A 72,089-nucleotide genomic window follows, 5' to 3' on the forward strand; every position below is an offset into this window, starting at 1 on the left:
CCGGATTCAACCCGGGTATATTAATTAAAAAAAAATTTTAAATGTAAAGATAACTATATATGACATAATAAATAAATTAAAATTTTTTAAAAAGAAAAACTATTAACATGCCACATAATATTTTTTCTAAAAATATACTAAATTAGTTAACATAATTTATATATATAAGTACCTATTGCATTATTAAAAATAATAAAATACATTTTAAATTTAAATATAAATTTAAAATAAACATTTAATGGATTATTTATTTTTTAAAATGTTCAATAGTAAATATGACATCATAAATAAATTAAAATCTTTTTAAGAAAAAACTATGAACATGCCACATAATATTTTTTCTAAAAATAGTTTTAAAAGACAATCCTTTTTTATTATATATAAAGATATATGAAAAACAATTAAAAACTAGAAAGATTAAATGAATTGGAGAATACATGAATATGTCCTGGAATAAATTGGGTGGATAAACAAATACTCGAACTACTAGAAGAGATTTTTGGATAAGATTTAGTAAAAGTATAAGAAATTTCTTCAATTTTCATTTATCTAGGAAGGTCACCAACTAAAAATAAAACAATACCCTTGGAAGATGATATATATTACGTTGTTAACCAAAAAGTTTGGGATGACCACGACCCTCCCTGGTCCTTAACATGTTCCACCCATGCTTGAATGTGCTTTGTGATCGATATAGTCGTTGGGTTGATACCTTAGTGACACAACAAGCTCTTTAATGAAGGCTTATTCTTGAGAGACCCAAGTTCAAGAACGAAAAAAGCAAGAGTAATACTTATATTAATCGTCGTGTCTTCGGGCGGATTAACAGAAGATTTTTCGTCTCTTAAGGTATTGGGTGAGAAGGCTTTTTAGTGTGGACCAGATTAAGACAACATAATCTAACCCCTCGTTGTGATGTTCGACGCACACATATAAAAAAAAAGGTTGCAACTTTATAAGATTATAAGTATACTTGTGTATAAAGACAAAATATTTATTTAAGAGTTCAGTATTGTTTAAGAAGTAAGGAAATACTTCACAATTATGAGTTCCAACACCATTTGTAATAATGTATGAGAAAAATTGAGATATAAATAGTTTTTTTCCTACAGTAAATATATAAAGATAATGCTTTTGAGTTTTTCATAAGATAAAAAATACTATGCGACCCTACAAGCAATAAAGATCAAACATTTGATATTGTTATATAGATATCCAAGCCTTGAATTATTTAGAAGGTAAGATAAAACAAATCGTAATAACTAAAACTAAATAAGTGTATACTATGATGATAAATATTTTAGTTGTATATTGTATGATGTCATTACGCAAATGTGAACCATTAATATCAATTTGCATTATTACCAAGTGATTCATAAGATGAAAGCTTGAATAACAATTAATGAAACATCGACACTTTTGCTTTGGCAGCCGACAACATTAACCTAAATTTATTCCAATTATAATAACAACAATAAATAGTAATAGTTACAACATTAAAGTTTAATCTATACTTATTGTTATATTAAATTAAAGTTAAAGAAAATAAAGGGAGAAAAACTATTCAGCAACTTACCAATATCGCGGTGGCTATTGTGTCTTACATAGTTACATATGCCATAATTTTGGTCAGAGTTGCAATACAAAGTTTGTGGTTCCAAATTGAAGGTTTTTTAGATCTAAAAAATGGTGTATTATAAAGGTTAAATTACTACTCGTATTTATTGTGTTCTTTTAGCACATATAAAATAAATATTTACACCTTAAAATCCTTATGTGTATATATATGGTTAGCTTGTATCTTCATATATAACATAAAATATTAATTTTTGGTTGGCAATTAGGGTTGATACTTACACTGAAAATATTCATCCATTCAAAGAAATGTAAATAAATTGACAAATTTGCCATCATTTATCAATCTTAATATATACCGGGTATTTACTTGGGTGTCTTTGATGATTGAGGAACAAAAGCATGGCTATCGCCAAGACAATCGGTAGACCACAATCGAGACATGTACGTCATTAAATAATCCACCATTCCACACTTGATTTGTTTTCAATTACATAACAATCCCTAGCCTTCACCTCCTAATTTGATTTAATTTAATTTAACTCACCTCCATCTCGGTCCTACAGACAAAAATAATGACGGACGAGATTAGGAGTAAACCCAGTAAAACAATCTCACTCTAATAAAGGATTGGGTTAATACTTATACCCGTGAGTGTAGTTAGTCAGGATAGGCATCATACCTATAAAATTCAGAAGCTTATATAGGCATTACTGAAGCTCTTTTCAATTTTCCCCATTTTCCCATTGAAATCATATGTGACAATTCTCATTTCATACAAATGCTTTACCCTAACTTGTGTAACATCCTAAACTTTTTTATTCTTGACTTTGGCTTTGACCGTTAGTTGACTATGACAACGTGAGTTGCTTAAATGCTTAGGTAATTAACTATTGAAGCTTGGATAATAAATGTGATGCTTTAATTAGTTATTAAAGATCATATTGTGTTATTTTAGTTGTTGGTTAAAAATTAGAGTGCTTGCTCGGTCGTTTAAGTTTCCGGTTCGTTAGTTTGAGCCTTAACGGTCGTTATATTTAAGTTAGGGGCACTTTGGTAATTGTGAAAGGGGGTGGACGGTTTTGAGGGGGATTAGGCAGCCCTAATGAAGCCCTAATCCCTAATTTTTCCAGGATTAAGTGTGTGTAATTGAAGGTGTGCCTCCCTTTGCCTTCCTTGCTCAATTCCTTTGATTTCGGGTCTATTCGGAGCGATCTAGGGCTTGATTTTGATTCCATAATCATCCATAAAGGTAATAACTGAAATCCTTATTGATTGTTGATCACATTCATCTATTCAACTCGTTCAAACTTGGTCTTGATTAATTTGAATATGTTTCGTTGTTAGAATCAATGAATTCAGGTCGATTTGTGATCGTTTGGTGCTAGAACTCGAATCTTTAATCATCCATTAAGGTATTGATCGAAATATATGTTCAATATAATTCAACTTAATCCTATTCATTCGTTCATATCTGGATTTTTTGATTCGTGGTTGATTAAATACGTTTTATTGATAAAATCGGTAATTTCGGCTCGTTCGGTAACCCTTATTTCGATCAATTGAGGTTTAGCGGTTCCCTACATGTATGAACGTGATATTGATGATATTTTGATGACATTATGTGTTTCATATGAGTGTCAAATCAAGTCTTGATCATAGGAGGCGAAATCAATTGAGATTATTGAATGATGGATTGGAATCAATTTTAAGTGTATATGATTTCTGGAAATGGTTTGAATTGTTGAAGATGTTGGATGTTGGATGTTGGATGTTGAATTAGGTTTCAAAACAAAAGGCTTTTGAAAGTCTGAAATTTTAGTCATTGTCCAAAACTCATATCTTCTTCATAAGAATCAGTTAGAAGATGAATATTTCTTTTTTGAAAAGCTATTTGTGTTCTATTAATTTGATATGAACAAAGTTTTTTTTGATTTTGCCCATAAATGGGCGAAAAATATTGATTTCCAAAAGTAGTCGGATTTCAGACGAATTCTGCAGGCCTGTTTTGCAAAGTCATAACTTATTCATTAAATCTTTTCAAGAATCAAATCTTATATTTCTGAAAAGGTATTTGAGTCCTTTACATTTGTTAAGAACTAAGTTTTGTCTCATTTGATCTCCTTGTATGCCATAAGTTCTCTGCAAGTGAAGGGTGCAAATCTGGAACTCAATATCGGTGACACCATTAATGGTCTCGGTGATATCATGCATTAGAAGGGTCCAAAGTGCGTTTAAGTGTCTAGTTAACTTACATACTGATCCTATATTCATTCTAGGTTGCCAAGAGTACGTAACAAGCTCGATAAAGTCATTTGTAGGTTGTCGTGAGCTCCATTGAGGTAAGATAACTACCTTTTGACACGACGAACACAACAAGAACTTATATTGCATAATTAACGATGGTTAAAGCCCTTTCATACGCTTGTTAAGTTATGGGAGCTTTGGGAGGTCTTATGGTTGGTTTTATGCATGTTATGCCTTAGTTAACTTTAGTTATTAAAGTAATGTATGCTTTAGCTTATGGAGATTGACATGTTTGACTCGATTGCTTACGATTGATATATTGTTATGTTTTGTTTGGTTGATTGAGATTGTGATTGTATCTATACATGTAGTACATTAGACTCATGTATGATTGCCATGATTCACGATTGCACGATAGGGACCCTAAAATATTGAGATTGAAAAGATTGATAAAATATACGATTGACAAACTCGAGTATAAACTTAGGGTTGAAAAGTGTTAAGCTTAAGCCATGCTAGTCCGGGGAGGGGCTGGTGTGCTACGGTTGGTCGGATGGGGTAGTCATGATGCCCCTTACAACATGGTCACGATTGCTTGAGTTTGCCGGGTGGTTAGGACCGATCACCATGCTTTGCTAAATGGCTTGCTCTTGGATTTGGTTATGCCTATCATTAACGACGCCGATGGACCCCGAAAGAATTACCCATCATGTCGGGTGCAAGGTTCCTTGAAATGTCGAATGACCGCCTATGCACAACCCATGATTAATTTACTTATGTGATGCAAGTCACTACTTCATGATTGAAAATGGCATAACCTATGATTGATGATTGAAATTGAAAATGAGATTGATAATGATGATTGATGAGATGATTGAGGTTGCTAGGCACATATGGGAATGATATCATCCTATTGTGTTATTCGATTGATATGTGATGATGATTGATATATGATTTACATGTGATAACGGTTGCTATATGGTTGACATGCGTATGATATTTATAAGATTGATTTAATTGACAACCTTTTTATACAACATGTGGTTATCTTACTCGGCTTTTTAAGCTGACACTTGTTTTGATGAAAATGTTGTGTCTCCTCAGGTTAATCATTGAAGCTTGCTTAGAGTGAGACATGGGTAGATGATTGCTATGACAAAGACTTATTGTTGCCATAGTTTTGCCTCATTTACTTAGACATTTCTTTATTAAGTCGATTAAGACTTTATTGTCATTTGGTTGTTTATGGGGTTACTTAAGGGACCTTTCCGCATTAAATGATTGTTTTATTTTCAAAATTTTGAAATCCATATTTTTATAACGTTGGGTGTTACAACTTGATCCCGTAGAAGTATGGCTACAACAACGTCTTTGTTTTCTTCGCATGTTTGATGTGTGGATTTTAGGTAATGGAATTCTGTGGATAAATAAAAAGTGAAAGTGTAAAAATCAGCCCCCGTAAATATCTTAGGCTACACGTCAAACTCGATCATTTGATAAAAATTAAAATCAATCAAATGTGATAATACAAAATTAACAACAAATTAAAAAACAAATACATATATGTTATGCAGATATAGTTTTATTTATTATATTTTTTAAATAGCAAACTCAAGCCCCCCGAAACTCAAGCCAACTATTTGTTGCAACGAAACACTAGACAAATTCACTAGGGTTGTGTCTTTAAAGACTCGAACCTACAATGAGATATTCGAGCGTGTAAATGTGAGGTAATGAAAGGCACTGAAAACACTCTGATATCAGACTAGTAATCGAAAGGCCAAAGGCGTCCAATGTAGATAACCTATCAATTGGTGTGCTAGCTTACATTGTGACATGTTAGCATGCTCTAACAAACTGAATGCAAATATTGCATTAGATGCTAAAAAAGTAAGTAAGTAACTCCCAATGTCATCTTCCACGGGTTTTGGGTCCCAATACCGTCTTAGACGGTGTATGGGGAGGTTGAGATGTAGACAGCATTACCCCTACCAAAGGTAAAGAGGATGCTTCCACGTTTTACCATAGGTAGATAGGCCCTCCAGCCTTGCTGGGCATGAGGATCGAACCCTTGACCTCTGTCTTCAGAGACAAGGGCTCCAACCAATGATCCAACCCAGTTAGTTTAACATTAGATGCTAAAATCCCTAAAAAAAAAGTCAAGAACAAATCATTAGTCTTGTTGAGTGTACAATTTGAGAATATTACGTTATATCTAGTCATTAATTTTACCAAGTTGGAAAATATTACATGATAGAGAAATCATAAAAATAAGTAACCCGGAAATCTTAGAAATATTTACATAAGCCATTCAATTTTTCCCGGATTTAATAAAATCATCGTAATTTATACTCGTGTTTGAATGAAAGTTTATTAATACCAATACCATCTAGCGTTATTAATACAAATACTATCCATGAAAAAAGTCGCGAGTAAACCACTACAATAAGAAAAAAAATGGTTCAACCTTTAACTATTAAAATTCTTTTAAAAACCCAACAAATCATGAGCCGTTTTGGTTTTAGAATGTATAAAAATTTGGTAGAATGGAATTTTTTAAGAAAAAAAAAATCTTAAAAAATTGTGTTACGAGAAAAATAAAGACATGGATTTTTCTAGAATGAGTTTTGTTTAGTATTTGGGAAGGCAATGTTGTGTGTCCAACCCAAAACATATGAATAGGCCCAACCCAAAAACACAAACACCCTTATATTTCATTTCCAAACCCAAAATAAAAATCCCACACAAACAGATTAACCTCACTCAAGCCAAGCCGAAAAGGGGGAACGAGCGAAAACGAGCAGGCGAAATCTTAATTCTTCTTCACCTTCAGGTATTGTAATCTTTTTTTCTATCAATTATAATATAATAATAAATAATGATAATTACAGATATAAATAAATTGTTAGTTTTATTATTTATTAGGTTTAGTATATCTATATAGAAACCCTAGGTCTAGCTGCAGCGATTTACTATATCTTTATTTTTCTTAATCAATTATTAATTACCTTTATTTATTAATATTTTTAATTTGCTAATCTGTTATTTTTTATTTTCTGTATATGTGTGTATATATATATTTGCATATTATACAATCTAATTTTTTTTTGTGTGTGTGTACGTGTAAGTTATCAAAGGATTGTTTCGTTCCGGTTTTAGTTATTAAAAATTTGTTAGATCTAATAGTTATGTACAATTAAGCTCAGTCCGTTAGCTCCGGTGGTTTGTGGAGGCTCTGTTGTTTATTATTGTTGCTTTCGGAAGTCTTGGGGCGGTTTTTGTCGATTAGCTTATATTCTTATGTATCGTGGGTTGTAGTATGTGTTAATTTTATGATATTATATACGGGGTCTCATCCGATACTTGAAATTAATGATTGGAGCTGGGATTGGAATATACATGTATCAGATATATAGTGTATGTACTAGATTTTAGACCCGTGTCCAACACTGGACATGAGTTTACGATATTAACAATATTAGATTCTCATACATTTAAATCATAGAAGCTTATAACTTTAAAGATGTACGGTTCTAAGTGTTATATATTATAAGTTTTAGTACAATAATCATAGGTCTGTTACTGTCATTATTAGCTGAGACATATTGATGGAACTGTTTGGCGTAGTCATTCCACAACGCACATGTTATAATAAATTCTTTATTATAGAATATTTTGAACCAAGTTGTACTCATAATGTGATATTATTATGAAAGATAATTAAGAATTAAAATATAAACATATTATAATCATGTGACATTCAACTATATGTATATGATCATGATGCGGACCCATAACACGGATATGTTTATTTTCAATCACATGTCATATGATAATTAGATAACAATTAGGATTGTTTTTATAGTTTTTTGATAACAATTAGGACTCTTTATCTGAGTGACAACGGTAACTTTAAACATTATTATGCAAAACTAATATATAAAAAAGCAGAAAATTATGTACCTTTTTTGATTAGAGATCGTATGAATTTTGAATAGAGTTCATATTGATTTGGATTTAGTATTTAAGTAACTCTCTGTTATAAATCGTGTTTTGTTATGTGATCGTCCCATTTCCGTGAAAACTAAATATTAAAATTTATAATTTATAAAAATCTAATCTAATATTTGTTAATAAGTCATTACGTGTTGAAAAAAAAATTTATAGACAATATTTCGTATGTTGAAACTTTTTTAACTAATTAAATGATTGTAACTTTTAAAAATTCTGTCATGGCAAAAAATAAATATAAATTAAGTATTCAGGGCTAAAAAGGGTAAATTATCGATGGAAAACAAAAAAATATAAATTAAGAAGATTTTTTCTACAATTTAATATAAATACTAATATAATAATATATTAGGATAATGATTATTGTGATTTTTAATTTGTAGTTTATCTAAATGATGACATAAGCGAAAATCAATTTTATGGAATTGAACGATTTGATTGGTTAATAAGTCATTAGTTCAACTGTCTTATAGTATATATTAAGATCTCTGTTTGTCTGTTGTTAGACATTATATGTAAAAGTTAACGTCTTTCATATAAAGACTTGTCATTTTTGGAAGCCGGGTTTATATTAAAGTAGTCATCTCTGGTTATGAGTTATGACTTAAATATTACGCAAAAAGTATGGCAGTATTTTACGTGGAAAAAGTCACCTGTATCAGTCGATCTTGATATATGATGGATTTAAAGGTTTTTCCAAGTGCGATCTTTTACCTTTTATTCAAGATGTAGAATTCATATGCATGCTGGTTTAGAAATGCATGACGCATTAGTACTTCATTATTATTTGTTTAATTTGAGGACTGCTTTTAAGTTGTTCGTCCTTGAAGCTTCCAGGAAAGAATCAAAAGGTGAGAGAGAAGTATATTTAATTTTTTACCTAAATGAAACACATAATTACCTGGACTAGAACTTGTTGCATATTTAGAGTTGAAAGACATGTTATCTTTTCTTTCTTTCAAGTTATGATAAGCTCACATGAGTTTATGTTCAATTAACTTAAAGCATTATACCAAGGGATCTTAAACCAAATCAGGTTGGATTTTGTGCAACATGGTTAAAGAAATTCATGTAAGGTTAATGCATTAATTCATGGTAATTTTACATCATCTTATGACTGAGATGCTTTGTTTATGATAGATGTCAAGCGCTTGGACAAATATGAGCTATGGATTCATACTTAGGGATGTAATTGGGGATTAGGAGAATAAAAAGTTTGGATGAGTTATGTAATTATAGCTGGAGGTTTTGCTAACACTCCGAGAACTGACTATGCACAAAAATAGAGCGTTGAGGACCCCTAATTTTATTTTACGAAAATGTCTGTGGAGCATATTGGCTTTTTTGAGCAATTTAGAGGATGGGGGGAATTGTATTTCTATTATTATAGCTTTGGAGCATTTTGGATTGCATGAGCATTGGAGCTTGTGGAGCACCGCTCATCATGAGGAGTGCTCTCTTGGTTTGCTTCATTGTTTTTGATTTAATTCAGTTTTTTTAATTGTTAGATACCACATTCCGGTGAAAAGATGTATGAAGTAATTTAGATAAAAAAGTATCACGTTATAATTTCCTTGATTTCTGATTTGTTTTCTTTTGTTGCAGTTGCTGGTTGGAGCTGTTCTTTTGGAACTGAAAATGAGTAGCCGATTCTCACGCATGATCTATGTTGGGAACCTGCCTTTGGATATAAGAGAAAGTGAGGTCGAAGATCTTTTTTACAAGGTCAGTGTGATATCTTTTTCTCATATATTTCCAAATTGCGTATCTCACATCTAAGTTTGTAATGATTTGTTAAAAAGTCTACATTTGAATCTCATTTATACTTAAAAGGATGTTGAAAATATATTTATATATATAGTCTGCATGAAATTTCTGATCTTTAAATCTTTTTCAAGTTCAAGGTTAAGCATTCTTGAAAATTAAATTACGAATTTTGAATATGAACAATATCTGAATACTAGTTTATATCACATAGACCTTCTGAACATCTTTACTGTATATAATTTTACCTCTAATATAATAAATATATCTTTTCTAAAATATAGGAAAACTGTTAATTCAGAAGATCTTATATATTGAGATTATTACTATGATGTTTACTTTAATATGACTTGATTTCTATTAGGCATGTGTTTGGATTATATTGTAATACTCTAGCAATTCGACTTTTAGTTTTTAGTTGGGCAAAGTTATGTTAAGAGCTTTTTATGTACTATGTTTCATGGGGTAAAATTATTTACTGTATTTGAAGGCTTGGGCTTAAACTTCCTTGTTTGAAGTAGGGGATATATAAAATGTTCAGTTTTTATAAGTTAATTTCTTCTCTATGCAGTATGGCCGCATATTGGACATAGAATTGAAGGTTCCACCTCGCCCTCCTTGTTACTGTTTTGTAGAGGTAATATGATGAATTTGAATCGGAGTTTTTATGTTTCTCATTTGTTCTTTACAATAGTTTTGACTGCTTGATTTTTAAATGTAGTTTGCAAATTCTCGAGATGCCGAAGATGCCATTAGGGGCCGTGATGGCTATAATTTTGATGGTTGCCGTCTGAGGGTAAAAGAAATTTTGAGTTCTTAATTTGTTTATAGTCATATTTGTATTGAGGTGGCAATTGGGCTGGATAAGGAAACAGGTTAAACTAGCGCATATCAAATGGGTATTTTATGGTGTTTGTCTGGGTTGCATTGACCGGGAGCACTAGTTTTCCAAGGTTTTTAACTCTGCTTTATAAGCTGTCACCTGAAAACATCTACTTTGTCGGAATACTCCAGTACTTGAAAAAAAGATTTAGGAGGTTCTCTTCCTTAATAATCAAACCTTGGGTGATTTTCATCCTCTTCAACTCATGGGCTCCGTTTTCATTAAAGCTAACATAATTCATACATGACCATATCATCTATTGGATATAAACATAACGTGGATTGTCTTTTTCAGTAAATAGGTTGGTAAGTAATATCTGTGTTTAAAAGACTGAGTGTAATATCTTTTGTCGTAGGTTGAGCTTGCTCATGGAGGCCGTGGACAATCATCCTCAGGTGATGGTCGTGGTGACTATGGGGGTGGTCGTGGTCGTGGCAGTGGGGGTGGACGTTTTGGCATTTCAAAACATTCGGAGTATCGAGGTGCCACATGCTATCTGAGTCAATTATAACTTAACCGATGCATATTCTTAATTGTTACTTGATTTTTGTTGAGTTTTTTACAGTTTCAATATCCTTTTAAGTTTTTTCTCAACCTTGTGTTCTTCGGCTGCAGTTATCGTCCGAGGCCTGCCATCATCTGCTTCTTGGCAGGATCTGAAGGTAACCCTTTGTTTGTCTGCAACTTCAATATCCTTTTTTTCTTAAACCCACTAGGCACAAACCAAAGCCACTTCTAATTTTTCTATGTTGGCTGTTCTGGCTTGTGCAACCTTTGATGATTCGCTTACAATTTTTTCTTCAGGATCACATGCGTAAGGCGGGTGATGTATGTTTTGCCGAAGTTTCCCGTGATAACAAGGGTATATATCATAGCATTATGAGCTTTCATGTTTTACTAGAGGTGGCTGACACATTTGTATATGAGTGGGTCGATGTCGGGCTATGCTTAATCTTAACAGGTCTACTAAATTATTTAAAAAGGAATGGGTCAAATGGTCTTTATAGGTTGAAAGTTGCTAATTTTTTTAGTGCATAAAACTTTCAAATCGTTTGTTTCAAAAAATTAGGTTATCGTTTAAATTACTTTTAACTCTATAGCTATATGACACTACATATGTGGAGAAGCTTTTAGGTTTACAAATAAAAGTATGTTTCTTATCATCTGAATCCAACATGTATGATGTTCCAATAAATCTTTTAATTTTTGTCTCTTAATCTGCCTAATTCGTCACCTGTATGGCTGTATGCTTGCATATTATTTATCATGGATTCTTATTTCAAACATTTGTTCATTATAGGGACATTTGGTCTTGTCGACTATACAAACTCCGAGGACATGAAATATGCTGTAAGTTGGTGAAATACTTGTTATTCTGTAGCTAGGTATTTGGTGTATTTTCGTTTTTGCATTATAAACATTTGATCGTCTTTTGTCGAATAGATAAGGAAGCTTGATGACACTGAGTTCAGAAATCCATGGACAAAGACCTATATTGAGGTAATATTTTTTTTATTGCAAATACTTGTGGGTTTCGAACTTGGATTTTTCCTTTTTAACGACTGAATCATGTTGATTGTATGCTATGCTATTCTTTTCTTATTTATGCTATAAGAATGGAAGACTTTTCGTGACGTATTGTTTTCTCTCTCATACTTTGGGTGTTTCCATGGTTTTAATGGTTATGATATCATTATCGTCGCCGAAAGCATCTTACAATTTCCATCTTTGAAGGTATCTTCCAATTTGCTCCAATGCTCCCTATTACAGGTGGTAAGCTGAGCTGGTTGGGTCAAAGGTTGAAAGTAATAATATTTTGGTCGGACTGTGTCATATACACTTTCTCATACATTTTTTAAAACTCACTACTGAAGATATTATGCATCAAATATGATCACGGAACTATTACAATTGGAAATCTATGTTTTTAAGTAAAGTGAGTCCGAAGGTGCATGATGAAAATCTGGTTCCGACTCTTCGTCTCATTCACTTTTTATTACATTTTTTTTAATGTGACTCATTTTTGGCTTAATCATAACCCAATTTTAGTCATTGATATGTAATACGATCGAGATTGGTACTCTTCATTTTGACTACTTTTACCTTATGACTGCAGGTAAGGAAGTATAGTAGGAGCCCTTCAAGGAGCCGCAGCAGAAGCCGCGGCAGAAGCAGAAGTGTAAGTCGAAGCCGCAGCAGAAGCAAAAGCCGCAGCAGAAGCCGAAGTCCGCGACGCAGCAGAAGCCGAAGTCCACGACGCAGCAGAAGCAGAAGTCCTCGGCGCAGCCGAAGGTATGAACAAAGTAACTTTTATGGCCAGGTGTCCTAGATGTCCTCACAAGAGGTCTCATGTTTGAACCTCCCTAAGTAGGTGGCCGGGGAAATGGTTTGGAAACGGTCACAGGATACCCCCCTTGGGTCGCTTACATTTGACTCAAAGGACCTCATTTGTTTACCCTTGTTTCTTTTTAATGTGTTTTCTGCTCTCCAGTAAATCGTTGGATCGATCTGTTTCAAGATCTCCTGTTAAATCAAGATCAGCATCTCCCGTGAAGCCGAAAAGGTATGATAATCTAACCTAAATGTATATACTGGATTGTTTTGTGTTCTATGAACTGTGATGCAAATGCATGCGGCATGCGGCAATTTTAATCTCTTCATGCAAGTTGGTTGATTTGGATTTTGTTTCATCTTTAATGGTCAAATGGGTTTAGCTAAAAACTTTGACAAAAAAGAAAGATATCAATCGGTCAGTCCCACTTCCCTAAATTCTTCTGACCTTTGTGTTAGAAAAAGCCGAGGTTATATTGTAACAAGTTACAATGTAACCTTATTATTTAACTTTGGATCCAGTGTACGAAGCCAAAAATACTGTTTGCTAGTTGGCCCAACCAATGCTTTTCCTTACTTCAGCTGATTTGTTTTTACTCGAACTACTTTTAAATGGCACCCAATACATTTATTTGCCTAACTAACGACTATAACGACCTGGATATTTTGTGCAGAGCCAGATCAAGGTCTAGGTCGAAGTCAAGGTCCAAGTCAGCATCACCGCGTAAGGTATAACATGTTTTTTGTTTGCGTATGTATTACTTGAATTTCGTGAACGAAGGCATGCCTGTGTTTTGCAATGTACCTTTTATCTTTTCACATCCAAGAGCAGAATAGTGTTTACGTAATATTAGTGATGAATTGCAAGTTTCTTTTCATTCTAATTGCATCTAATGACTTTTTATTATAATGTTTCCAGGTGCAAAGTCCCTGAACCAATTATAATTTCATCCGCCTTTTGGGTAGATCATGGAGCTGAGAGTTGGTAGGAGAGTTTATTAAAATCTGTATCTTCAAGGATGCTGCTGCTTATCTTATGAACCTGTCTTAGTGTGCATCAGATTGTTGGTGTTGTTTGTGTCTGCTACTTAAGAAATTTAACCTTGCATTTTCAACTGGACTTGTAGCAAGCAATGTCAGACTTGTGCTTTGTAATGCTGAATCTCCTTGTGTTTTCGGTGCATTTGTTTATCAACTATTCAATATTTGCAATGGTATCTGACTTGGAATGTGGGATTTGTTGATTTTGTTCGAGGTGAAATTATTACTAATAGAATAAATTAACACAGCTCATTTGTGAATTGTGATGTTCACAAAAAATTTTTGTAAGCCACAACCAAAACACTATGGGTATGTTTGGCAAAACACTATGGGTATGTTTGGCAAAAGTAGTTGTAGCTTTTAGTTGGAGCTGTAAGCTGTAGCTTTTAAGCAAAGCTGTTAGTTAGAACTTTTGCTTTTTAAAATTGTTTGGTATGGTAGCTGTAGCTGCAGCTTTAAGATGAATTTGTGTACTTTTAATGATAAAAAGCTTCATCGAAAAGCTAAAGCTCCTGAGTAGCGTTTCATTTTAGAGCTTTTTCTTTCAACTAAAAGCTAAAGCTAGTTGCATCCAAACAAAGTTTTTAACACAAGAAGAGCTTTTTGTTTAAAATTAAAAGTTAAAGCTCTTCAAAAGCTCTTGAAAAGTTCTTGCCAAACATAGCCTATGTAAATATATCGTAGTAAATTTACAATAAATAAAAATTTTGTGAATAACAAAAACACTGTCAATATATCGTAGTGTACCTTATCTATAATAAAATAGTGAATCCGAAAACGTTGCAGAGTACAATTCTCATATGATAAAGCCAGATAATTGATATTAGTTTAGATTTTGTTGTTAAACTTAGAGTTAATTACAAGGATGGATGGCTATGTGTTCGGAAGTAAATTGCACTAATCGTCCTTGACTATTCAAAATTACACTGTCGAAACTTGTTTCACCCAATGTAGTTTGTTTTCTTAGTAGAAATTATGACTGGCAATAGTCATAGGTAGAACCGTAAAATTTATTTTAGGAGTAACCTTGGCGATACCATGTCAATGTAAGTATGTCTAAACTTTAAAAAACTATACAAACAGTAAAACTGACAGATTACAAATCTAGTAGTTATTGATATTTTATGGGAAGGGATAAATCTACAACAATATTTAGCCATTTACAACAATGTATATTTTATACAGTAGTACAATATGCAGTATAATATATACATTTGTTGTATATGGTTAAAATATACTGTAGATTTATTACTACCCATATTTTATTGGTTAACTTTGAATCCTGGGTATATCTCGCCGGAGAATAAGGAAGAAGGATGAGGTGGTAACGGGCGTCAGAGAAGAAGGTGGTGGCTGGCGGCGACAGTCTCGTCGGAGAAGAAGGAAGGAGGAAGAAGATGCTTGATCCTACGGTGGAGATTGATCCCCTTGAACTTTTTGGATTGTTTGTACTCTATTTTACACCCAAACTTGGTTGTCTAACAATCACATACTCCCTACCTCATAATCTCATATATATATATATATATATTCTCATATATATATATATATGGTGATTGTTTCTTGATTGTTTTTGAGTTATTTAGGTGTAATATTGGATTTTACAAGTATGTAGAAATATGGATTATCATCCATTATACAATTTTTGGAGACATGAATTATATGATCACATGTGCACGAATAGTGCTATGAGCACATGTATGCAAATATTTTGTAAATTAATTAATGTTTTCATGAGATTTGTGATGTTCAAATTTATATAGACAGTTATATGAACATTTGTAAGCAATTATTTAGTTATATGAACATGTGTAAGCAATCATATAGTAAATAAATTTAATTTAAAGAAGGTTCCTAAAGATTCCTGCAACTATTTAGATTCCTAATGTAACCTTCCCCTATATATAGATATATATGGGGATGAGAATATAAGGCTGTCGGGTATCTAAGCTTAGGTGTGGAACACTCACATATTGTTTTTTTTTAATCCATAAAAATCATGGGGGCCCATGCATTTGTTCGTTAAACAAAAAATAATAAAATATTAGTATATGAGGGGTTCCACACCTAAGCTTAGGTGCCAGACAACCTTATATATATATATATATGGGGGATGAGAATATAAGGCTGTTAGGTACCTAAGCTTAGGTGTGGAACACTCACATATGGTTTTTTTAATCCATAAAAATCATGGGGCATGTGATTTAATTAAAATTCAACAAATATTAAAGAATTAGTATGTGAGGAGCTCCACACCTAAGCTTAGGTGCCGGACAACCTTATATTCACTTTTCCCTATATATATATATATATATATATATACTGTATTCGTTATATTTTGTTTGATATAGATAGTACATTTGAATTTGCTTGATTTGGTTTTAAGTTGCATGATGGCTTATGCAGTTATGCTTTTGTCATATTGAGAATATCCTTTTGATTATAAATTGATTAATGATCTTTATGTTAGGATGAATAAATATGTTTAGGTTCGTAAGCTAATTGTTGGTCTTTAATTTGGCGAGCTTATATATGAATACGTATATATACTTGTTGCAGCTCTGAGAGCTATATGGGTCTTGGAGAACACTTTATGTTACATTCGGTCCAACAAACACTTTATTGTTTGCTAGTTGGTCCAACCTAAGCTAGTCTGTACTTAAGTTGACTTGTTTTTAGTCAAACTATTTTTAAGTGGTACCCAATACATTTATCTGCCCAACTCGACACTATAACCACCTGGCTATTCCTCGAACGTTTGTGCAGAGCCAGATCAAGGTCTAGGTTGAAGTCAAGGTCAACATGTTTTCTGTTTACGTATGTATTACTTGAAAATTTTCATGAACGAAGGCATGCCTATGTTTTGCGATGTACCTATTATCTTTTCACAAAACATATTCATCCAAGAGCAGAACAGTGTTTACGTAATACTAATGATGAGTTGTAATTTTCTTCTTATTCTAATTGCATATATCTAATGACTTATTTTAACGTTGTTTCCAGGTGCAAAGTCCTGAGCCAATTTCAATTCCATCCGCCTTTTGGTAAGATCACAGAGCTGAAAGTTGCTAGGAAAGTTTACTAAAATCTGTATGTTCAAGGCTGATTCAACTTATCTTATGAACCTGTCTTCGTGTGTATCAGATTTGTAGCAAGCAGTGGCAGACTTGTGTAAACACTATGGCAATATGTCGTAATTAAGTTACAATAAATATTGCTGGTTAATTCCTTTTCAGAACAACAATATACTGCCATCAATTAATCGTATCAATCAACAACTCATTACACTTGTGGTCTTGAATCATGATTGAAATAGTGAATGAGAAAACGTTGCAGGGGATACAATGAAGTGAGACAACTAACATAGTATATTAGTATCACTATGCATTCATGAATCATGATACATTATCAAAACGTCATATATACCTGAGAATAATTCTCAGATAATTGATGTTAATTTAGATTTTCTTGTCAAATAGAGTTAATTACACGGATGGATGGCTCTGTGTTCGGAACTTGGAAGTAACTTTCACTTATCGTTCGTGACTTTTCAAAACCACACTCTGAAAACTTGTTTCACCCGAATCTTTCAATCGATGTGGTTTATATTCTTAGTAGGGATAATGACTGACATTAGTCGTGGGTGGAACTATATAATTAAGAGTAACTCGAACTAGAGTGCTGTTAAATCGATGTATTGTTAATATTTCCCGAAAAATGATATATATGGCTAAGTCTGATTAGTATGAGTACCGATTAATGTAATTAATTCTAAATTTGTAAGAGGGTTGGCAACCCACCACTCAAGCCATTTTTTACCACTCACTTCTAACCAATCACTTTTTGCCACCTCAACTCCACCATTTCCTCACCACTCATTCAAATTTTGTTGGCATCCGACCACAAACTTCACCACTCATTTTACAATTTTCATTTTATTTAAACATTAAATTTTCATTAAATTAAAAACATTACATAATAAATCAAAATAAAACATACATAATACTTAAAAAACATTACGAAAACGTTACATGACAAATAAAAACATAACTAACATAGTAAATTTAAAATACATAAATACTAAGCATCGGAATAGTCTGAGTCGACAGTACTATCACCGTCGTTACGATGAATGTAACAGTATAGTTCGGGTGACCCGACAACGTTGACAGGTGGAGGAGATACGTACTCCTCCCCCGGTCAGATAAGTAAGGTACATCCTCACCATTACCGACACTGCCTTGCCAGTACTCCCCGTGGCCTAGCGTGATGGTCAAAGTCGAAGAGGCGGTGGTAAGCTGACAGATAACTTGAGTCAGCCAATCCATCTTCTGACGAAGATACGCGAGATACTCACTTTCATTGCGATTAAGAACCCGATTAGGAGCCGTCAACCGGTCGATCTCGGCTTGGTAAGCCGCCTTGTTTTCAGACACGCCCTGAATGACGTTGTTTACTGCAGTGCGGTGTCTGGAATCGTAATTTAGGTGGACTTGGATCGACATCTTAACATCACGAAGATTCATTGGAGTGTTAGCCATGGATGAAGTTAGTTTGTGGTAAAATGAGATTTATATTTTGGAGAAAGTAGAGAGTTGTGTGTGTAAATATATAGTAGTAGTATATATAGGAAAGTAGTAGTATATATAGGGAAAAAAAAAGTCAAACGGTACAAAATTTTGAATTATAACCGTTGGCACGAATCATAAGGTTCTCGATTTTTGCATCGTCCAAGTGGTGGAACGCGTGGTGTGACCATTCAACCTCACCCCGCCACGCGTGGTTGGGCGTTGGCGGCGGTGTTCCGTCGTGGCGCCGCGGCTATAATGCACCCACCATCCATCCATTGCCAACCCCCTTAGAGATTATCCAAACAATCTCTATCTCTATCTCTATATTAAATAAAAAGGGATTGTAATGACATCATCATTTTATAAAGTTACCTTATTTGTCATCACTAATATTTTTCTTAAAATTGTTTTTTTTTATAATTTAATTATAATGTCATAAATACTTTCTTTCTTGAAGTTTATTTAATTTTTTTTTATTTATAATGTCATTTTAATAAAAAATGTTTTTATTTTCTTTTGAACATTCTAATAATTTGTACATAGCGAATTTCTAAATTATGTGCATATTATGTGGGTTAATAAACAAATTATATTTAGAGTTAATTGCAAGATTGGTCCCTGTGGTTTGTACAATTTAGCAAGGAGGGTCCCTTTTCTAAAATCGTTGCAATGGGGGTCCCTATTTTGAGAATTTTTTGCAAATTTGGTCCCTTTTTGACAAATCCGTTAAAGGTGGCCGTTAAGTGTGCACGTGTGGGGGTATTTATGTAATTTCTACCCCACAGGGACCCCCATTGCTAAAATGGAAAAACCACAGGGACCAATCTTGCAACTTTTTAAAAAAATCCATCACTAAATAATACAACCTTTTAACTTTCCCAAATTTTTTTTTTTATTAAGTTATTAACTTAAATATAATTTATAACACTTTTTAACTTTTCATAATTATTTGTTGTTGAAAAACTAAAAACATATAACCAATAAAAATTAAAAGGTATTATTTAGTGATGGATTTTTAAAAATTGTAAGTTTATAAAACTTTTTAAAAAGGTAAAAGGTATTAGTTAGTGATGGATTTTTAAAAATTGTAAGTTTATAAGACTTTTTAAAAAGTTAAAAGTTATTATTTTTTTCCGAAACATTCAGTTGGTATGCGACATCACGGCCCATGGTCAACATCTCGTATTTAGTGATGGATTTTTAAAAATTGTAAGTTTATAAAACTTTTTAAAAAGTTAAAAGGTATTAGTTAGTGATAAATTTTTAAAAATTGTAAGTTTATAAAACTTTTTAAAAAGGTAAAAGGTATTAGTTAGTGATGAATTTTTAAAAATTGTAAGTTTGTAAGACTTTTTAAAAAGTTAAAAGTTATTTTTTTTCCCGAACATTCAGTCGGTATGCAACATCACGGAAACCTCACCGTATAATGGTGAAGCTTTGCACGTACCCTAGACAACGAGATGTTGACCATGAGCCGTTACAAGTATTCGAAGGAAAAAACCCTAAGATTTGACATCCCTAGGGATCGAACTCAAGACCTTGAGTAAAACCTAGGATGCCTCTGACCAGTTGGACTAATCATCATTGGCTAAAAGTTATTATTTTAGTGATGGATTTTTAAAAATTGTAAGTTTATACAAATTTTTAAATATTTAGTGGTGCGTTTTTAAAATTGTAAGGTTAAAAAGTAAGTTTTATAAACTTAGAGTTTATAAAAATTCATCACTAACTAATACCTTTTAACTTTTTAAAAAGTTTTATAAACGTACAATTTTTAAAAATCCATCACTAAATAATACCTTTTAATTTTTAAAAAGTTTTATAAACTTACAAATTTTAAAAATTCATCACTAACTAATACCTTTTAACTTTTTAAAAAGTTTTATAAACTTACAATTTTTAAAAATCCATCACTAAATGATACCTTTTAATTTTTAGTGGTTATATGTTTTTAGTTCTTTATAAACAAATAATCATGAAAAGATAAAAAGTGTTAAAAATTATATTTAAGTTAATAATTTAATAAAATTATTTTTTTTTTTGGAAAAGTTAAAAGGTATTATTTAGTGATGGATTTTTAAAAAAGTTGCAAGATTGGTCCCTGTGGTTTTTTCATTTTAGCAATGGGGGACCCTGTGGAGTAGAAAGTACGTAAATACCCCCACACGTGCGGCACAAATGCACACTTGACGGCCACCTTTAACGGATCCGTCAAAAAGAGACCAATTTTGCAAAAAATTCTCAAAATAGGGACCCCCATTGCAACGATTCTTGAGAAGGGACCTCCTTGCTAAATTGTACAAACCACAGGGACCAGTCTTGCAATTAACTCTTATATTTATTTGAAACATAATGTATATTATTTTGAGGTTACTAGCACGGTAGCGGCGGTGGTCGTGGCGGCGATGGTGTGATGGTTGGACGACTGTTGGTGGTGGAGCGGCGGTGAGTTGTGTGTATATAATTGATGTAAAAGGTTAATGGACATATTTTAAATGATAAATGACTGACAGTGTAATTTAATTATTAATGTTAAAAAGATAGTGTATATGAAAGTATTTTAAGGAGTATTAAGTGAAAATATTACATATTTTCAACATTACCAAAAATAAAAAGGGTTAGTCTTTTTATAATATAGTATAGATGAGTATAGAGTAGCGATGATACATTTTTACAATTTGTTAATATGCCCGGGTTGAACCCGGGTTTATTAGCTAGTAAACTTATAGAGACTAAATCTTGTCATCGTAATTTTACCCTGATGCAAAATTACTCATTTCAAAATTGTGCTAGGGTTTTAAAGATCTCAACTCTTTTATACAAATTCTAGAAATAATGTTATTTTATAAAAAGAAATGAAATGAAAATAAGATGAGTGAATAGAAATGAAAGAGACAAGTTTTTTTCCTTTACACTGTGTTCTTAAGATTACTCTATAAAAGAAAAGAAAGGATTGAAAGATAAACTTGAATCCTTTCAAATCACCCCAAATGTGGGGAAAAAATTTTCTAAACAAAAACAACTAAATTATCCTTTCAAATCATATCATTTCACTTACTTTCTATCCTAAAAATGAACTCAAGAATACAACTAATTTTATAATCCATTGTATTCCTTTCTTTTCTTTTCTTAAAAAACTCAAGAACATAGTGTTAGAGCCAAAAGTGGGATTTACTTTCCATTCATTTCACATCTTTTGTTAAATAAAACTCAAGAATACATTATATATTTTAAAATGTATTTGAATTATTTTCTTTCCATCTTAAATAAAACTTAAGAGCATAGCATTAATGAACCATTTTAATAGAAAGAGTTATTAAAAATTAACCATCTTGCCATCAATTATTTAATTTACACCCTAAAACTCTAAAAGTTCTAAAGGTTTATATTATTAAATTACATTTTACTCTATCTTCTAAAATATTTGAACACACCATTCGATATCATCACTATCACTAATAGTCGTTATCATCAATACTTATTGGCATTACCATCTGAACGTCGTCACCATAACCACTTACATATTACGCGAGTACGGTGTTAAAATTCATTAAATTGGGTTAGATGTTCAATTGAAAAAAGAAAAACCCCTGTTACGAAAGTATGGTCACGTGGACACGTGAGTGAGCGAGAGGGTTTTCAAGTAGGGTTTTTGCAGCTCCAAAAAAAAAACATAATATCCAATGGCGGCAATTCTTCATTTCCGTCCATGTCGCCGGCGAATCCTTCACAGCCCCATTTCCTCCATCCATTTCTATTCTTCAAATTCCGATGACAATAAAAAAGTCTCTTCACTTGAAGAGATCCGGAATAACCTCGCTCAGTTCCGTAACCGTACGAACGTTCCGCCGCCGCCGGCGTCGCCGTCGTCATCCTCATCACGACCTCCGGTTGTTTCCTTCCAGGAGCTCTATAAACGTAACGTCATGCCGAAATCCAATCAAGTTTCCGGATCACCCGGACCCGGACTATCCGGATCCAAACCGGTTTCCTTGGATTCGATTCGATTGAGTTTAAAAAACATGAAACCGAATCCGGTACCGTCACCATTACAATCTCGACTTTCCGGCCAGAGAAACGATCTGGGTTTGAATTTGAAACCGAAGATCGGGACCGAAATGCCGGATTCATTTAAGAAGAAGGATGTAAAATTATCGGACGAGTGGAATAAAACGGACTATGTTAGGCCGTATAATTACGGTGAGTTAGGGAACAAGTTGAAGAATTTGCGGCCAGTGAACAAAAAGGGTAAGTTTTCGATATCGGAATTGAGTGAGAGGTTGAATGCCATGAGAGAAGCCGAAGAGAAGGAAATGAAAAACACCAGTGGCCAAATGTTTCTTGATCTTAGGGAAAGCCTTATCAAGATAGGCGATGAAGAAAAATCTAAAAAGACTCCAGGTATATATTGTTGGTCTTTTATTTGGTCAGCTTATATATGAATATTTTATGAATATATGTATACTTGTTGCAGCTCCCAGAGCTATATTCGGTTTTGGAGAACAGAGCTTTATGTTATCTCCGCCAAAGGAGACCTTGGTTGAAAAGGCAAGTGTTACATATTCTCTTGGAATGATTTTATTTTTTCCGATGTTTTAGTGGATGATGATGTATGTTATAAAGGTTTTTTTGTTACGTTCTTGCTTGAAACCAAAAACTAGGGAGTTGTTTTTAAGTAAACAAGGGAATTTGGTGGGTTGATGCTTAGTATATAGAACCCGTGAAGCTATCTATCACACTTACTGTTATCAGGTTTGACACATATTAGCTGAAATTCTAGCATCACTTCAGGTGTGAATAAAATGGAAGCCGTGTTCTCGCAGAAACTCGCTGTACGCATGTCTTGGGGTTTTTGGAGTGTAATAATATGAATAGCTTTCACCCATACACACTACTGTTTTGAAAAATGTTCTGTGATTTTGGATAGAGGTCAAGTCAGCTTTTCACAAGTGTGTGGAAATCATCTCTAATTTCCCGTGTCTGTTTAAATTACCAAATTTTGACATAGGTTCTTTGTAATGATCTTCCTGTAGCACACACTGTTTGGAAAACGTAGTTTTCTTACCAATAGGTAACCAGGCTCAAGAATTTGCGAGAATATCATTGTTTTGTTGATTTTTGTAACACCCCTTGTTCTACCCATAAGGATCTGTATGCAATAGACTGCAACTGCACAAGTGTTTTATTATTCTATTAATATGACATTTTGACTTTATATTATTTTTTACAGTATTTCCATCCAGATCATATGTCGTCTGCCGAGAAACAGAAGCTAGAGCTCAAAAAAGTAAGAGAAAAATTCAAAATTTCTGAGTCAGACTGTGGATCATCGCGTGTTCAAGGTATGTATAAGTCCATTGTCAGTTTTGTATCTTTCCTCGATAGACGATCACATTTCAACTACATTGTGCATTAGACATTTGGTGACTTATGTTTCATGCACTGTCATAATCTGTCATATGAATGTTCATCATGCAACTAATGATATTTTTCCGGTTGGAAATAAGAAAATCATTATTTGGAATCCTTTTACGTTATCGATTTGAGAGACCATTCAGATTCTATGGCATCAAAGCCAGTAGGCAAGTGCTTTAATAAATATACTGATGCAAAACATGATTTCTTTTTTTTTTTTTTGTATAAATGATCATGCTTTTGATTAATCTTTGTTTGACAAGTAAACCACAAATCATTTCGATTCATTGGTGATGATGTTGGCAGTTCTGTCATTTGAAAGTTTTTGATTTCATTTAGTGATCTGTTCTAATATACATATAGTGTGTCCTAAAATTTGGAATCTTAAGGGCTAAGATAACATTTAGACATGTTGCATATGCGTTAATGAGTTGTTAGTCAATACGTGTAGTTCGAGTACGAAGGAAATGGGGAAACGACAAATTGTAAACACATTTCAACTTTTTAAGCTTGTTTGCTTGTTATTTTAAATGAAGACAACATAGGCTATGTTCGGTATAAGCTTTTCAGGAGCTTTAGCTTTTTGTTTTAAACAAAAAGCTCCTAAAAGTTTAAAAGCTTTGTTTGTATGGATTAGCTTTAGCTTTTGGTTTGAAATTAAAAGCTCTGAAACTAAACATTAGTTTCACTGGTGTTCTATTTGGGATGGATCTTTTATTGTTTAAAATTACCTAAATACTCCTATAAAAGTCACGCCTAAACATACACACTCAGATTCTCTCATACTTCATACAAGCCCCCTTTCTCAAGTTTTTTGGAACTATTTTTTTTAATCTGCAAAAAAGATTGATGTTATTGAATCTTTCCTTCATCCTCGTCATCTCTCACTTTCACAAAATCACAAGTCACAACATAACAAAATTCCTAATCTTGTTTCAAGAAACTCAAATTCTCTTCAATTTAAGCCGAAAGATTCAATCTTTAACAATACCCACATCAAACCAATATCCCAGATCCATAAAGTTTGCAACTTTTTCAAAACCCTATATGTTTTTACTGATTTTGGGCCAAAACCCACTTCACATGTTGCTAAATGTTCATCTAAAGATTGTCAAGTGTCAACCCCAGATGTCAAAGTTGACAAAAAGTCAACAAACAAGACTCTACAACTTGCTATTGTGTTTGGATTTTGGTATTTTCAGAATATTGTTTTCAATATATATGATAAGAAAGCTTTGAATTTTCTGTATCCATGGTTACTTGCTTCTTTTCTGTTTTTTGTTGGGTCTATTTGGATGTTAGTTCTTTGGGTTACTATGGTTCAACCTTGTCCCAGAATTGATAAATCGTTTATTATCCCGCTTCATGATGTTTATCGTCATAGAACAAACTACGAAAACTCCTTTATTATGTTGTCCTTTTTGGTCATTTTATACTTCTAAGTTGCATCTACAGCAACTACTAGCTACAGCTACCAGCTACAACTACTTTGCCTAACATATCAATATCGTGTATGATTCCAAAAATTCACCAGGCAGTGTCGAACATCCATGCATTAAGAGGCCCACTCACCATCTTGTAGTTGTGGTTTTGGGTTGGCATTCTATATATCTACAATATATAATGGTGCTATCGTTTGTGCAAAGATGCAAGTATGCAATGTTTTAACTTTCATTTTGTATTAGAAGTAACTGTGTAATGCTTTATATAACTCAAAAAGCCTTTTTTTTGTTACCATCTCTTATCAAGTTTGATTTTATCAATGATTGTTGTAGATGTACTCGAAAGATTTAATACCAGCAAGGTTTTAAGTATGTTGGCTATGGCCGTGTTTTTTTTATTAATTTATTTGTTTTCTATTTTCAGTGGCACAGCTCACTACAAAGATTAAGCATCTTGCTACAGTCCTACATAAAAAGGTAACAGGCTAGTCTAAGTTTTTTTGTTGCATCATGTTTCCACTAGATTTACTCAATTTGATGCTGGTTACCTCTATGCTCGTTTGTTTTGTAAACTTGTCTCGAGCTACGATAGTGAATTGCAAAACTTTTGGAACTTTGGTGCCACCATTCTTTCTTGCACACACATTTATCTTCTTCTTTTATTATTTTTTTCTTTGCTATTTGGCATCCTTAGATAGCCATACTTAGCATGTCTAATACGTTTAAATGATGTTGATGAATATGGTACAGGATAAACATTCTCAAAAGGGCCTTCAAGCTATGGTACAGAGAAGGAAGAAACTATTGAAATACCTTCAAAGAACAGACTGGGAGTCTTATTGCTTTTGTATCGCGGAACTTGGTCTTCGGGATGTTGCATATGACAAAGCTTCCATAATTGATCGACGCCGGAATGAAATCAAAAAACTTGATGAAGGCTCTACATCCAAGAAAAAAAAGAAAGTGAAGAAGGCTGCTTAGTTAGAAAGAGCCTGTATTTGGCATTGATAATGTTACCTTACCCTGGCAAGCGGGATTTTTTTGAAATTGCCGCTCTTCCTCATGTTGCAAGACTTGTAAAACTATCTAATTTGGAGAATAAGAATACACAAACGCTTGCAAAATATCATCTTTTGGAATACCAAATCTCCTACTTGACTGACTCATCTATCAAGTATACTTTAGGCTCGTTTAGGAAGGCTGAAGGATCTTTTCTAAAGTTCGTGACTTTGACTCATTTGTAACGTAATGTCTATTTGGCTTGATGTTAAAGGTAACGATTTGTTTCACATACAGTGGATGCTTGCAAAGATTTACAAATATTTTTGTGATGGTTTTGTCATTGGTTAGGACAGTATTTGGGAAAGTGTTAACCTTTACGCAATCTGATGCTGTATGCATTAATCCAATAATATGTCAAATTATTCCATGAACATATATGTCTCGTATAAATCGTAAGTCAGTGACGTGATACCTCTTCTGATAATGTGATAACTTGGAGTCTGATCAGAAGACTGGTGATTGGAGCTGTGGTATAGTTTGTTTGACAAGAGGGTAAAATAAGACAATCCCAAAGCAAGTCTAGATCTGTTGAAACTTTAAGTAAACATATTAACGAATAGGTGAACAGATTAAGGCTGGTGGGGTTGAAGATTAGAAATACAACGCAGTCTAGAGAGGTTGTCATTGCAAAAGTGTCGAAAATGTACAATTTTTATGGGTCGAAACAGTTATGTTTCTCTCCAACTGGTGCATTTTTAATTTTTAGGATGGTTACCGTCTTACTTTGGTCTGAACTTGATCCATTTTAGGTCAAGTCGATCTCTATAGGTCATAATTGGTTCTTACCTCATTTATCTTTCAAGTCTTTCGTGTTAACTTGTTTAGTCTTCATTTTGTTAGTGCCTTGTAATTTATCTAGTTTTAGTCCGAGTTTAGTTTTAACTTGGACCAGTAGAAGGGCCAAGTTTGTAATGTTTCTTATATGGTCTATCGTATGGTTTTTCTTTGTTCTATCCAAATTTTTTGTTTGTGCACATTTGTGTAACTTAAGACTTAAAGAGAGTAAAATTAGGATTATTTCATTTTCTTTTTTACATTTTTAACTTTACACGTTTGAGAGCTGTCACTCGTAAAGTCATATATTTTGGGCTAACAACTAAAGATGTACGGAGTAATTATCAACCACATAGATATACCCTAGGCCCAATAAAGCCCAACAGAAAGACTACCCTAAAATCTCAAACATATATATAACACACACTTTCTCTTTTCCTTGTTTCATTCTCTGAAAACACCCTAATTTTACATTCGCGCCGCATATATCTGTTTACACAAAAATCAATCAAATGGCGGTTAGCGAGCTTGCCTGCACATACGCTTCCTTGATCCTCCACGACGACGGCATCGCAATCACTGTACTCTTCTTCTTCTTCTTCATTGATTTCTTTAATTCTGTTTATATATATGTTTGTATATTTTGTGTTATGAATAGTTAGGGTTTGATGTATGTATGTATGTATAGGCTGACAAGATAGCAACACTAGTGAGTGCAGCAAATGTAAGCATTGAATCATACTGGCCAGGTTTATTTGCTAAGTTGTGCGAGAAGAAATCTCTTGATGACCTCATCATGAACGTCGGTGCCGGCGGCGGTGGTGGTGCCGTTGCCGTTTCTGCCCCTGCTGGTGGTGCTGCAGACGCCGCAGCTGCTCCCGCTGCTGAAGAAAAGAAGGTATAATCTTTACAAACACATCTATACATATTATCGCTTTTATTTTTTTCTCATGTATATATATATATATATATTATAAATATAATTAAGGTTAGGTCAGTTTGGAAATCGTTTGTTTATAATTTATGTATGTGTAATTGTGTATGTATGCACAAAAACAACATGATGTAGACTGTATCGCCGAGAGTTGTACTATTATGAAAATTAGCAGAGAGTTATACGATTATGAAAATTAGCGAAACGAGAAATGCATATAAGCACATTGTAAGAATATATGATACTTGGAAACAAAATGTTTATGAATGTAATCATGTATATAAATTTAGATAAGTAATTGTGTTTTGTATTGAACATTATATGTAAATGTGTGCGTGTGGCTTGTTTTGAAACTTTTTTGAAGTTATGATGAGAGTCACACCTCTACTTGAAGTTGAGAGACTGCCAAGAGTCATACTATTATGAAATCTTAGCTTAACGAAAAATGCATATAAGCCAACTGAATGTTATGAATGTAGTTATGCATATAAATTTAGATCAAGTTTTGTGTTTTGTTTTGAACATTATATGTAAATGTGTGTGTGGTTTGTTTTGAAAGTTTATCGAAGTTGTGATGTTTTCTTGAATTGGTTTTTTTTTAACTGTTTTTGTTTGGGTGATTTTTAGGAAGAAGAAAAGGAAGTGAGTGATGATGACATGGGATTCAGCTTGTTTGATTAGGATGAGAGGTTTTGTTTCAAAATGTAATGGTTTCTTCACAAACTCAGGGAACTTATTTGATAGTTGTTTTCTGTATTTCGTTTTTCTGGTGTTATGAGATTTTGTATCTGAATTCAATTTTTCACATAGTTTTCTTTGGGAACAAAGTGAGTTTTGGTTTTGGATCTTTACTTGCACTCTTGTCTCTTTATGTTAACTGTTGTTATCGGGTATCACTTATCGACATTACATTGTGACTAAAGAAATTGAGTAATAGTTAATATATACTTGGTTCCTCTGTTCATGGTGTGTGACAACTGACAATGTGTTCTTTAAGTGTGTAACATTAATGACTAAAACCTTGGTCTTGTTGGGAGTGTTTAAGACTAGTTGGTCATAAGTAATAACCTTTCATATAGACCAAATTCATCTTTTTACATTATACTCTTTGTTCTATAGTTGCTATTGCCAGTCTTTGTACACTTTTGCTTCAGGTCTTAAGATTTCTTGAATGTATGATTTTTAATGTGGTAGCTTGTTGTCAGTGTTTCTATACATATGCTACTGTAGCTTCATTATAACCCGTTTGGTAATGAAAAAAACATGACAAATAATGAAAGGATTGGAAATGAATTTAGGAAGTAAGTCGCTCTATGGGCGACATTATATTTATAGGCAAGTATCTTTATATTCAATGCAATGTAAAGTAGCATTTGGAAAGACTAATTTATATTGACAATGTATATAAGAATTTACTGAAATACAGTATATCAACATATTATTGTAACTCTAAGTACTTGTGTCTATGTGTGTATATTATAACTGTGTTGTTGGGAATGCTCGCTTTCCCAAGTTTCCAAATTTTTTTGCAACCTTAAATACGACGGTCGTTGTCAAGAGCCCACGGTTAAGAGTACAGGCAAGGATGACTGCTCCACCAATAACTAGAAGCTTAGGAATGGTCAACCCTGTTTGCTTCTCTTGCTGGTCTGCTACTTCGTTCTTAGCCATGTCTTCATTGTCATCAGATTCTAAATGGTTCAAGTAGTTTTGATCGATTTTGGTGCTCATTCGGGCCATTTCTATATGGTGTGATATGGTCTTCAAACTAGCTCTTTCTTTTTGGTACCACCTGAACCCTTGCTCAATCTTCTTTGCTGTTCCCCACATAGCTTGCCTTACTCCAAGTTTTGCAATTTCCCATGGGATGCCCATGTCTTCATGATGGAAGAATGTCACTTCACAGGCAGGCCGGGTGTCATTCCCTTTCTTTGATTTCACTGTTAAACAAGCTATTAGAACCCACAAATGTTGCATACCTTCTATTCGATGCTTAAGTAAACTATGTATTACCTGGTTGTATAAACCAACTTGAATAATAAACATCAACACGTCGTGGCTTCTGCTTTCTTGGGACTGTAGGACATGGCACTCCCTAGAACAAGAAACGATAAGATTTCATGAAAAGAAAAGATTGAAGTTGGCAGAAATAGACAGCTCAAACGGGTTAGGCAATGGGTCAAAATGCAATGGATTGAAATTTACACGATGTACCTTTGTCACACAGTAAAATGACCCGTCTAGTTCCCAAATTCGTCGTGCGATTGTATATTCTCTATCACTGCAAAACAAAGGGAACTGTGTAGACATGTAAAAGTGAGAACACTAATGTGAAGTGTATACATAACTCATGATGATCAAGGAGAATTGACTCACCCTGCGTATCCAATGTACAACACTAGCTCCTATTTCCGGAAATTCTTCTAGGATTGTCGCATGTAAAAGCATATCATCCCACTTTAGACGCAAGTCGTCATCCCAAAAGAAGTCCCTTAATAATTCAGGTGTAGCATCTTCATAAACCGTTACGCTGCAATACTGTGGAGGACCCCTCTGCCAAATTGAACATATCAATTGAATCAAATAAGAAACAGCTTAATGGTGTCTAGATAGGTGTTTTGAAGCTAATTATCCAATTGTAACAACATGGAATCGTAGTAATCAATTTGATATCGGTTGCAACAAATAAATTGTTTCTTTGGTCCTTCAATCTATCGGTTCACTTAATCATCTGAATAGCCAATAACTCTGTCAATGCGATGAACAATAAGTTACCTCTGGGGCTCTTTGCCATGCTTGGTAGGCCATCGTTGAAGTTGACCCGTCCATCATGTGTTTCCATGGGGGACCTCCATCTCTCTTCTCAACAAGATGCCATAGATGTCTCAAGTCTTCATCTTTAATATAACCCTCATCTTTATTGACAGCCGATGAACTACACAAACAAGTAGATATTCAAAATTAATGATAATCAATGTAAGTTGTTAAGCCCGATGCAAAACGCTATTTCGGCCACCTATGTATTGTCAAACTATAGTCTTTGTAGGTTGCTCAATTGTCAAGCTAATGGTTCATTAGTTCTGGACCAAATTTTAGGATAACTCAAATTGACTATTACATATATCTTCAATTAAGAACATCACACATATCTTTTTGACCAAAAATCTGGACTCATAAGCTAGACTTAACATTAAGAAACAATCAGATATCAAGAAAAACATCTCAAACTCACCTGCAACTTGAATTGTCCAATTTTTTAGACCCAAAATCAAGATTGGTCTCAACTTGAACCAATTGTTGGTCATGGTCATGGTCATGGGTTGACTCAACCATTTGATTCTTAACTTGCAAACCATTATCAAATGTGCAATTTCCAAAGCTAACCCATATGGGTTTCCATGCCCATCCAACCATAATTCCAAACAAGAAAGCAATCAAAACAAAACCAACATATACCAACATCTCTAAAACAAGAAAACCTCTTGTGGGTGTCCTTAAAATCTCATAGAAAGTTAAAATATTGAAAAAAGACCCAACAAGATTCATGCTTTGATATAACCATGAATATATATGTAAAGATTATGACATGGGTATGTAAAAAGATTAAATCTTTAGGTAATAAGAAGATAGGATTTAAGAGAAATATGTTTTTTAAGGCTAAAAAGATAAGGGGGAATAAAGAACCGCCAATGGGAGATTAAGGTTTGAAAGATGATCTTAGCCGTTCAAATAAACTCATCGATGGTATATAAGACCGATGAATACAAGGTGGGTTTTTAGTCTGTATTAGTACTAGTTGTGTGATCATGCTACACAATGTTTAAAATGTTAGGCATGTCACATGGTTTAGCCGCAATTTTATGTTCTCCACGCCTCAAATACCCTATAGAGGAATTTTGTTTTAGAATAATATCGACATCAAGTATTAATGTATTATGTAGAGTTAACTACAGAAATCGTCCTTATCGTGAACCTTCACTTGTAATTTTCATCCCTAAGTTTAATAAATTATAGTTTTAGTTCAAAAAATTTTCCCCTGTCAACACTTTTGGTCCTAGGTAGTAACATCCATGAAAAAATCCATCACGTGCCAACCATTTGATGTGTATTTTTGTCATTTTCCTTCTTTCATTTATCACACTTTCAGTCCAAATTTTTTTTTTACCTTCTTTTTTCTAGATCTTCATCATTTTATATAAATATCTATCATTATCATTAATCAATCCTACACACACCTATACATACACACATAAAAAAACTTAGATATATCAATACAAATTTCTCTATGTGTATCCACACATACACATTAATCTATCAGTATTCATTACTCCTAATCTTCTTACTTTTTTATGATTTCTTTACAAGAAAAGTTTTCATTACACACAAAATACCCATATTGTTATCATCTTGTAAAAACCATAACATCAATTGCATTCCACCTTTAACATCATCACTCGTTTTCTTTCTCTCTCTTTCTCTTTCTCACTGGAAGTTTTTTTTCGACAACAACTCCATTAGCAATTGTAAGGAGGGTGACCAGATTTGGATCTGGATTGTGATGGATCGGTTGGAATATGGTCAGAAATTACCATCACCACCGATAGTGGTAGCTGTTTAATAACCACCAGCTCAATGTCGCTTCATGCCTTCATCGCCACCACGAATCTCCAGCCACCACCACTGTGTGAATTAATGGGATTACAACTTAAAACCCATTTGATTCACCGCCATTCGTCACCACATTTTGTCTTCTTTCCGTCGAATTTGATTTGTTAATTTTGAATGGGTTTTGCATTGTTTATCATGTGGGTTTATGTTTAGACATGGATATCAAATAGTTAATTACAATGATTTTGACCCATATTATCTGAGATTTTGTAGGTAGATTAAAACAAAAAAAAAAAAAAAAGTTTTGATTTTGGTTTGTTTTAAGAAAGAAGGGTAATTTTGGCTTGTTTTATTTAGATCTACAATTTGCTAAAAAGTGCAGAAAGATTATTTATTTGAGAATTTCATATTTTTAATTTTTGATATGAATATATATGTTTAATTTGTGTTGTTGAATAACACCAAACAAATGAAATAAATTTGTTTCCTCTGTTAAATTTTGATGTTTGATATAGATATTGATACATAAATAGATAGATGATGATTGAAATGATAAATGATGAAAGAGGTAAAAATTCAAGTTTAATCATAATTTTGGACTTGTTTTAATGGGAAAAGGACAATTATACCCATTACATGCTAGACACGTGATATTGTTTTTAACGAGCGTTTATGGTCAGAACCAAAAGTGTTGATGGTACAAACTTTTTGGGACTAAAACTATAATTTATTAAACTTAGGACGAAAGCTGCAAGTCAATGTTCACTATAAGGACGATTTCTGTAATTAACTCTATTATGTAATAGTATACTTGGTGACGGAATCAAGATTCAAATTGACTCTTAACAAAAATTTTAGTATTTGATATAAGAAGTTGAAATTTGAGAAAACAAGTTTGTGATAGAAATAAATCAATAATATTAACATTACATGTATTTTTTTTTTCTATTGTTAAAGGCAATTTAACTACATAAAAACAAATAATCAATACAATATTTACAGATCTATCTACTTATGAAACTTGAATCCACAACGTGATAGTTAATGTTCATCGTCACATGTCCACAAAGATACACAATCTTGGTTGTGTGTGGATCTTAAGCTCATCTATTAGAGTAATTTAAATAAACTTCAACATGTGTCTCTTTTCCATGTCTAAAAAACTACACAAGTGGTATAAGAAATTGGATATTAGAGAGATCTTTTTCCGTGGCAAAAAATTATGGCAAAGTAAGCATAAATTGTAGGTATTTTTCTGAATTGAATCACATTTTACCTTGTTATATCGGTTTGTGGATGCCCAGCCACGAAAGCAGAAACCGTGACGTATCAATGTTTATCATACAAGTTAGTTAATTCGACCAAGTAATGTGTTTTCTTGCTGAATAAAAAGCATTCAACATTTCTGAAAACGAAGAAGGAACGTAACCTATATTTACTTAGTTAAGACTTCAAGAATACAGACTCGGGTTTCCTTGTTCTTACAAAATACATGACACCCAAAACACCGTTTCAAGAAAATAACCATGTTTGAAATTTAAAACTTCCAGTGTATCTTAAAATCTTGAACGGCGACATGTTTATGTCCTCATAATGTAGTTCACGAGTCTGTTCTTCCAGTCATTCTTCTGCAAACTAATGTTGTTTAAGCATTTCAGCATCCACATTCTCGACTTTCTCAGTTTCACCATTTTCTTTGGGTACTATAATCCCATAACCTCCAGATTTTCTTTTGTACAAGATATTAATCTCACCTGGAATTAAATCATCATCAAAGTCTAACACTAGCTCAAAAAGAGTTAATATATAGTAGAGGTGCTAAGATAGTCGGGCGAGTACTGGGCTAATCAGGTTCCTTTAAACAAGTGTTTATTAGCACCGGTAAAAACGGGTTGGGTCTGGTAGACTTGATCTACTTAAATCCTTATATTTTGCCCGTTTTAACACTTTATATATAATGAATACACTAACTATGATTAAAAAACTATATTAATGCAATAAAAAGTCAAAATCTCTTAATAACATAGTTTAAGACGTCAATTGCATTAGTGGGAGTCTTTAAACGACTTTTAATCCATTTGGCCTGTAAGACCAAAGTGCATTTCAGCCTAAATTCTTTATGTTGACCCATTTGATATACAGCACAACCGAAATCAAATAAGTAAACAGTTTGTACCTACCACCTGTTACAAATAGACCACAAAACCTTACCAGTTTCTTCATTGCGAAAGCCATAAAAGTCATGATCAACATTTTCTAATTGCTCAATTGCTTCTGAGACAGTCAATGGAGGCATGTCAAAATACTTTGTGCGAACAATCTGCACAAATATATATTACATAATGTGAGCTACACACAAAAGTAAACATAAGTGAAACTTCATTATGAAATATGATAACCTCAGGGAGAAGATCATCTGAAACTCCTTCACTTATTTCTTCTTCTTCTTCTTCTTGAGGAACCGCAACTGAATCATTTATATATATCTGTGGATCCCTAACCTTGAGCCTATCAAATCCCTTCATGTGTCTACCATGATCTGAATCTTTCTCCTTAATTTTCCTTAATTTCCTTTGCATCACCGACGATACCATATCAATACTGGCATACAAGGTTTCTGCCTCTTCTTCTGCCCTGATCACTCCATGTTTCTTTGTAAACAATGTAACCTATGTATCAAACAAATTCATAAGAAAAATGACTCATACTCAAGTACATAAACTCCCGTTTCAGGTATATAAGGTGTGTCAAGAATCAAACCTCAGTTCGTCGAACTTTAGGGCCTTTTCCGAATTCTCCACCCCTAACAGAAACTCTAACATCCACTTCTCTAACAAGGTGGCTATGCTTTTGAATTGCCTTTCCCACCTTATCTTCCACATGATTCTTGACAGATTCAGACAACTGTTATATGTTAAATTGTCAAAACTTGCTCACATTTTAAGAAAACAAGTACTACTCTCACAGATTATCTTTCTTGTTCAAAACCTACTACTACCTGAGTATAAGAGCAGGTTCTCAACTACAACAAAAGTCATTATCCAACTTTTAACTTAATTTCAGACACATTTATTTCCATTTCACTCAAACCAACTCTAAATTTTCACAAAAATGACATTTTTGGGCATTTTATCTACTAGTTTCCAAAAATGTCAAAAAAAGAAGAAGCAGCATATAAAGACTTTTGATATTACTAACATAACCACTTTCAAGATTTGGTCTTTTTAGCCTTTTTAGTTTTCTAAGTCTAGTGAACAATTAGCAACTAGTATAATCATAACAACCATCATTACAACTAAATTTCCATAAACCTCATTTCATAAAACACAAATTCAATTAAGTTAGAGTACATCACCTCAATATTTTTGCCTTGAAGGATCAATTTGACAGAAGATAAAGGGCCATCCCATGACATTCTGACCAAACCATTATTCTGCTTTGTCACACTACTTTTAGGAACATTCTGAACACAAATCTTGGAAAATGAACTTGATTTCAAGAAACTTGATGAAAAAGAGAGTGATGAAGCAGCAGAAGAAGAAGATGAAGAATTACATGATTTGGGCAAATGGGTGTTTGTTATTTGTAAAGTTTGAGTTGGAGATGTATAAAAAGTTGCCATTTTTTTGTTAGAAAAATGATGGTTTTTTGAGATGCTTTATGGTGAAGAAGATTTTTTAGTCTAGAAATATCAAAATTTTATTTTTATTCTTTGTTGAATCATTATCCGGAATAAGATAATATGCAGAGAGGATAGTGAAAATGGGGGGGACCTATGGGCCATGAAATTGTTTGTTTTCTTGGGTAGAGTGGATGTAAATGGATCACTTGTGGCCCAATATTGGAGGGGCATTTCTTGCAAAGTGTTGCACGTTTACAAAGTACAAACTACAAAGTTAGTCATATGTGGTAAAAAATAAGCATTAGTTTAGATAAAAATGCATTCAATGGAAAGATTAAGGAGGACGAAATGATATACGAGTATATATGTGACAAACTTTAAGCATGTAACCATCCATTGATCCACACATGTAATACTTTTATAAAGGAATATATATACTTGTTTAAACCATCTGGGTTGGATCAAGTGGTTCAGAGTTAAAGGTTCGACCCTCATGTCTAGCAAAGCTGGAGTCTGGAGTAAGATTGTCTATATCTCAACCTTTTACATACACCATCAAAGACTGACATAAGGGGTTACTTTACTTTATACATACTTGTTCAAAATTTGATGCACACGTGTCGTTTTTCTTCTTAATTTGTGATGATGAGCTTTGCTTTACGGGGGAATTTTGGTAATTTGACATGCCATATAAAGGAAAATCTTTAGAAACTATTCTCGGTCTCTGTCGCATTAGACGAATATTAGTTTAGATGTATTAAAATTATGAGGGGACCCAAGATAAATGTTTATTACAGAGTAGTATCGATAGCCACCTTATATTGGTAACAATTTCTTTTTGATAACATAAGTGACTGTATACCTCTAGCCATATTGGCATATTGGTATGGATAAGCACAAATAATTTGTTGTTTTCCATCACAATGAGAATGAAAGTGACACGTGACTTCATCGTTTAATTATCAACAATCTACAAATAACATCAAATATTAAGTCTTGCTTTTTGCAATGTTTATCAAAATGCTTCTTTTTTGAAGGGCTGAATACAAAACTTGCAGTTTAATAAATAGCAAATTTTGTAATGTAGTGTAATGTAAGAGGTTGGTTGAGCATTTTACAACACATTGTCCTCGTTATAACTTGAACTCATGTTAGCTAGTAAGCCAATAATTATTAAACAATGAATTTAGCCTTTTCTGTTTACATATTATTATATAGGGGCAATAAAAATGGTGTATGAAAGGAAAGCTTCAATAGAAGGTCTTCAGCATTCTTAAAGATAGTTGTGCTTTCAATTGACACTATCTCTTTCCGTTACATAAATTGTAAGTAATCAAGCAGAACCAGTACTACAACAATGACATCCAATCTTGTCATGAGGAATGTATGAGCGGAATAAGATGTAGACAGTTATACCTCTACCTAATTTTAAAAAGACCGCTTCAAAAAGGAAAATTGGCAAACAAGCACAACTAGTACTGTTCTATGACGCCTTGGATTGATTTTATTGCCTTTTGGATGCTGAATCGAGTCCTTCTCCTGGTGGATTACGAGCTCCTGATCGTCACATGTTTTGGTCGTGATGTTATATATTGCTGTTTGGATGTACTTTCTATTGTTCTCGTTATTTAGTATGTTGCTTCTTAGGGACCCCTGATACATGGTTGGGATTACATCAAAAACATCACGAAGTGAAAACCGGTGGCGTAACCTTCGTTGGTTGGAAGTTTTTCTCGTGTCTTGGGTCACCGTAATCGGCACGAGTTTTTTCACTCATTTTGTAGTCCTCGCAGTTAATGTGTTGGGATGAGTCTAGATTTGTTGTATTGGTTTTTATCTAGACTTGTTTATTGTATGTATGCTTTTAAGCAGCTAGCACCTTGTTAGTTGTTATTTAGTTAATAAAATTTCTGCCGTTCTAAAAAAAATACCGTAATCCCAAATGTTTTCAGACAGTTGTTTTCATAATGGCACATTACCAGAAACATAGGTTGGCATGCTCAACTAAAGCTACTTCCATATGAAAAAGATTTTAAAAAGTTTGAAATTGACATTCATACCACTACCAAAAATCAACTGGCCCACACACAATGCAAAACCCATTTTACTGTCTTCCTTAAGAAGTCCTCAACTACCCCCATAAAAGGCCATAAAATCTCATTTCTTAGCATAAAAGGCAGAGAGTTTGAGACACAAATGGTCAAATCTTTAACCCCACTGCCACCCAAAGTCAGGTTTCATAGATTCTTCATGTTTCCCTCTTTTTTCATTTCTTACTTTTCACTCAAGCATTCAATCAGTAAACATAATAACCTCACCCCAAATGAAGAAACTGTTGACTATTTTATCCCTAAGCGCTTTATAAAGCTTTCCACTTTATATTCCATTTGGCACTTTACAAGATCCTTGATACCCTAGATATCCTTGTTTCAATCATACCATCCACTGCAAGAACGGAACATACCGAACATGGACCTTAAACACAAGTACAAAACATAAATTTAGTGATTGAAGTCGACATCGTACATAAAGAACAGTAAAAAGTACTAGAGGAAAGCTAAATGACTCGGTGTAACTTTTATGGTTAATCATGGGAGTTTTTAGCAGCATGAAGATGAATATGCAAAATTGTGCATGATATAACATGGGATACTGTTTTGTAGTTAATACCATCATTTTCAATATCTAGTGAGCTTCTTTTTTTCTTTTTTTTTTTCCTTTATAAAAAGGTTAATCATTTCTTGAGGCCACTTCTTGAGCCTACTTGATATTAGTCATGTAAAGACTACCTTTTATAGTGCTAGTATAAATCAATCTCAAAAGCCACAACCTACTCCTAGCAGTTAAAATGAGTTGCTGAAATACCTCAATATCAATAATAAGCCATTAGGCAGGCAATTTTTGTAAAACTTTTCTAGATTAAACATGTTATGTCACTTCTAAATTCTACAATATAGGATCTGCATCATTAGGTCAGCAAAGGGTGTGTTTGGAACTCATTATCTAATTACTCAACTTTTTTCAAACAAAAAAAAAAGAAGTTAGAGATTCTTACTTCTAATTCGCAGACCATCTCTTCTGATTCACAACGATATCGTTTTTGGTCATTCAATATATTTACTTCCCAAAATCTCCTATCTTGCCAAGCACTCAAATTGCCATCTTTTAAAGCTTTGTTTCATTGCAATGATTCTCTATTCTGATTAATTAAAATATTGCATGCTCACTTTCAAAATCTATGGTATATAACTCAATATTAACCCACCATCTACCATTATTGAGGAGCTCTAAAGGTATAAAAGCATAAGGTCCAAAATTAGTTGCCACTTTCATCTTATTAGCTCTACATTTACTCCTATATATATAACCCTCACACCACCCTTAATTTAGTCTTGTAAACTAACTTTCTCCCTCATTCATACAACAGATGTCTCAAATCGATGAAAAATCACCCGAACACTGTGCAGAAAAGAAAGTCATAAAGATTAAGAAGCATCACAAGAAACTATTCTATACGTTCACCACCTTCTTCCTTTCAATCCTCTTAGTTATGCTCCTTGTCTGGCTCGTACTCCACCCTACCAAGCCAGAGTTTGCCCTAAAAGAAGCTGATATATACCAACTTACACTCTCAGGATCTCACCTTCTCAATTCATCCATTCAAATCACCTTTCTGTCAAACAACCCGAATCAAAAAGTTGGAATCTACTATGACGAAATCCAAGTTTATGCTTCCTATAAGGGTCAACAAATAACACTTGATTCATCTGTCCCTCCCTTTTACCAAGAACATAAAGACACCAATCTTTTATCAATGGTTTTGGTCGCAAACAGTTTGCCTGTGGATCCCTCTTTCGGTTATGAATTGGGTCATGATCAGATGGCGGGAAAACTAGTTTTGAACGTCAAGGCAAATGGACGACTCAGATGGAGGGTGGGAACCTGGGTCTCTGGCAGGTATAGGTTTAATGTAAACTGTGTTACCGTTTTACTTTTTGGTTCATTTGCACCTGCAGGTCCATTGACTGCCAAGCAAGGGACCCAGTGTTCAACTACAATTTGACCACCAAATACTATACGTATAGGTTGAATTAAACTTCAGAGATGATAAGTTCTCTTAAGTGAATATGTAAAGTGTTTTTACGGTTTGTAAATCTTGTCTTTGGTTCTTTATCCCTCAATATGATATAATGAGATAGTTCTCCCGTGCTATATATTAGTAGCGGATTTCAACCTTTTTGCTAGTTTTCACTTGGGATTATACGAAAGATGATAATGATGTTATCGTATTCATATGTATAAGAAACTAATCTAGTCATTTAATGTCGATGGATACCCTTCAATAATTCTACAAGACCCTTTATAGCTAATGAAAAATGTCAAAATGATGGGGAGCTGTGGTCCTGTGGAGATTGGGGCGAGTAACAAGCAAGCATGGGTTGGGCTAAAAACTGGTCATCATTTGTGTATAGGTCAGGCCGGGTTGGGTCTACTGTCATGCACCTTTTGTTCATATCTAAAATACAATTACAACCAATATCCTCACAATAACCTGGATTTGTTGAATAAAACAAACTAGAAGGTTGTATGCATTAAAAAGAAAAACTATACCTATAGAGCTCATCAATAATAGTACTGTAGATGGTACTTGAGAAAAACTATACTTTTAGAGCTCCTCAATAATCGTTAAATAAAACAATTAGAAGGTTGTCACCTCCAATCCTTATTATAGCTGAAAGCTATCCCAGTCCAAGACAACTATATAAAGCTCAATAAACAAGGTTATACTAGTAATCCTGTTATCCTATTTCTTTTTCATTCAATTGCCGGTTCAACATGTTAACATTACTGACATTATTTCTGCTACACTCAGTTTTTTTTTCACGCAAATAACAGATCCAATTCTTTATAGATTGGTATATCAGAAATCATTTCTAGCTATATTTGGAGCTACTTCTTTATCTTCGGATGATGGCAATCACTTTCAATCAATTTAATGCACCAATGTCCACCAACACTCATAATGCAAAAGGCCCTAATCTTTTTGTTGTTCAGTCAACATCAGAGTGAACCAATATCAAACACCAAAGGTTACATAGTATTGCTGACATTCTAACTATCTGTTGGCAGTGAAAGGCACGGTTTCTTTAAGGCAGCTTCCTATGTTTCACTTTACGTACAGCAAATTGGCAACTGAAAGCGGCATGCTCCAAAATGGTGAAATTGCACATGATAAGGGGATAAGTATATCTAAAATTAAATGAACTATAAACAATGATTGTGAGATATAATTCAGTATGCCTGATCTTATTCTCTAATAGATAATATCCTAGGATGAGCTTAGGCATCACTATAAGCGAAGCTAACTCTCAAACATCATCCAATTCTTTTCTTTTTGCTAAATGATAAATGGAGTACGTTTTTTCATAGTCAGGTTACCCGGGAGGAAGAGTCTTTTTACACCCTTTCATGGCCATCCCCAAAACATTTACCTAGGAAGGTTAAAACCTGAAACCTCTTGTGAGGATATCAGGACGTCTAACCACCAGGCCAGTTAATTTGATTCCTACCATGATCTCTTCATTAGTTAGCTTCATTAGTACTTTCAAACAAATCCTGTGATTGAAAGCTTCCCAAAATTAATTTCAATCACAATGATTTCCACCATCGAGCAACTAAATAGTGACAATAACATCATGCCCTCTTTTGTATCATTCTAGCTTGGTTAAAGACTAATAAAAAGTCACGGGATAACATTCAGATCACACAATGGAAAGGACAAGTGCCAATGATAGAACTCGCCTACTATTTAACGCAAGAAATGACACCAGAAAAGAGTAGAAAGATACAAATGCTTTTATCTCTCCCAAATGCATTGGCTTTCCATAGGTCTATTTGGGACCAATGATGCATAATATAACCCTTAATAAATTCAAACATACCAAACCATATCATCTCCATTTATAACTTAATGTGGTGTAAACATTATTAAAATATCGTTACATACTTTAATCATGGAAATTCTCACATTGCTTATTTGACTAATAAATCAAACATAGTAAACTCTTTGTATCAAGTAATATTCAAGAGTTTCCTTTATGCGTTTGTACATTGTGTAGCTTTTGATATACCTATAACTCTTTCTTCGGCCTAAAATAATCCATAGCGATAGTCTCTTATAAGATAGGTAGAGTTCCTCATTGGTTAGTGGTTAGACGTTCTTTGATAAACCTATAACCTTCTGATTCGAGAACTAAAGTTGAAATCATATGTCAAGAAAAAAAATATATCATGCCTTTGGGTACCAACTACCAAGAGATATGGTGAAAACCAAAGTGGTTGAGGATTCAAGTCCTATTTGGGAGAAAAGTACACAGAGGGTGAGTGTCAATTTCCGTTCAAAGAAACTGTTAAGAGTTAAGACACCAACAAACATCTCATTACATACGGTCTATTAGAATCTAAAGTCTTGTGTAACTTTAATACCCTTGTTCAAGTAAAAGACTAGCACAATCAGCCCCACATCAAGTGCAATCCACGGTGTAGGTTATTTGTAGCCCACACGTTAAGGCTTATAAGTATTCACGCTTCTCACTTTTATGTCCATGTAAAAGGATCACCTTTTGGGCGTTTAAAGTTCATTACTATCTCTCATACTGAAAGTTGTAATCATGCTAATTCAAAAGATAGCCTCAACTATTGATGTAAAGGTGCAAAAGACACCCGCCTGAGTTAATTGTATCGAGAGGTAACGTACTTTTGATCAATTACATTTAAAAACCACCATACTTCAGTTATACTCATTATAAGCACTTAACGCACCAGAACCTATATCTAAGCATATGCAAAATCTTACACTAGCTCATCTAACACAAAAATGAGCATTTCACATGATATATTCATCACACACAGAAATCAACACAAAAAAGTTCAATCATATTTTAGACATAGCTTAGTGCAATCCACATATCAACAAAGAAGCAATGGCAATCATATTTACTAAGGATCAAACATTAGTATTCAGGACATCATTTGTAACAGATAATCAACTTCATACAGATATAAAGTTTCAACCTTTTCCATCAATTACAAAAACAAAAAAGGATCAAACTCACCTCCACCAATGCATATGCAATTTTCAAGACGAAACGGTATCAGAATCAACCCATTTCCAATAATGTTTCTTACACGAAACCGCGTTCACATTAACCGCCCCCAAACCCTTATACTCATCATCTTCTTCAGTACTAAACTCACAATCAGGCAACCCATCAACAATCACATCAAGACTATGCAAAACATAACAAGCAGGCAATCCAGGATACGAAACCGACAACCTTTCTTCCACTTTACTCGAATACGAATTGGGTATAATCTTAACACATTCATCCAATTTTTTATCATCACCACTTTTTATTACAATTGAACCAAGTTCTTCTTTAACTGCCCTGAAAACAGCTTGTTCAACAGTCTCATTAGGTTTCATTTTTTCGGATAAGGGTCTAAACCGTTTTCGGGTATCCCCATTTGATAATTCTTGATGGGTTTCAATCAAGATTCGATTTTGATCATCCAAGATTCTTAAGACAACAACATCAAGTGTTCTCACAGGTGGGGTTGCATCAGCAAGTGATATTTCGCCGTCAGTGAGTTCTAACCAAAGATTATGTACGTTTTTGGTTCCGGGTCGGGTCCCCCAAGTGGATAATGAGTCAGAGGGGAGACGAGGTTTGAGCCAATCGGAAAGGGATTGTGGGGTTGGGAAGTTATGGCGGTTTATGGTGGTGTTGGTGGTGGTGGTTAACGGCATGGTGATTGGGAATTTGATGAAACGACGTTGTTTTGTGGTATTCGGGGAATGGAGAATGAAGAGGGATAAAGTAGAAAAAATGAAATCGGAAAGTGGGTTTTGGTGGGGTTTGGTTAAGGATGATTGTGGTGGCGGTAGCGGTGGAGTCATGTGGTGGTGGTGGTGGTTTAGTGGGTTGTGGAGGTGGCCGGAAAGTTGATGGTTATGGTTGTCGTCATTTTGGGTGGTGGAGGAAAAGAGTGCCAAAGATAAAACAAGGAATTTGTAGCGGATATTTTTGTAGTTTATATTTGTTTCGATATAAATAAAAACATATGTTTAGGTTTGAATTCACCGGCAATTTTAACAAACTTATTAACATAACACGATACCAAATTAAGAGGTTTTGTTTGTTTCTTTTTTCACTCTTATATGTTTCGTGTCATATTCATATTTGAAAAAAAAAAAAACAGTTTTTTCAATAGGTCGCACGATATGACCTTAAAAAATGATAAATATTTGTGTATTATCATGTAACTAGTTAAAAACCTACTAAGACACAAATTGATCTGTGAAATCTATTAATACCTACTTAAAAACTTGTTAAGACACAAATTGACCCCTTAAGACCTGCTCTTACCCGTTGAAATATATTAACAGTTTTTAATAGGTTTATTGCATGCCCTGTTGAGAGTTGTGTCGTGATTTTGTTTGGAAAAAATTACATGATTAGTTATTGGGTCGTGTTCAGGTTTGACCTTGAAAAATTCATCTTTAAACATGTTCCGTATATTCTATAATAACCACCCTAAATTCAATAAAAGTTAGTTGCATTCAAACTCTTAAAAGACCAAATGGATAAAGGTTTGGTTTGGATTCAATATCCTAATTCCTACCAACCATTTGAAAGAGTCGTTATTTAGTTGAAGAATAAAATTGCCACCATATGTCTGCACATGGACTGCACATGGTTTTGGTTGTTACTTAGTTGTTTTGCTGCACATTTTTCTTTGTTTAAATTTACGTTAAGTTAGTCTAGTTTGTTACAGAATATTATGGGATGACCATGTATTCCTTAAGAATAGGTATTTCTGTTATTTTTCATTTGAACGTGTTCTGTTAGGCTCTATAAATGGGCTAGTGTTGATCTCAATAAAGGATCAGATAATTGAGTGTGTTTTTGCTTATAACTGCTACTACTCTTTCAAGTGGTATCAGAGCAAAACTTGTGAGGTATCTGCCAGTGATAAATGGCTATTGAAAACGCTAATTTCCAACCCCCCAGTGTCCCAAAGTTCGATGGTGATTACGAACACTGGAGCTTGTTGATGAAGACCTTGTTACGATCCAAAGAGTACTGGGTCGTGATTGATCCAGGATATGAAGAACCAAAGGAAAGAGCAGATATCTCGATTGCACAACAGGCTGCTCTCGAAGTCATGCGTCTTAAGGATCTGAAGGCTCAAAACTACTTGTTCCAATCAATTGACAAGCAGATAATTAAGACCATGACCCACAAAGAAACATCAAAGCAAATCTGGGAGGCTATGAAGAACAAGTATCAAGGAAATGCAAGGGTGAAGAAGGCGCAACTGCAAAGGTTACGAAGAGATTTCGAGACCTTAGAGATGAAGAATCATGAAGGAGTAACGGAGTACTTTGGGAGAGTCATGACATTGGCTAACGAAATGAGAAACTTTGGAGAAGACATGACCGATGTAAAGGTTGTAGAAAAGATTCTCAGATCTTTGACAGAGAAGTACAATTACGTTGTATGCTCCATTGAAGAATCTCAAGATACAGACTCGATGTCTGTTTTATTAGGGAGTAGAGATACACCAAAAGGACGAAGGTATGTAATGGTGTTAATTGATGATTACTCTAGAAAAGGGTGGGTATATTTTCTCTCTAGGAAAAGTGAATGTTTTGAAACTTTTAAGAAGTTTAAAGTTAAAGTTGAAAATGAAACAAACCTAACCATAAAAAGTCTAAGAAGTGATCGTGGGGGAGAGTTTACTTCTAAAGAATTCAATGATTATTGCGATACTGTTGGAATAAAGAGACAGTTAACCACTGCCTACACACCCCAACAGAATGGAGTTGCAGAACGTCGCAATAGAACATTGATGAATATGGTTAGATGCATGCTGTTAGAAAAAGGATTACCTAAATGGTTATGGTGTAAGGCTGCAAAGTGGGCATGTCATGTTCTAAATAGATGTGCCACCACTTCCTTAGAAGACAAAGTCCCTGAAACCTTATGGTTTGGTCACACCCCAAATGTTGATTACATTAAGATATTTGGGTGTATTGGATACGTACATGTTCCCTCTCAATTAAGAACAAAGCTAGAAGACAGGAGCCACAAGTGTGTATTTTTGGGAATAAGCACAAAGTCTAAAGCATATAAGATGTATGATCTTATGTTGGAAAAGATGCATACTAGCAAAGATGTGATTTTTGCTGAAGAAGAAACGTGGGTATGGGAGAAAAGGAGTTTAGGTAATAATAAACTCTTAATTTTAGATGAAGAAAGTATGGAAGATCAAAATGAAAATTCTGACAGGTTACAAACAAATGTGACTGGTCAAGTGGGTGAAGTGGGTAATAACCAAAGTATGGTCACTCCCTCAAGGACAACTCACGAAAGTGGTCCTAGTAAAGTGGCTACTACTGATGATGACACTACACTTCAACAAGATACAAGTTCTACTTTAAATACTAGGGATGGTACAAGTAAAAGGAATAAAGCTACACCTAGTTGGATGACAGATTATGAAAGTGGGGAAGGACTTTTAGATGATGAGGTGCATTTTGTCTCATTGGAAGACCCAATAAGCTATGAAGAGGCAGCCAAGGATCCAAAGTGGGTCAAAGCAATGCAAAGTGAGATAGAGTCCATATTAAAGAATGAAACGTGGGAATTGGTGGATCTGCCAAAAGGAGCTAAACCCATTGGAGTTAAATGGCTGTATAAAACTAAACTGAATGAAAAAGGTGAAGTTGATAAGTTCAAGGCACGCTTCGTGGTTAAAGGGTGTTCACAAAATAAGGGCATAGACTACAATGAAGTCTTTGCCCCTGTGGCTCGATGGGATACAGTGAGAAGTTTAGTAGCAGTTGCTGCAGAGAAAGGGTGGAAGATAAACCAGTTTGATGTTAAATGTGCTTTCTTAAATGGAGAGTTGCAAGAAACAGTTTTTATAAATCAACCTCCTGGCTTTGTCAAGAAAGGATAAGAAATGAAGGTTTGCAGATTAAAGAGAGCTTTATATGGATTAAAACAGGCACCACGAGCCTGGTTTAATCGTATTGAAAGGTATTTTTTGAAGGAGGGTTTCTGCAAAAGTGAGTATGATCATACTCTCTTCATAAAAACTACTAAAGATGGAAGTGTAATAGTCAGCTTATATGTGGATGACTTAATTTACACTGGTGACAACAAAGAGTTATGTGAAGTATTTAGGGTGTCCATGATGAAGGAATTTGAGATGACCGATTTGGGAATGATGAAATATTTTCTTGGAGTGGAAGTGAATCAAGGGAAGGCTGGAATCAGTATGTGTCAAAGGAAGTATGCTAGAGAAATATTGAATTGATTTGGGTTGTGGGAAAGCAATGGGGTCAGAAATCTTATAGTACCTGGAACTATTGTCACTAAGGCCGGAGTTGGAGCTAAGGTAGATGAAACCGAATATAAGAGCCTAGTTGGGAGTCTTATGTACCTGACAGTTACAAGACCTGATCTTATGTATGCTGTAAGTTTCATTTCAAGGTTCATGTTTGATCCTAGAGAAGAGCACTATGCTTTAGCTAAAAGGATACTAAGGTATGTAAAAGAAACTTACAGTTTTGGTTTATTTTACAAGAAAGAAAGTGGGTTTGAATTAAAGGTATACACGGATAGTGATTATGCTCGTGACACTGAAGATAGAAAGTGTACATCGGGTTATGTTTGTTTGTTAAGTGAAGCTGCAATATGTTGGAGCTCAAGGAAGCAAGAGATAGTCACTCTGTCATCTACCGAAGCTGAATACGTAGCTGCAACAGCTTGTGCTTGTCACAGTATTTGGCTTAAAGGACTGCTGAAAGAAATTCGAGGTGAAGATGTGGGCTCAATCAAGATTGCATGTGACAACAGTTCCGCAATTAAGCTATCAAAGAATCTAGTTCAACATAGGAGAACGAAACACATTGATGTTCGTTATCATTACTTAAGGAATTTGGTGAACGATGGGAAAATTCATCTCTCATTTTGTCCTACTTTGGAGCAAGTTGCAGATGTGATGACAAAGCCTGTGAAGTTGGAAACGTTTGAGAAGATGAGGATGCTCCTGGGTGTTCGTAAGCTTGAAGAATTAAACTAAATATGCTTATATTTTAGTTTAAGAGAAGGATTTGAAAGAGTCGTTATTTAGTTGAAGAATAAAATTGCCACCATATGTCTGCACATGGACTGCACATGGTTTTGGCTGTTACTTAGTTGTTATGCTGCACGTTTTTCTTTGTTTAAATTTACGTTAAGTTAGTCTAGTTTGTTACAGAATATTATGGGATAACCATGTATTCCTTAAGAATAGGTATTTCTGTTATTTTTCATTTGAACGTGTTCTGTTAGGCTCTATAAATGGGCTAGTGTTGATCTCAATAAAGGATCAGATAATTGAGTGTGTTTTTGCTTATAACTGTTACTACTCTTTCACCATTAGAGGTGTAAATAAAACTGGTAAAATTGATTAAAGCGTAGTAAATTAATCGGTTCAGGATAAAACGTCATATGATTATATAACGTTTTGAATACTCATAATCTGGTTTTTAATATGATTCATAATTTAAAAGATGGCTACATATGCGTAAACCAATATAATTAATAAGTTACACACTTATATAAGAAAAATCAAAATATGTTACTATGCTAGTATTTACACAGAAAATATTTATAATGTTGGTTTAAATGTACTTGACCCCAAAAGAAAACCAGTATTGAAATGTTTAGATTTTTTGTTCAGGGGTTGTATGTTGAAGTTTGTGGTTATTGCGTGTTTAGTGGACCGTAAGTCAAGATTATCGATTAATGTGGCACGTGGATTGCTTTTATTGGTTCCTTCGTTTCATGGATTATGGTTCGTGATTCTTAGTTCATGTGACAATGTGACATACGTTTTTTTTTTTGTTTTGGGTGGGTATGCAGGCCATTGCCAATTGATATTTCGTACATGGTTCGGATTTGTTTGGTCCATGTTTGAGCGTTTTACATTTTCTTATTTGTGGTTCATATGGTTTAAAACATTCATTTGTAATTTTTTTAATAGAAAATGATAATAACAGCCCTAAGAGTTGTCATTAAAAGGTTATTATACGCATAAGAACTTGTACTTTATACATTAAAAACCGCCCCTTAAATTTTCGCATGACAAAGTACAAATTTTAATGCGACCAAATAATCTATACTGACAGCCCTAAGGGCTGTCATTAATAAAACCCTTTTTTAATTAATGTACTAATTGAGATTTCCCCATGCTTGATAAAATATCAGTATAGATATATATATATATATACTAATTAAAGCAACATGGTTCGGATCAGTGTAATTACTCTGGTTTCTGAATACATATTTCATGGTTCGATCCTCATCCCATGCAAAGGTTGAAGGGCCTTTTCTACCATTTAGGTAGAATATGAAAGCAGATTTTCAACTTATGTAGAGGTAAGGTCTACCTACATCTTAACCTCCCCACACACCTTCAAAGTATTGAAGCTCAAAACCCACAAAATGCGTCATTCAGCATTAACTTATTTTCCTTTCCTACCACTTGATGACATAAAATTTTGTTGTGATGTTACTTTTTATATCTTTTGTTTTTTATTATTCTAAGCAATATAACACATATTAACTATCATCTTGCATTCTTGCGTATCTTTTCATCCTATGTCCATTAATTTACACAAGATTGGGAATTTATCTACCAAAACTTGGAGATAAAGTATGTAACTAATTTAGCGCTACAAAGTACACCATGTTTGTTTTACCTTAAAAAATATAACAAACTACAAATAATATGATATTATTTTAAAAATAATCCATTCCTTTTAATTTGTAAAATAAACACCCAATGTTGCCTTTTTATGGATTTTGGGTCTAATATCTTGGCGGTATATGAGAAAGTTGAGATGTAGACAATCGTACATTTGCCAAAGTAGAGAGACTATTCCTAAGTTTCATACAAATAATCGAAGAAAACCTTTAACCTTTCTTAGATGTAGTCCTTTTAAAATGTGCCATCAATTATTCTCTCTGCTATCATCCTCGATGTAATCCAATGGTCTATGTTGGTCTAACTTTACCTATAAAGATGAATCAACTTTAGAGGATCCTAATCCTAATTAACTTATCATATTTTATATGTTTATCCTTATTTAGTAATAACCTAAGTTATTTTTAATCATATTTTGAATGATTTTTTATTATTAAGAATTTCCGTTCATAAACAGAAATAGTTCAAAGATAATTTGACTATTAATGTGTTAGTTAAGAACGTTGGAAAGTTTGAAATATTGTTTAAAGAAAATCTATTTAGTTACTATATTGTGAAGGGTAAAAGGTAATTCAAACTTTTTACAAACTGAAAATGTAGATAACTAGGTGAAACCCGTGCATTGCACCGGGCTTTTTTATTTTCTATATAATTTATCGTGAATGACATACAATAAAAAAATATATATTTATAACGAAAAGTGAATAAGTATCTATACTCTATACACTTCAATAAAAGAGCAATCCCTCCCCTCCGCTTCTTCTCACTCTCAATTTTTTTTTAAAAACCATCATATCTATAATCCCTTATAAAGTAAAATGACATCTTTTATTTTAAATCTAATCATCACTTTATATACCTAAAACATCTCTATTTTTTTAATTTAACTTTTATTTACAAACAACCCCCTTTAAAAGTTATCTGAAATACCCAAATGATTAAATTACACTATCAGCAATTTGACTTTAAAAATATCTTATTAACCTTTAAATCAATTATCCATGTCACTCGCTGCCGCCTCTACCACCACCGTCACGACTACCGCTGCATTACGCAGGTACCGTGCTAATCTAACTAAATTATCCGGCAATGCCTTCATATTTTAGCAATCATTTCATTTTAAAAGATAAACAAATGCCTTAAATGATAAGATAGTATTTATGTAGATATACTTGATGTTTGAGATATTATTTAAGACGAATTTTCAATATTACTTAAACGACGTAATGTATGAACATTTTAAGAGATTTCTAAGAAAAAAGTGACAAAGTTTTATATGAAAAGGTTATACCCTTCAAGTATTTCACTTCCAAAAGACCTTTGAAACATACATAACAAATAGAAGCATCCCCTATCGTCAAACTATTACAAAATATTATTGCCAATTGCTAGATTTCCTACTTTATTTTAATAGTAATAAATAAAACATAAAAGTAGGAATGATAGACCAAATTTGCTTTGTTGACAACATCTTACATTCAAAGGAAAAAAAAAGAAAACTTTGTCACTCATTATGATATTACATGGAACTTCAAAAATAAAAATAAATAAATGAAAATCCCATAACGTCAATTATTTTATTTCCATAAAGAAGAATCTATTGTCATTCATCCAACATCAATGAAGTTTATTTTTGCTCCCTTTCAAGTTTATCTCGGTAATCAATATCCCTGGGTCGAAACATAGTAATTATAAAAGTGTTAGTCTTAGATATGGACAATCAAAACAGAGCATGAGTATGTATGTGTAGAAAAACATTACTATACGGAGCATAAAGATACTCCATTTGCAGAAGACCAAGCAAGACAAGACATACCTCCACATGACATGCATCACGGAGTATAAACCTGAACCTTAACCAATGATTGTTATCGAAGACTTCATTGAAGTAGTTCTTTAACTTGCCAACCTTCAAAACAAAACTATATGCCATGCCTTCTTCAAAGCTATATGTCACCAACTCAGTAGTGAGAAGTCAAATAGATCAAACTCATATGAAATCCACTGAGTTAAAATCTAGCTACTTGTAACTTGTAAGACTTCAGTGTAGCGACAATATAAGCAATTTGTAATAAACAATTTGTGCATCTCATTAGTTACTTTTATATAATTAAACCATCTAAACATAAACCTTACTTTACGACCAATTTGTAGTAAACTGTAAAAGAGAACACTATATGAGCTATATGCTTAGTTTCTGCATATATAGTTATTTGAGAGAGAGGATGCAAAAGTCACCATTACCTGGCCAGCTTTTAATTTGGAAGTAAAAAGTAGTAAATGGAAGTTGGTATCATTTGAAAATAATACAACATATACCTTAACTTCATCAAAACATGTTGATTTAAAAACTCTAAACGACACTAATATAAGAGTAATATGGAACCCAAAAAACTCAAAACCAAATATGAAAAAGTACACCACCAAAAAGCACAACATATAGAGAAATTTAGATAACCAAGATCAACACTTGAAAGGCCTTATTTGAGATCACCTTGTAACATTAATATGAAATAACCAAGATCCATATATCTAGATGTCAAATTTTTAAATTTGCAACTACTTCAATTATAGAATTTGATTATTTATTCTAACCATCTTGCTTACCCAATTTGTCTAAGAATGGGCCTGCTTAAAACTTGGTTTAATACTATCCTTCCCATCTTAGCTCTTAGTTAAGGGCTTACTTGGAATCATTGATCACAGTCAAGCTTCTTGTTGCTAAAAGCTTCTTTTTATTTCTTCCAAACCACTATTTTTAGACCCAATATCTTTAGGAATTGACCAGATTAAAACTTGGCTTACAGCTATCGTTACTATTAAACTCTTAATAGAGTTGCCCGATCGTAAAGATAATAAGACATGCTTAGTTAAGGGCTTACTTAAAATCATTGATCACAAGGTCAAACTTCTTGTTACGAAAAGCTTCTTTATTTGTTGAGAAACGTTCACGGCAGAAGGCAACCACCTAGTGCGAGAGAAAAGTCAGACCAAATATATTAGCTTCCCCATCTCCTAGGTAATGCCATTATGAGTTGTATAGCCAAAAATATATTCTGCAATTCATTCCTGCACGATTTGATACTTCAATAACCAAAACATCAAGAAAACCATTATGTCAGATACAACGAAGTTCAGAATTCTTAACAATCTTAGAGTGATAAATTCAGACGTTAACCAAGCTAAAAAGCAAATCTGGAACACCATGAGATTACCGGTAAATTTAACAAAATCTGCTGAACTCTTGTGTTTTACAGAGCCTGAAATTTAGAAGTTTCAAATGAAGGTTCCTTTAGCTCGGAGAATGTCAATTTCGGCTTTCTTTAAATCATTTGGCTAGGATCTCCGTGAAGACATACCAATGTTAAGAAATGCACAAGTGCTTAAAACAAATTTATTAATAAGATACTGATTTTTTTTCACATGTCCAAAGATCAATGTTAATGGTAGAGACATATGCATGCACTATGACTAATGACTCGTCAACTCGCCTGAAAATAGAAGTATTCGATAGAAGTTGAAACTAAGAAACATAAGAGTATGCAAAGCGTATCGTGAAAAATATCATAACAGAGCTAAGAGTCTATTCAATAATATCAACTGAAGTCATTATAGTTTATATAGATCATAAACAACGTTAAAGCTTACATATTTGAACTATAGCAACAACACATAAAAATGTTTAATCAACTAAAGTCATTAGTATAATTACACATAAAAAATGTTTAGTCAACTGCGCTCTAGAGGGTAAAGAATTACCCTTAAGTCTCTTTGTACCAGAGCAGCAATTTCGGTAAAAACATAACTCGAGGCATAAAGTAGATGTCATTTGCATAAAGATTGTCTGATTTCTTTACCTTAAATCATTATTGATCAGAGAAACCTCATATTTTCAGACTTTGGTCACAAAAATGATGATCCCAATACATGAGAATATGGGTTCTTTAGATGATATATAAAGTGATGATCAGATGCTTTACGACTTCAAAATTGACAAACGTACACTTTCAACACCAGGATCTACAGTTCTTACAATCGTAATTTGCTTATTAAAAACCTAGAATCTACTAAATAATTACACATAACCAATAAAATGAATAGCTTCAAACCTAACATGAATTTATATATGGCTATTCATGTAAAAAAAATACATACATATACACATATGAATATAGGTATAGATATAGATATGAAGTAAATGAAGTTACATGAACATGGCCCTGAAACTGAAAGATGATGCCCTATGGATTAAAGATGGCCAACCGCATCAAATAATATTTAGTTGTCATGAGTATTAAGAAAATCATATTTGATTTAAATAACAGTAACAAAGTAAGTTGCATATTGTGAGGCCTGCAAATTTATGATTAATATCTCCAAAACACAACTTAAATCAAATATACGAAACCCAAAACCTACATTCAAATGATATAGCCCATACCGAAATCCATATTCATGATTTATATTTACAAACCTACAAATAAAGATTAAACTAATATACAGATACATTGAAACAGACAAAAATGAGATCGAAAAAACAAACCTGGAAGAAAGGATCGGAAGTGTGAATTTGACTGTGGAAATAGAAAAAATTTGAATGCTGAAATCTTGATAAATATATTGATCGTATCTATCTACTTTAAAACCCTAAATCCCTAAAATTTAGGTATTCACCAGCAACGTATTTCATGGAAAGAATATGAGGAGGCGAGATATTTGTTTCTGTACTAAATCGCGTTACATGAATCACAAATATTTGATTACTAAACTTAGAGATCCGATTCTTAGGGTATGACGTTTATCAACTTTGGGTTTGCACTTCCCAAACAAAACCAAGGTTGGTTCAAGTGGTGGATATACTCTACGTTAATTCGGAGGTCATGGGTTCGAACCCACTACTGAATTGTTTTTTATTAAAAACTCATTTATAGCTTGCTTTAGCTTAGTGGTGTAACTTATTCATGTTTTAGAAACATATTTTTTCTTATTTTGTTTGGTTAAAAACTTAATGAATGCAATATTAATAGGAAAATGAAATTGAATATTTCATGTGTATCAAAAATGGTAAAGAATGAAATCTCTATTATTAATAAAGAATAATTGTTTCTAAAAAAAAAAATATGATGTGTCATTCTATAACTTTTTCCTATAATTTTTATAATTAAAGATGATGTCATGTTACAAAAATACATTTATTATAATTTAGCATATATTTTCTTTAGTTTATCATAGTTCAAAATTTTTATTTAAGTCTTGATAAAATATTTATAAATTTAGATTAATGATATTTTCTATATCTATTTTCAAGTAAAAATTTATTTTGGAGTTAAAATATATAACTACATAAGTTTAGCTCTCTTGGCGACAATTTTTATTAATTACAAATTTACAGTAATGATTTAAGTCTTGATTAAATATTTATAAATTTAAATTAATGATATCTTTTATATCTATCTTCGTAAAAATTTATTTTGAAGCTAAAATACATAACCATATAGGTTTAGCTCCCTTGATGTTTCGATTTTATAGTTATAGATACGTAAATCGTGTTTTGCTTTTATAGGTTGCAGGTTATATTATAATTATTATCTACTGATTATGATGTTAATATTATTCCACAACTTTAAAATTTCAGCCTTATTAATATCAACACTTAAAACAATTTCTTTTTATTAATTACAAATTTATAGTTATGATCTTTTGTTTATTATTAAATTCAATGTTTGGTAATGTTAAGATTAAAGTTTGCATTTTATTACAATTTATATTTTGTATATGTAACGAAATATATTTGCAACAGCCCGGATTGAATCCGGGTTAATTAGCTAGTATTTAGAATAAACAATTATTAAATGTCTAATGATATTTAGAATATTTCAACTAATTGCTTCATTGTCGGGTGTCTTTCGTTTTAATGCTATCAATCCTATTCAAGGTACGCCAATCTACTTCTACTATGTTAAAAAATTCTTCAATTTTTGTTAAGTTACGGATATACTTAGATAAAAACAAAGTAACCATATTAAAAGTCACCAAATATGTATTAACCGATGTAACAACTACCCAACTACCAAAACTTATAGCGTTAGTTTAGATTGAATCCTTTTTTTAGTACATTAACTACTGATGGACTTTATACATCAAAAGGAAAACAACATAGGTAAATTGACGCAGAACAATGTTTTTCATCGCCCTAAAGAAAGGACTCTATATAAAAGGGATTTATATAAAAGAATAAAAAAAGTACATAACTTTTATGGTGATAGGTAAGTACTACACACTAAGACATATTTGTTGTGTATAAACAATAGAGAAACATCCAAATCAATTATATATGCAATTGATAACCACCTAATGATGAAATACAAAGAGTAAAAAATGCTAATTAGTGGAACAAAACATAACAAAATATAATCATCAAAATACATCATAATTAAAAGACAAAATCAGAATGTTAACAACAGCATATATCCCAAAAGGAATGAGTTCATAATGAGATGTAAATAACCAAATAAAAAACATCCAGAAAGCTAAAACTCATATTCACAAATAGGTCAATTAATACAAAATAGAAATGAGAAATCTATACTCCATGTATAAACAAACTACTCCTTCCCCATTCAACTCTCTACCTTTAAATTGTCCAATATACCTTTCTAATTTATACTACCTTCACATACCTTATCTCTAAAATTTCAAAATTATCCTTAAAGAAAAAACTCCACAATTACCTAGAAACCCCATTGGGATAAAAACTTCATTCAACTCTAAAATTTTTGCTACGGATAAGATAAAACATCTTAATTGTCATAGATTATATCACAAAATGTTTAAACAATAATTACTTTTTATAACTCATAAAATTATTAACCAATTATGTCTTTTTTTATATTCGTATTAAATTTTAATCTTTGACTATATTTATTTTTCTAATAAACGAACCTAATGGATGATGATGAAGAATAAGGTATAGCCGTATAAGGAAAGTATTAGAACTAAGTAGAAACGAATTAGTTTTATATATATAGTTTTAGATATTTTGTATATTGTAATTTTGATGGAAGATATTCACATTATATTTGCCGATTTGGTAGTATTATTTTAATACTTATAATAATTTATTATTAACATGTATAAAATAAATAAATAATATGATAAATATTGTAAAAAATAATTTAGGAGATGTCACGTAAGAAAAATCTTATGTGGCAATGTTTAATAATAGTTTTGAATTAGTTAGATAGCTCTAGAATCTTAGAATAACTATTGTTTTATTAAGTAGATAGATATATATTATGTGTTTTACCTGCACGATGTGCAGTTATTAAATTTAGTTTTTGAAAATAATTTTGACACAAATTCCATAAACCCCAAAATAGTTTATTAATATTTATATTTGATGAGAATTTATTAAAATATCTTTGCCATATATAGAATTTTTAGAATTCATTAAATATGTTTAAATAATATAATTATTATAAAAATTTATAAAAATAACACATGAGATAAAAAGTTTATGTGTCAATTTTTAAAAATAGCTTTAAATTGAAAGAGGTTTTAAAATATTAGGATAACTACTCTTTTAATAGATATATAGATATAGATATAGATAGATAGATAGATATAGATATTATACATGCAAAGCTAGGTATATTCTTTATAAAAGATAAAAGATTTATGTAATATGTATTATAGATTTATGCGAGTATGCAACTGCAAGAACCAATAACCAACAAATGAAAAAACATATTTTCATACATCTCGTTCTTGTAGGACTTGAACCAAGTCACCAACTCAATTAATGACTAGTCACTCTAATTTTTCTATTGCCATCTTTCAGATGGGTCGACTTAGAGTAATTGGGTCAACTGGCCCACCTAATTGAGTCTGGATCGTTCCAATGGAAGAGTAGCAATAACAGGCTCCTTCAAATATTATTAGAAACCGTTTGGTGCAAAAAAATATATATATATATATTTATAGTACAACCTTTAATCGAACCAACTGCGTACATCACCTTTATGAAACCAAGTACGATTGTTATTATAGTTGCATGTTTGAATTAGATACCATTCATAGGTTTTAGGTAAAATAAAACAATAGGGTTTTTTTTCACTAAAAATCACTATGCATCATGAAAATCATTGTTCATCAATTGCTTCGTAAATCTTCATGGATCAGTTTAACCATGATTTAAGATTCAAGATTTATTTTATTTGTTTTACCTTAGTACCTGTTTTACGATACCCAATCCTACCATTTATATTATAAATTTATAAATTATAACCAATTCTCTAACACATGTAGTACGTTAGGTATAAGTCATGTGTCTATACTCTATATACATGTAATCTAGACTAGGAAAATGTTCTTGCAAAGCGGGTATTATGACTACTATCTATATGACTATATTTGTCGATGTGTGTCTGCTAGGCACAAGATTCGTGCTTGAAAAGTCATGAGAACGATGGATTTTATGACAAAAAAAAAAAAATCCTCTAACGCATAATTAAACCGTTATCCTTTGGGTAAAAAAAAAAAAAAAAAGCTTTTGATTTATGCTCTAACGCAAAATAAAAACCTTACACGTGGCCTGTTAAAAAAAAAGCTTTTTTTGTGACATTATAAGCTTATTTGATTTATTCTCTTTTTTTTTAACAGGCCACGTGTAAGGTTTTTATTGGTCGGTCACAAAAAATTGCATGATATAAACTTTTTTATTAAGTTTATGCATACAATAAAGAAAAACGTTTGTTCGTGCACACTATAACCTTTTGGGCATAGTTTATTGCATTCCGGCGCACTAAACCCATTTTCATATGTTTCTTCTTTATCTTTTGTATTGATGAAGTTGTGATATTTGTCATACATTTTTTGTTTCTCTTTTTATTTAACTAAAGTTGAAAAAAAAGGGTAAACTGACATTAATATTTATAAGTAAGTAAGTAAGTAACTCTCAATGCCGTCTTCCACGGATTTTGGGTCCCAATACCTCGACAGTGTATGAGGGAGGTTAAGATGTAGACAGCCTTACCCCTACTACGACGGTGTAGAGAGGCTGCTTCCAGGTTTTATCTAAAGATAAAAAAGGACCTCCGGCCTTGCAAGGGATGAGGGATGAAATTAATATTTATATGAAGTTAATTTTCATATGTTTCTTCTTTAGTTTTCGTATTTATTAAGTTGTGATATTGGTTTACACTATTTGTTTCTTTTTTTATTTAACTAAAGTTGTAAAAAAATGGTAAATTGGAATCAATATTATATGGAGTTAATTTTCATATGTTTCTTTTTTAGCTTTAGTATTCATTAAGTTGTGATACTGATTATACACTTTTTGTTTCACAATTATTATAAGATTTATATATCTTGAGACTACCCGTCCAATGAATGGGCCTGAGCACTAGTGTTAATTGTATAACAAATCAATCAATAACATATTTTTTTTAGCGTACGTCTATATATAAACTAGATTAATACCCGGTCGTTGACCGGGTTACAAACAATAAATATATACTTAAAAATACACGAAACATGTTTAAATTTATATATGAAGATACAATTTATTAACAAACTGCATATATCCAACTTTCATTAGTATAACATAACACGTCATAAACCCAAGCGTATAATAGTTGGAACACATTGAATTCTAGATTTTCAAACAAATAAATCGAGGGTGCAAGAATTGAAGTTCATAGAAAAGATATAAGACTATGTACTTGAAAACATTAACATTATTCTCACTTGATCCAAAACCAAATCATTTAATTTGTAAACCTAGCCAACCCGCCAACCCATTTTTATCGGGTCGACTCGGGTCTGGTCAACTTGAAAATTATGACTGGAAAAATTATTCCGGGTTAGGGTTAGATGTTTTCAACCCGTCAACCCAGCTGGATTTGACCTAATCAACAACCCTGTATTATCAAGTCGACCCTATACTATATGAGATTGAAATTTCTGACTTTAAAAATTAGTGAGTTAAATTAAAGTTAAAGATTTTCAACCCGTCAATCTAAGTTGGTATTTACTTGATTAACAACCCTATATTTGTCATATAGGGTTGAACAAAATCTTTATTTAGCTTAAACAAAATCTTATTAAAGAAAAACCATTTAAACACTAACTGGAATTCTCTTAGTTTTGCTATACAAAAAGAAGTGGTGGCGCAACTTGTTGCCCGTTTGCCTTTTATTGATCTGTCTATATCTATCTATTTCAATTCAAACCATAAACACTATAAATGATTATACGTATAAACGGTTGTGAACTTGTGGTTCTTATTATATAAACCATAATAATGAATTTGAAAACCAATATACTTGTTTGGTTTTCATTATATCTAATCTGAAACTAAATAACAAAAAAAATCAAAACGGAATAATTTGTATTCCCATGTATGACGTAGTGACTTACCGTGTATAAGTTCATGCGGTGTATGTTTTGCCTATCAAAATAATACATGGAACAGGAGAGTTCTTATTCGTTTTTTTTTCCTTTCATTTGTTTGTATGCAATTAATCACAGAATTTAAATCTCATTGATTTTTAGTGAAAATAGTCCAAAGACGTTTACCAGTGCATGAGATTTATGAATCGTCCTTAGCTCAGCTGAGAAACCTAAACAACCTTCAATTTTAATTTTTCATATCTTAACTATACTGTTATACTATCTATAATACCTTATAAAAGAAATGGCATATTCTATATTAGGTAATTCTGCTTTTAAATTACCAGATTTGCCCTTGGACTTTTTTGTTTTTTTCTTTATGTAACTACCAAAAATCTCTAACAGACCATCTTCCCCACTACTGCCGCCGCATTGCGCGGATACCATGCTCGTATCTATATATTTATATCTATAACTATATCTATACGATTATACTACATTATAAAATATTTGTTTTCTTTTTTCCTTTTCAACTATCAACTAAGTTTTTGAAAACCCTATAATGTCCTATCCTTTGTTCACTAATTTTAAATATTCTCACCTAAAATAACTATAATAACATTAACAAAAATATTTACAACATACATCTCTCAAATAACAACATTACACCCATTTTACATTAATTACGTTTACATCAATAATCACACCGCCACTGCCACCATTGTCGACTCCGCCGCCATCGCCGTTACGTATTGCCACCATCATCTCGTTGCCGCATCGCGTGGGCTTTTGGCTAGTAATTAAAAGAATAGACCCACTGTGGAAAATTACATGGTGAGAATTGTCTAAAATGTTCCTAATGATTAAATTTATTGTAAGTGCTTTATCTTTTAAAATATATCTATTAAAATTTACATCAATACGCAGCCTCTACCACCAACAGTCACCCCGACCACCACACCGTCACCGCGTGTTAGTATTATCGTATTTGTATTAGTATTATTATACTTATAAAAAATAGAGGTATTATTTCTAATTAAATTCTTTAAATATTAAATATTTAATTTAATTAAGCACATACTCGTATTATACTATTCTCTATTTTTCATACAATTCTCAAACCTCACACAGACTTTGTGAAACACACAAACACATAGCACAAAACCATGAATGTTTTTCTTCAAGTTTTAGGATTTCATAAGCACTTTCAAAGAGCCCATGGTCGATGCCTGCCTCACAAACGACCCCCCACCACCTATCATACAATCGCCGTCACTGGCTAACTATAAAATCACTGTTGCCCGTAGCTTCACAACTGCCATCGCCGACTGGTTTCCCAACCACCACCGACTGGGGCTATAAACGCTAGTACCACCACTCCATCCGCCGGCAACCAATGTAAATGCTCGGTGACCAACCCAATACTGCCGCCGACAGCGGATTTCTTTTTTAGACTTGGTACAATCCATTATAATCGGATCTGAAATGGGATATTTGTTTGATTTTGGTACAATCTTTATATCCAATATTAGACCTATAGTGTTAGTGCTTCAGTTCTTGATTTGGAAACTAATTCGAAAGGTTTAATTTGTATAATCGGATCTGAAAGTCTAGAATTGGTTGAGATTTACATTGTAAAATATGTTTAGTTATGAACATAGTGCAGTGCTAAGGTTTGATAAGCCAATGGATTCGGTTAGGGGTTGCCGGAATAAGTGGCTATTGGAATAGATTTCATATGGAAACGATGTGATTCTAAAGACGAAGGGGATGAGGAGGTGTTATAACTTGCGGTCAAACCATAAATTAACCCTAATTTAGTTTGACTTTTAGTTTAAAGGGTTGAGATTAATTTGATCATTAATTTGAATGGTTAAGATTAAAAGTTAAGATTAATTTTTTCTCTGAGCTCTGGGAGCCATATATATATATATATATATAATTTGTAGTATACCAAATTTTTAGTAGAATGCATTTACTTTCCAAAACGCAATTATCTTTTCAATCATTTTTTTTTATCAAACGAGCATGGTACCTGTGTAATGCGGCGGCAGTAGTGGAGAAGTCGGTCTGTTTTATTAGAGATTTTGGGTAGTTACGTAAAAAAAAAAACCAAAAAAGTCCAAGGGCAAATAAGGTATTTCAAAGACAAAAATTTTTAATAAGGAGGATTTGTTTTATTAGGGAGTAGAGATATACCAAATATGACTTGAGTTATCATTTAAAATATGAAGAGAAAAAATTCAAACAAAATATATGAAAACCAAAACAAAATTTCCATTCTCTATTAATGAAGCCGTCGAACTCAAATATCAAAGAAAAAAAGGTTTACCTTCTTTCTTTGAAGTCATTAGAAGCCGTGGAACAGGAGATGAAAAGATAAACGGGTTGTTGTTCTTCTTTAGACTCTCGATATATTAAACTAACTTTTGATTGACGTTGGTTGAAATTTAATGTGTACTATCATAAGAGATATCCATTCTTTTAAAAAGGTTATCAAGTCTATGTATTTACTATTTACGTTAATTAATTGTATGTTATATATGATCTACTTTTTGGTTACGTTTACTCGTGATTATTACATATTTAATATGTTTATGTTCATTTAATATTGTTTGTGTTGATTAGTTGTGTATTTTTCCATTGTGTTTATCGTGATTATTACATTTTTCCTTATTCTCGAATATGCTCTTATACTCGTATTAATCTACGACAAGTAAAAGTGATGAAGGTTATTATCTATCATTTATGTTAATTAAATTTATGTTACTAGCATCGTATTCGCGCAATGCTGAAGTGGTCGTGGCGACGACAATGTAGTGGTGGAAGCAACTGTTGGCGGTGAAAGTGGCATCAAGTGATGTTGATAATTGATGTAGAAGTAAATGATGTAAAGGGTTAATGGAAATATTTTAAAAGCTAAGAGTTAGTAATATAATTTAATCATTACAAGTATTTTTAAACAATTATTCAAATGTAACTTTCAACGGAGACTTCTTTTTAATAAGATAGTAGATACATGATCTACATCTACCTTTTCTTACGTTTACTCGTGACATGTAAGTTAATCTAGCTTTGTATATACCAAATCTTTATTCGTATAATCGTATATTAATTATATATGTCACTTTAGTATTACATGCCAGTTAGTATTTCATATGATTTGGTTTATCTAATTTATTTCTAGACTAATTTAGGACACAAATAAAAAATTTAGATTTGGTTTCTTATTTGCTTTAAATTACTATTTTAATTTGAATGAGTTATTAATTTATTATGATAATATGGTTGTTTTTGTTGTATATAATTTATGAAGAATCAATAGTATATAAACGTGAAACCCAAAGGGTCTAAACTAGTTAACATACAAATATACACATTGCATACCTTTTTTTTTAAACGGCCACACATTGCATACTAACCAACATATTAATCACTCAATAAGCACAAAATGCGTGTAACACAGTGATGGATGAACATGAGGGTAAAAAGATACAAATGTTGATGAAACAATGTTCACAATAATTTGTAAAAAGTATTAGCTCACTCAATCGGCTAATTAATAACCTTTACATAAATATTTGTCATACACAAAAATATATGCATCATACAATTTTACAGTATATTAATGTGATACGCACATTTTTGTATGTATACCGGTTTGAATATGAATAACCTCGATCTTAATCCAATAATTTCATGAAACTTATTACGTATAGAGATAACAACTAGTCAGGTCGGTTATAGGTCGGCTAAGTCACAATGTAGACTCGCATAAGAGTGAACCGTACGTGTTCACATAAAATGTGTTTTAAAGTAAACAATACGGTGGGTATATTTAATAGGACATTAATGTAGAGGTGACTCAACAGTACTATGGAATTAGGCGGTTGCTTTAGGTCTCTAAATTTTTGAGGCCTCAATATTTTGTATATTCGACTTAATGTTTGGATTTTGGACTAACTACGATATATAATTTGCATTATAGTAACGTCTTTATTGGTTTTGGTATCAACATCCATATCTTTTTTATTACTAGTAGTTTATAATAAAAATCGAGTTTTTTTTTTTTTCCTCTTTTACTCTAATTTATATGGTAATGAACTAGGCCTCAAAAATTGATACTGTTTGAGGTCTCAAAAAACCTTAAACTGCCACTGCATTAATGAATCATGATTGAGGTGTACTTATAAAATGACATTACCATATGCACATCACTGTCCCCTCGAAGGGTCTTGAGTCACTTATTTTATCACTCCGACGACGACTTTTGGAGTGACATTTGGGTGAAGACTTGATAAATATCCCTTTACGTATGTAATGGTTTCAAAATATGTAATACTCGTATACTAATATGTAATTTTTGAATTATTATTAAAATAAAAGCAATATAAGCATTTAACTATTTATCATAAAAGATGTAAAGGTGAAAGTTAATACTCCGTATACAGTTTCTATAAGCATTTAACTATTTGTCATAGAAGAGGCGAAGCCGTTTTACCGAATTGGAAAATGCTAAACAAATCCTTTAGGGCTTTACTTAATGTGCATAAAAAGATTGTACATTTCTATATTAAAAGTTCACCCTTGAATTTTATGGTAATTGTAAAACTAATTAATGTAACTTAATGAAATCCCGTATAGCTTCGTTTAGCAAAACCCAAAATATAAAGGTAAAAGTATATATACATGTGTTTCATACTTAAAATTAAGTATGAAATTTTATATATACTAATTTTTTAATAATATTTTAATTATATTTTATAAAATAAATAAATGATTTGGGTCTTATCTATACTATATAATAAAGTAAATATTTAATTTTAATATATTAGACATACTTTTTGATCTATGTTTTTAAGTATATCAATTATTTTTTTGTTATGAAATAATATTAAAAGACAACTGACTCAATAGTTTAATAATCAATCATATTTTTTAATTTTATCAAATTGAAAATTGATGATGTCATTATTAATTTAACTATAAATTAAAAATCCTAATAATAATTATCTAGTTTAGTAGTATATTATATTTATATTAATATTTGTGAAAAAAATCTTATTAATTTACAATTTTTTAATTTTCATCAATAATTTATATTTTTTACCCTTACTAAATAGTAAATACTTAACTTATAATTATTAAATGTTAGTTTATCAAGATGTAACACGTGCCTAAAATCTAGTTATGTATTATCTTCATACATACACTTCAATCATATAGAAGCAATGGTATTTTATTCAGGCGATTGCATCTTTATTTCTATCGACTTGTTACAATAAATTATTTCTTCCAGGCCATTGTGACATATTAGACTTGGTAATTTGATGTAATTTTTTCTTTCTCAGATATTTATATGAATAAAATCCCATTCTTTCAAAAGAAACAAAACAAGAGCAAAATTGGAACAAAAAAAGTTTTGGATCAAGTGATTTTGGATTTGAGGGTTGCAGGTTCGATTCTCCTCTTCTGTGTTAACAGTATTAACATAACAAATCACATTAATAACGTCAAACGCAATCACAGTAATTAAGATCGTGTAATGTGTGGCTTGAACACATTATTTTAGTCACAATATCTATAATGGTTTTTTAATGTTTGTAACTTTGGTTATATGACGAATATTATGATAACACAAACATATATAACATAATAGAAATAGATATATATGAGAAAATTATAGTTTCCGTGTGTTAGATAGAAACTGGATTTCAAATGTCGACGAAGTTGTTTTGTGAACATCAAAAGTAAGTCTCCCTTCAATCATTTACTGAACGATACTGAGAAAGTGACACGTTGTAAAATAGTTGTGATATGTTTATATCTACGAGCATTGTGTCCGTGCATTACGGCGGTGAGATGGTGGGGTGATAGGTCATAGGAGGTGATAAGTTATAGAGTCTGATAGCCAAATGTCTTAGCCGTACGGGTTCCGCCATCGGATTTAAAAATTCGTCGAAAGTATATATCGAATGACCTCTCTAATGAAAGAACATGAAATTTTAAGAACATCCATACAATTTTTATAGTTTATCGGTATACGATTTTTAAGATAAAAGATTTTGAATGAATTATATGAATAAAATGATTTATGGTGGAGAAAAGAAAAAAAAATAAGTGGTTGAGTTTAGATGAGATAGAAAATGAGATTTATAGGGTATATTAGGTGTATTATGAAGGGATGTTTAAATTAGTAAATAAAAAAGAAAGGTAATTTAGGTACTTCAAATCATTTTTTCTTTAAAAAAAAAAAAAGGCAAAATGCTTTATAAGATTATATAAATATTGATATAGATATCTTTATAGTACTTCATAATATATTAATTCATAGCTTCGTGTAACAAACGAGAAATACCTCATTTGTTTTTTAATTCAAAACCAACTTGGTTGATAAATTATAGGCATAACGTCATACAAGAATTAAGATATTTGAAGGTTAATGTGTTGCGAGAAATACCTCATTTGTTTTTTAATTCAAAACCAACTTGGTTGATAAATTATAGGCATAACGTCATAAAAGAATTAAGATATTTGAAGGTTAATGTCTTGTTGCTTAGTTAGGCCGCTCTTATAGGGCGTCTTTCCCCCCGTGTCCGATGCTAAGGAGAGGAAAACACTATTAGCACGGGGTGCGTTTTTGACGGTGTCCTGGGGTTTCTTTTAACTCTAGAACGCGCATCTAAAGTGTTTGTGAGGGGAAAAATATAGGAAGAATAGGTAGTTATAAGGAGGTTGGTGTTCTTGGGGTATTATAGGAGAGAGAAAAGATGATGAATAGTGGAATAATAGGACAAAAGTGGGTCCTATAAAGAGAGACCTAAGATACAAACATTAGTGACTCGAATTATGATTGAACTTTAGCTACTTAATTAAATTTTAGACCCGTGTTCAACACTGGATACGGGATTTACGATATTATCAATATTAAATTTTCATACATTTAAGATATAAAATCTTATAATTTTGAATTATATACGGTTCTAAGTGTTATATTTTGCAACTTGTAGTACAGTAATCATAGGTTCGTCACTCTCATTATTAGCCGAGACATATTGATGGAATTGTTTGTCGTAGTCATTCCGCCCATACCACGCATAGGTTTATTTTCAATCACCTGTCTTATAATAATTAGATAACAATTAGGATTGTTTTTATATTCTTTGATAACATTTAAGACTCTTGATTTGAGTGACAACTGTAACTTTAAACATTAATACGCAAAGCTAATATATAAAAAAGGAGAAAACTATGTACCTTTTTGACCGAAAGATAGAATGAATCTTGAATGAAGTTCATATTAATTTGAATTTAGGTTTCAAGTAACCATCTGTTATAAAGCGTGTTTTGTTTTGTGATCGTCTCATGTTCTGTGAATCCTATTGTGTTTAGGATAATGATATTGTATATCGTCATCTGTTATTATGTTTGAGATATGTATCCAGAGTTCAAATTGTGTTAATATTAAATATTAAAATAAATATATTTATTTTTAATTTATAAAAATGTAATCTTATATTTGTTAATAAATAATTAGGTTTTGAAACAATTTTTTGAATACAATTTTTTATATGTTGAAATTTTTTAATTAATTAAATGATTATAAATTTTATTAAATTATCTCAAGTTGATGGCTAAAAATAAATATAAATTAAGTATCCAGGGGTAAAAAGTATAAATTATTGATGGAAAACAAAAAAGTATAAATTAATAAGACTTTTTGTACAAATGAATATAAATACTAATATAATAATATATTTGGATAATGATTATTAAGATTTTTAATTTGTAGTACATCTAAATGATGACATAAGCAAAAATCAATTTGATAAAATTGAGCGATTTGATTGGTTAATAAGTCATTAGTTCAACTGCCTTATAGTATATATAAGATTGTTACAATTACGTAGTTTAATGTTGATTATAAATAGCTAACGCCTAACAAATCATGTTCAACACATCAATAAGACACATAGGGTTTTTTTCCCGAACATTCAGTTGGTATACGACATCGAGAAAATCTCATCGTATAATGGTGAAACTTTATACGTACTATAAACAACAAGATATTGACCATGCGTCGTTACAAGTATTCATAGGAAAAAACTTCAAGGTTTTACCATATTTAAGGATCAACTCAAAATCTTAAATAAAACCAAGAGTAACCCGGACTAGTTGAGTTGGCTTTCATTGGCAAGGCACAAAGTTGAACCATGTTTTTCGTTAAATGGCAAAAAAAAAAAAAAAAAAAGAAAAAAAAACTATAGTAAAAGGACGGACTAACAAGTTGCTAGAGGCCTTAATACAAAGTACAAATCTTGAGTTATACCATGTTAGGTTGGATTCATTTATAATTTTAAATATCAAATCAGTGAACTAAAGAGAGTCAAACTTAAATGTCATAAGTGACAATCGTATAAAATTATTTGTTATAAACCTTTTGTTATAACTCACAAATTTAAAGATTAGGGACTTATAGAATTCACCACTACATTTGTTTAAAAACAAGAACAAACTAATCTTTATATATAATAAAAAAGAATTATCTTCTTAAACTATTTATAAAAAAAATTGTGATGTGGCATGCCTACAATTATTTTTTAAAAAAATTATTTTGTTTATGATGTCATATTTAGTTACTAATATCTTAAAAATAGATGCCCTTTAAATGTTTATCTTAAATTTCTATTCTTTTATTAATAAAAAAAGTAAATTCTTTTTTATATAGTATCATGAAATGTTTTTTTATATTTTGTTATTACAATAGATACTCATATAATAAATTATTGTGTCAGTTAATTTATTTTTTTCAAACCAAGTTATAATATACAAATAACAAAAATTATATACATATTTTTTTAAAAAATTTTTCTTTTATAATTTTAGTTAAAATTTCCGGGTTGAACTCGGGTTAATTAACTAGTATATTATATATTTCAATTTCAATTAACCAACCTAACATGGTTCGCATATATTAAAATCTTTTCTATATTTATCATTGAGTGTCTTTTTAAACAACAGAAAGTTCATTTGTTATTATACAATAAAAAAAATAGTAGTACACCGACTAGAGATTCATAGATGATCAGAATTAATAAATCTACAACGATTATAAATCAACTACTCAGTCATAATAATACAAGTTTTACTTAATTGTACACTATACACTATATAGTAGTTAATATATACATTTATTATAAATGCCTAATATTTGTTGTGAATTTGTCACTATCCTTCAATTCATAAATAACATGACTGGATAATCCAAAAAATAAAAAAAATACTTGTTCACTATAATGACCGCCATCAATGCTTATAGTTATACCCTTGTAAGATACCTTTCTACGTAGTTTCTACCTAATCTCACATTTAGCCACCGAATCCATTCTAACACTTCCACATAAGAATCAGAAAGGATTTTAATTGGATCCAACTCGGCCAACTCGGTAACGTCTCCCTTAGATCGAAGTTAAAGTTACATCTTGCTCATTTTTCATTTTTAAATGAAAATTTTTTACTATGTTTTGGAATCATTTGAGTCTTTATTCAAGATTCGTTGTATTTGATTCTTTTCATTTTAATGATTTTTGGTATATATAGTCTAGTTTTCTATAAATCACTTTCAAATGATAGTATTATGCCATATTTTTCTATCCTAAAATTTAGCTATATTAACAAAATAAAAATAAAAAATCAAACTTTTTGTCAACTAATTAATGTGTGTTTGTAAATGTAATGTAGATCTTAATTAAAACACGTCTTAAATATACAACTGTTGTCTTTTGGTGTCTATGGACTAGAGGTGCACAAAAAAACCGGTTAACCGAACCGATTCGAAAGTTAACCTATAATCATAACCGGTTAATAACCGATACAGTACAAATCGATTATAGGTTAGGAAAAACCGTCGGTTAGTAATCGATTTGCACTTTCAAAACCAAAAACCGATTCCTAATCGGTTAACCGATAATCGGTTTTTATTTTTAGTGTTAACCGGTTAATCGATTAATTATATATAATTGGGATTGTTTTCTATTTTATACTTACCGCTCATCACTTACTTGGTGATATATATATATATATGTATACATTGAGATATAAAAAGAAAAATGAAGTCACATACATCTGGAAAGAAAGAAAAAAGCATCGGAGACAGGAGAAAGAACCAACTGATCACCTCTTCAAGATCCTCCACTGAATCACCTCTTCAAGATCATCAAAAATATTACGTACTGTGTGGCTGTGTGCCTGTGTGTGTATGTGTGTTCCACTAACCGCCCAGTCATATATATATATATATATACATCGATATATGTGGCGGCCATGAGGGGTAGATGATGATGAAGAGAAGTGGTGTTTGTGGGTAGATCCGGACGGAACAACTTGTTTTATGTTGAAAAAGAAAACCCCCTTTGGCTTATATATTATTGATAGTGGGCGGTTAAAAAAATAACCTATTAGGTTAACCGGTATTATTAACCGAAACCGATTACACCGGTTATAGTTTTTTAAAACCCAAACCGGTTATTAACCAGTACCGGTTAACCGTAATCGGTTTTTTTTTTTAAAAAAAAATAACCGGAATCGGTTACTAAAAAAAATAACCGGAACCGGTTAACTGGTATTTGCATCTCTACTATGGACTATGGCGACATGATGTATTTATAATTATTTGATGATGGTACTAGGTGACGTAGTCTTGTACTATATTTATAAGCATAAGCTAAATAAATAAATAGTGGGTATATAGTACAATAGTATATATAGACGAAAGAAGCTTCACGTTCTCAAGCATTTTTTTTTTTATAAATAAAGGTTTGACTTGTGCATATAAAGACTATAATGCCATGTGTAAACTGTACATTAAGTCACCGTTAAACAATATAAATAAACTAGTGCTTAGAACCCGTGCGATGTACAGACAACCTTAAATAATTTTTCTTAAACTTTATTTTAAGATTGTATCAATGAATAAATATAACTGAGTTGGACATAATAAAAATATTCTTATGAGTTGATTAATTTAAAGAAGAAGAATGCTAGATATACCTTGGGATTTATTAATGATATAAGAGGGCTTAAAACGCGTCATTGCACGCCGGAGAGATATTATAAAATTGATTGCCCATAGTAGGCGCATATAAGAAGGATTATGTTGGTTACCTGGATGTGATAGGTATTATGAATTTTTCCCCACTTTGATATATAGACCCACGTGGATACGCTATAACCTTAAATAATTTCTTTAACACCAGTGCATGCATGCATGTAGCAAAGTAATGTACTCCTATTACAACTAATGACCATTTTAAAAAAAATTAATGACTTAAAATGCATAGAAAAGTCTTATTTAGCACTAAAATAAACCAAATATACCTCATAATTTTCATCACAAATTTGATAGGCTGTTCTTTGTATAAGATTTGAAATTTGTTGATCATTCATTTTAACTCCAATAGCACCAGTGACATCTACAATCTTAACTTGTACATTAAACCTAAAAAAAAAAAAAACAGAGATACAATTTTACCACACAACTTAATGATTATAGAGTTTTAATATGAAATATAAATATATACCTAGGATTGATGAG

At 32.2% G+C, this 72,089-nt stretch overlaps 7 protein-coding genes and 1 long non-coding RNA gene across 17 annotated transcripts; 4 read left to right on the forward strand and 4 right to left on the reverse strand.

The window, feature by feature from the left end:
- The first annotated feature begins 6,547 nt into the window (after positions 1–6,547).
- LOC122587131 (serine/arginine-rich splicing factor SR34A) lies at positions 6,548–14,042 on the forward strand. 2 transcript variants are annotated; one of them, XM_043759217.1, is made up of 14 exons: positions 6,569–6,655; positions 8,974–9,295; positions 9,439–9,558; positions 10,169–10,234; positions 10,319–10,393; positions 10,836–10,962; positions 11,096–11,142; positions 11,285–11,342; positions 11,781–11,830; positions 11,924–11,980; positions 12,597–12,772; positions 12,972–13,043; positions 13,486–13,540; positions 13,731–14,042. In XM_043759217.1, exons 2-14 carry the CDS (start codon positions 9,245–9,247, stop codon positions 13,743–13,745), a joined length of 969 nt encoding a protein of 322 aa, XP_043615152.1. In that variant the 5' UTR covers positions 6,569–6,655; positions 8,974–9,244; the 3' UTR covers positions 13,746–14,042. The 2 variants fall into 2 exon arrangements, with proteins under 2 accessions (XP_043615153.1, XP_043615152.1); XM_043759218.1 differs by lacking the exon at positions 8,974–9,295 and having other exon boundaries at positions 6,548–6,655.
- Positions 14,043–21,968: 7,926 nt separating this feature from the next.
- On the forward strand, positions 21,969–26,575 carry LOC122587365. Its single transcript, XM_043759513.1, has 5 exons — positions 21,969–22,824; positions 22,898–22,971; positions 23,654–23,765; positions 25,705–25,757; positions 26,031–26,575. Exons 1-5 carry the CDS (start codon positions 22,107–22,109, stop codon positions 26,259–26,261), a joined length of 1,188 nt encoding a protein of 395 aa, XP_043615448.1. The 5' UTR covers positions 21,969–22,106; the 3' UTR covers positions 26,262–26,575.
- Positions 26,576–27,549: 974 nt separating this feature from the next.
- Positions 27,550–28,901, forward strand: LOC122587493 (60S acidic ribosomal protein P1). The gene is made up of 3 exons (XM_043759679.1): positions 27,550–27,697; positions 27,805–28,014; positions 28,678–28,901. The coding sequence occupies exons 1-3, from the start codon at positions 27,629–27,631 to the stop codon at positions 28,729–28,731; spliced, it is 333 nt and encodes a 110-aa protein (XP_043615614.1). The 5' UTR covers positions 27,550–27,628; the 3' UTR covers positions 28,732–28,901.
- Positions 28,902–29,417: 516 nt separating this feature from the next.
- Positions 29,418–31,651, reverse strand: LOC122587038. Its single transcript, XM_043759108.1, has 6 exons — positions 31,283–31,651; positions 30,826–30,985; positions 30,427–30,603; positions 30,265–30,348; positions 30,064–30,145; positions 29,418–29,990 (listed from the first exon to the last, which is right to left on the reverse strand). Exons 1-6 carry the CDS (start codon positions 31,594–31,596, stop codon positions 29,527–29,529), a joined length of 1,281 nt encoding a protein of 426 aa, XP_043615043.1. The 5' UTR covers positions 31,597–31,651; the 3' UTR covers positions 29,418–29,526.
- Positions 31,652–34,060: 2,409 nt separating this feature from the next.
- Positions 34,061–36,295, reverse strand: LOC122587109 (ribosome-binding factor PSRP1, chloroplastic). The gene is made up of 5 exons (XM_043759187.1): positions 36,014–36,295; positions 35,419–35,562; positions 35,058–35,327; positions 34,870–34,978; positions 34,061–34,412 (listed from the first exon to the last, which is right to left on the reverse strand). Exons 1-5 carry the CDS (start codon positions 36,278–36,280, stop codon positions 34,294–34,296), a joined length of 909 nt encoding a protein of 302 aa, XP_043615122.1. The 5' UTR covers positions 36,281–36,295; the 3' UTR covers positions 34,061–34,293.
- Positions 36,296–39,640: 3,345 nt separating this feature from the next.
- LOC122588569 (NDR1/HIN1-like protein 26) lies at positions 39,641–40,513 on the forward strand. The gene has a single exon (XM_043760708.1). The coding sequence runs from the start codon at positions 39,708–39,710 to the stop codon at positions 40,341–40,343; it is 636 nt and encodes a 211-aa protein (XP_043616643.1). The 5' UTR covers positions 39,641–39,707; the 3' UTR covers positions 40,344–40,513.
- A 2,736-nt stretch (positions 40,514–43,249) lies between these two features.
- On the reverse strand, positions 43,250–44,383 carry LOC122587169. Its single transcript, XM_043759259.1, has one exon. The coding sequence runs from the start codon at positions 44,238–44,240 to the stop codon at positions 43,419–43,421; it is 822 nt and encodes a 273-aa protein (XP_043615194.1). The 5' UTR covers positions 44,241–44,383; the 3' UTR covers positions 43,250–43,418.
- A 7,164-nt stretch (positions 44,384–51,547) lies between these two features.
- Positions 51,548–54,832, reverse strand: LOC122590295. 9 transcript variants are annotated; one of them, XR_006322450.1, is made up of 5 exons: positions 54,648–54,832; positions 53,320–53,364; positions 52,987–53,173; positions 51,921–52,050; positions 51,548–51,774 (listed from the first exon to the last, which is right to left on the reverse strand). It is a non-coding gene; the product is annotated as an uncharacterized LOC122590295 (long non-coding RNA). The 9 variants fall into 9 exon arrangements; XR_006322447.1 differs by having other exon boundaries at positions 52,987–53,188; XR_006322448.1 differs by lacking the exon at positions 53,320–53,364 and having other exon boundaries at positions 52,987–53,188; positions 54,648–54,831.
- Positions 54,833–72,089: the final 17,257 nt, after the last annotated feature.

Source organism: Erigeron canadensis, chromosome 2, assembly GCF_010389155.1.
Source record: "Erigeron canadensis isolate Cc75 chromosome 2, C_canadensis_v1, whole genome shotgun sequence".
NCBI lineage: Eukaryota > Viridiplantae > Streptophyta > Magnoliopsida > Asterales > Asteraceae > Erigeron > Erigeron canadensis.

Coding starts and splice junctions, on each gene's coding strand:
- LOC122587131 (XM_043759217.1), top strand. CDS start 9,245: ATGAGCATTGGAGCTTGTGGAGCACCGCTCATCATGAGGAGTGCTCTC. Junction 9,296..9,438: donor TCATGAGGAGTGCTCTCTTG/GTTTGCTTCATT, acceptor CTTTTGTTGCAG/TTGCTGGTTGGAGCTGTTCT. Junction 10,963..11,095: donor AAAACATTCGGAGTATCGAG/GTGCCACATGCT, acceptor CTTCGGCTGCAG/TTATCGTCCGAGGCCTGCCA.
- LOC122587365 (XM_043759513.1), top strand. CDS start 22,107: ATGGCGGCAATTCTTCATTTCCGTCCATGTCGCCGGCGAATCCTTCAC. Junction 22,825..22,897: donor AAAATCTAAAAAGACTCCAG/GTATATATTGTT, acceptor TACTTGTTGCAG/CTCCCAGAGCTATATTCGGT. Junction 22,972..23,653: donor AGGAGACCTTGGTTGAAAAG/GCAAGTGTTACA, acceptor TATTTTTTACAG/TATTTCCATCCAGATCATAT.
- LOC122587493 (XM_043759679.1), top strand. CDS start 27,629: ATGGCGGTTAGCGAGCTTGCCTGCACATACGCTTCCTTGATCCTCCAC. Junction 27,698..27,804: donor ACGACGGCATCGCAATCACT/GTACTCTTCTTC, acceptor ATGTATGTATAG/GCTGACAAGATAGCAACACT. Junction 28,015..28,677: donor CCGCTGCTGAAGAAAAGAAG/GTATAATCTTTA, acceptor GGTGATTTTTAG/GAAGAAGAAAAGGAAGTGAG.
- LOC122587038 (XM_043759108.1), bottom strand. CDS start 31,596: ATGAATCTTGTTGGGTCTTTTTTCAATATTTTAACTTTCTATGAGATT. Junction 30,146..30,264: donor CATTTTACTGTGTGACAAAG/GTACATCGTGTA, acceptor TTCTTGTTCTAG/GGAGTGCCATGTCCTACAGT. Junction 29,991..30,063: donor AAGTTGGTTTATACAACCAG/GTAATACATAGT, acceptor CTTGTTTAACAG/TGAAATCAAAGAAAGGGAAT.
- LOC122587109 (XM_043759187.1), bottom strand. CDS start 36,280: ATGGCAACTTTTTATACATCTCCAACTCAAACTTTACAAATAACAAAC. Junction 35,563..36,013: donor TTCAAGGCAAAAATATTGAG/GTGATGTACTCT, acceptor AACATATAACAG/TTGTCTGAATCTGTCAAGAA. Junction 34,413..34,869: donor CTTTCGCAATGAAGAAACTG/GTAAGGTTTTGT, acceptor ATTTAATTCCAG/GTGAGATTAATATCTTGTAC.
- LOC122588569 (XM_043760708.1), top strand. CDS start 39,708: ATGTCTCAAATCGATGAAAAATCACCCGAACACTGTGCAGAAAAGAAA.
- LOC122587169 (XM_043759259.1), bottom strand. CDS start 44,240: ATGACTCCACCGCTACCGCCACCACAATCATCCTTAACCAAACCCCAC.